This window comes from Abrus precatorius, unplaced genomic scaffold (genome assembly GCF_003935025.1).
Source record: "Abrus precatorius isolate BTA unplaced genomic scaffold, Abrus_2018 Scaffold8, whole genome shotgun sequence".
In the NCBI taxonomy this organism is placed as follows: domain Eukaryota; kingdom Viridiplantae; phylum Streptophyta; class Magnoliopsida; order Fabales; family Fabaceae; genus Abrus; species Abrus precatorius.
In genome coordinates, this window is record NW_020874428.1 from 5,502,989 (window position 1) to 5,558,533 (window position 55,545).

A 55,545-nucleotide genomic window follows, 5' to 3' on the forward strand; every position below is an offset into this window, starting at 1 on the left:
AATGTCATTTGATAATTTAAAAATAAATATTAGTATTATTAACATATTAAAAATGACAAGATAATAGTAAAATTATTATTTTACTTATCTAAATATACAACTACAATTTTATTAAACCAAGTTAAATAATAATTGAAAAATTTATTAATCATATGAAAAAATAAAATAATATTATAATTACATATTCATACTCAATATTACTTTAATTTGATTTTTGTACAAACTTTAAATTAATCTTAACATTACAAAAACTAGTTACTACAAATTAGCAAGTATGATTTAACTGTAATTTTAATTTTTTTTTGTTCATAAATAATAAATATAATAATTATCCCTAATATTTATTACACTTCTAATAATATACTTTAAATTTTATATACCTAATAATTCAATTTTATTATATATTTACTTACATTAATGGTTGATTTAATATTTTACTACATGCAGAATTTGTTTTTGTTTAATTTTATATTAATACAAATATTTTGTATCAGAATATGCTTAAAAAAATAAATATTTATTTACATATAATTTATTTCATAAATATGATAATATTAAGTACGATTTAATTTTGATACACTATTTGTATAAAAAAATACATTATCATTCAATTAAAATATGCTATTAAAATGATTTTTATATTAATTATTACTACAATCAACAATTTTTTTTATTGATATGATAGTATATTGAAACTAATTTCTTAATAAGTATTGAGTAATTAAATTATTTGTAGTAATATAGTAATAGGAAGTCACATGATAAAAAAAATTGCAATTATATGCGTTCAATACTAAAGTAATAATAATAGAAGTGTTACAAATTTAATTACACTAGTGTCACAAGCTAGACTAACCAATTGAATTTTCTTTTAAATTTTTTTTTTCCTTTTATACTGGATCGGTAAGTATGCATAGCACAAAGTTATACATAACAAAAATTCCATTACTTTAGTCTAAAATTACATATATCTTTTGAAAAAATAAATATTTATTTACATATAATTTTATTAAGCTGTACTGTTTAATATTTATGTATGCTAATATATTTAATAAGTTATGTAAATTTTTTCATTTAATATTTCTATTATAATAGAGGTCAATATTTTTCAGACGCTGGGGAGCCACATGTTATAATTTTTTAAACAAATGTTACCATTATAAAATCTATATTATTCTATAATAAGTTAAAAATTCAAAAAAAAATTTAACTTCATATAAATATAACACAAATAAGTTACATAAATTTTCTATCTTTACAAAAATTATTTATCGTAATTATTATTTTTAAAAATTTTACATTTTTATTATTTTAAATATACATATATTTCAGTTAAACTATATTTTAAATTTCCTCTTTATATTATCATTAAGAATGAATTTATTTATAATCTAAATCTTTTGAATTTCTATTATTTCTAATCTATTGATAACAAATTATAAATTACTGTTTAATATTTTATAAATTTGTTTCCGTAAAATTTTGATTTATTCTACTCAAAATTATTCTACATTTTAAACATGTTTCATAAAATTATACTTTCTACCCCTATAATTTACCTTTCTAATTAATTTTAGCAGTGATGAAATTTTTTACAACTTTTATTTAATTTATCATGTTTTACTATGTAATTTTAATTTCTCAATTTAACTCATTATTTATTTTTCTTCTTAGCTAACTTAATATTTTATTATGTTGTAATTAAAGATTACTCTAATTTCAATTTACTATTTTATAAAAACACTCAACCAACAATTTTTTTTATTCACATTTAAACAAAATTTAATCTATTTTTACTGATTTTACTAAATATTTTACATAAGATTTACAATTTTTTTATAACTGCACTTAAACATATTCTAAATTTTTCTAATTTAATGCTAAACATCAGAATAAAGAATTAACAACAATTACGATAAGTTATAAATCAATTTAAAAAAATAATTTAATTCAAATATTACATTTTCACTTTATTTTACATTACATTACTCAAAAAATATATAAACATTCAAATAAATTACAAAAAAAATTTACATTCAATTTTTATCCTGCACTAACCTCTTTTACCAATTGAAATGGAGTTCCACGTCTGTATTCTCCATTATCGGCACCTACAAAATTTTTAAATTTAATAAACTGTTGTTTTTCTTTTACAAAATAATAAAAATATTTTTATTACAATATTTGATTTTTACCTCAAAAATACACTGTAAAATCCTAAAATCAACAACTTTTTGCCCCAAATCGATACCACAAATGGAGAAATGCTACTCTAGTCGGCTGTTAATAGAAGATAAAAGTGCAGGAGGGAAAAAGAAGGGTTCTGCAGCACCAACATGTTCCTCGCCATGTGTCACAATCACAGCACAATCACCACTGCTGTCAACAACTTCTTGCCCCAAATTGACACCACAAATGGAGAAATGCTACTCTGGTCGGCCGTTAATGGAAGATGAAAATGCAGGGAGGGAAGAAGAAGGGTTCTGCGGCACCAGCATGTTTCTCGCCACGTGACGCAATCACAGCACAATCGCTACTGATGCACCGATAGCCTAATCAACGACCCACAGTCGATACAGCATACGATTTTGACACGTATTCAAACTCCCCCTGACCATTGATTTTTAAAAAGACAATCGTTTCTATTGTTGCGATACAAGTTCCCATTTGCCACGTGGCAGGTTTCGACCTCAACTATCCGATACAGTAATTTTTTTTTTAAATTTAATTCAAACATTTATGTGGTTACATGTTAAATTTTGGAAGAGTATCGGTTGGAAGTTGTCGATAGTGGATTAAAAAAATTTAAAAAATAGGCTATCGTCCATGCGATGCGATATAGTTGCTGATTTGGCAAAAATTCACACTAGATAAAAAATATGTTTAAAAATAAACCTACTTTGAGAATTTGTTTTTAAATTAATATTATTTAAATAAATTTACTGTTTTAATCACGTCGAGGGCTTGCATCTTCGATGTGAGAAAGTTTTTGTTATTAAGCTTGAAATAACAGGAATCATTACATTTGTTTGAGAATAATAAGTAGTTTTAGCCATTATTCTCTAATAACATAAATATATCAAAGAATCAATAGAAATAAAAGAATAAAAGAAAATTATTGAATAAAAATAAAAATATAAAATATTATTCAATTATCTATGTTTAAATTTTAATAGAGAAAATTTATTTATTCAAAATATACAGAGAATAATGCACTAACAAATTCTTAAAAGAATTATCAATAATTATAATTATCTTTTAACTACATAATTATCTACAAAATTATTATTTGTATTACTTTTTAAAATATATATATATATATATATATATAATTTCAATTTATAAAAATGTGATGTATATATATTTTTCAAAGAATAATTTTATTTTCTTTTTTTCAACATCTCAAATTTATGTGAATAAGATGATTTATAAACTAAAATAGTACGAGAATATAACAACTTTTTTATTTGCTCTATTTTTTATTATAAAAATTTTAAAATTTAATTTTTGAAAGTGCATTAAATATTTTTGAAAATTATGTTTATAAAAATAATTTAACAAATTACTTTCAAAATTTAATTTTCAAAAAATACTAAATGACTTATAAGATTAATTTGTAATGACTTCTAAATTTAAATTATAAAAAATATAAAATTAATTCTAAGATTTAAATTTTAAAAGTAACAGTAAAAGTAGTGATATAAGTAATAATAAAAATAGTATAAAAAGTAATTTGTCTATCCACAAGTAACAAAACTGAAAGGAATGGGCTTTTTGGTACTATTGGGTCCTAATAAACTACTAACCTCAACGTTATGCCCATTTTTGGTCAACCCATTATGATAAAAACTGCTGCAGAAAAAACACATCATTAGCATAGATAGCTGTTTCATTAGAATGGATAAATTTAAAAATATGTATTTAAAAATATCGATGATAAATTAAATCTTTAAAGATTTTATTTGAAGATAAAATTTTTGAAAATACTAAATATGGTGATGATTTAAATTTTTAATAAATTAGTAATTAGATAATTAAAATTTTGAAAGAATAATGATACGGTTCAATCAAAATAATAATTCCCCTAATATTAATTTAAGCCAAGAATACAAATATTATTTTTTGGGATTTCACATCTCACACCAATATATCTTCTATTAGTCTCATTCCTTTATCGTCAATGCCAAGTCTGATTATATTTATAAAAAACAAGTATGGATGACAATGGGTAGGGTATGGGTAGGGTACTACAGTACACATCTCCATACCCGCGTTTTAAAAAAATACCTATACCCGGTCTCATACCCGCGTGGGTATGAATATTAATTCCCGTACCCGTACCCCCTGGGTACCCGCATACCCGTCTTGTACCCATTACCCGCGCTTGTTTGAGAAAAAAATATTTATAAAGAAAAATATGTTTATATATAACTTCACATAAGTAGCATAATAATACAAAAATTCAATATGTAGTTGCTGAATAAGGTACAAATATAGATAAAAAATAAATATTCAAAGATCATAAATGTTAAACGTATCTTAATATAATAATTTTCTAAACTAAAATTCTTAGAAATAATAAGCAAAAACTAAACACACAAGTTATTTGTCAGTGATAATTCTATCTTATGTGAGATTTGATTGTTTGTAATGTCAAAACGACAACGAAATAGATATATATAATGGTTGTCCCTTCGTGTGGGATCACTTAGTAACCTCTTGTGACGGCATTAACAACTAACTCTAATGAATAACATTTCATAGTTATTAAGTTTTAGTGAGACACACATTGAGAATGAGAATAGAGTTAAAATAGAGAAGTTCAATACTAATAACAGAAAGTTGATACATAAAATATTTTTTTTAACTTTTGAATTTGAAATTGTAAGAAAAATAATAGATTTAATTAAAATAATATAATATAATAAATATATATATATATATATATTAATTATATATATTAATACTAGTATTTTTTTAACTCATATACTATACGAAAGTATTTTATCAAAAATATAAATTTTTGAAAAATTATTTTAGTGAATTAAATATTTATAATGTATATAAATTTAAAAAAAAAAGAATTTGAATAAAAGATAAATAGTTACAATAAAATTTTATAATAAAAAATATATGTGTATATTAAAAAAATTATACTTTTTTATCTTAAAAAAATTAACAAATAAAACTTAACAATAATTTTTTATATTTATATCTTTTCAAAAACTTCTTTGAATGTGAATAAATAGTAAGAATAATATTATTTAGATTCAATAGATTATAGTTGTACTTGTAATACATATGTTACATAGAAAAATATTATTTTAAATTAAAATATAAAAATAAAATTTAAATATTATTAATAAATAATAAGTTTACGGTAATAGTAGGTGATTGTAAAATTTATAAAATATTTATAATATATTTATTATTTATCATTCACTTTATGATTTAAACATCAATATGATTTTATTAACAAAAATATTTGTGTAAAAAATATTTTATGTGTGTCATATATAAATAATATTTTAAAAAAAGTCAATCTTATATTAAATATGTAATAATTAAATTGTATTAGCCTAATTAAATGATATAAAATAGTAAATAAATTTTTCTATTAAAAATATAAACCAAAATAAATTTTTTGGTTTACTTTATTATTAAATATATTTTTATATTAATCTTATATAACTTCACATAAGTAATATAATAATACAAAAATTCAATGCATAATTGTAGAATAAAGTTCAAGTATATATATATATATATATATACGGGTATGAGACGGGGTGGGTACTTAGATACCCATACTCGCACCCATCTCCATTAAATTTTGCGGGTTTTTACCCACACCCATACCTGTACCCGTATAGCGAGTAAATACCCTACCCATTGTGAGTAAATTTTGCGGGTGCCCATTGGTTACTTTACCCATTGCCATCCCTAGAAACAAGAGAAAACAATACTAACTTGCTCCCCTGTAAATAACATCATTTATGAGATCAATAATTATATAACTCTCCGTAACTGGTAAAAAAAATACCAAATAACAAATGCTATCAAGATAGAGAGAGACCCCGTAGATAATAATCCAAAAGCAAAAAAGATAAACAAATATGAAGAAAGTGTTTAAATAATGTTTTGCCTTTTGGTTTAATGTTGATTCGTCAACTCAAAATGTTACACAGATCTGAATAACCTCTAACTATTCAAGGCTTTCAGCTGTTCATACATTCGACAGTTCAGTTTCATTTTCTAAAATAACAATGCCGCATACGTAAAATGAGATCATTATTGAATGCATGCGTTGAAATGTTCACGCAATTTCCAGCCCTTTAAGGAATTCAACAACGTCAATTTCAGAAGTCAACACGCTCAGTTGCTATCTATTTATGCTAATTTCATTCGAAATTAATCACATATTAGAAACTATCTCATGAGTATTTATAGTAAAATATAAAAGTTATCTATCTCATGAAATGGGCTTTTTGTATGATCACTTTCATCGAGTGCTGTCAGGACATTATCGCTGTAATGGGCTTTGGACCAGGTTTCCAAACTAGTTTAAATATTGGTCCGTTAATGGTTAAAGATAGTGGATGGTGAGCTTTGAGCTATCTTCAATTGCCCTAAAGCATAAATGCACCAATAATATAAATATATTTTTCGCATTATTATCAAATTATGGACGATCATAATAATAAAGTTTATTAACTTTTATAATAATTATTTTAAAAGTTATAAATATTATATATTTTAATTGATGAATAATATAAAAACTTTTACTCTAATCTTGTATTAAAATTAAATTCTTTAATAGAAATATAAAGTGATCAAGTTTCAACAAATTCAGAATTACGCCATCAGACCCCGCATAACTAATTGTGGGAAACATAAATAAATAAAATTTCCATTGCAATGATTTTGATAATAATTGACTTCCTGTAGAATAGATTTTTTACTCAACATCATATTCCTTTTCTGAAACTACTAATCAAATGATCATACGGTATAGTAATAAAAATTGATTTTATGTTGCTGCATTAATTATAGAATGTCCTTTAATTTTGAGTTAATTAAAAAAATAAACTAATTAAAAAATATTCTTTTAAACGCACCATTTTAATTGTCATCAAGTAGTTAAAATGAACGTGAGAAAAAAGAGCATATCCCAATTACTCAGGTGAAATAGTTAACAATTGGATACAAATAAGAGTTATAAGATAACTGTTTTGAAGTGAAATATCTCGCTATAGTCAAATCACTTTATCACCATCATCCTACTTGAATTCACTATAAAAGTGAACATAATTCATTATTAACCGTAGTTATAAAATTTACACTGCTCACAAGTCACTTATTTACTTTGGATAAATTATTATCAAAATTCGCCTTAGATTCAGATGCAATCCTAAGCATCAACCGTTACAGAAGTATCTTTCTATTACTTGACAATTCTAATAAAATTTTAATTTTATTAAAACTGGCGTATATTACGTTTAGGTGTTGAATGCATTTCTATACCTAAACAATTATAATGTTAGATGCACATGATGAGATAATAATAAATTCACTTTGACGCTTATGTAGATGAAATGATGAAATGAAACATTTGAGTTAGGCTATGTTTTAGAGTTGTATTTAGGAAGAGAGAAGAAGAGAAAAATTAAAAGGATTTAACCTTTATTTGATAGTTACTTAATTAGGAGAGAAATATTTTGAGAATTTTTTTTAAACACTTCTAATGCTAAATTTTTTAAGTTCTCCCATTTTGAAAGATTTTATCTTTTCCACACTCTCATACTCTTTTATATATAGAATTTTAACTTTTTTTCTAAAAAATATTAAATTTTCAAGTAATATTTTTTTAAAAAAATTTATAAAAAATAAAAATAGTAATTTTAAAAATATTAATGTTAAAATTATTAACTTTTAGAGAAAGAAAAATATTTTTTTTATTTTTAATAAAAATAAAAAGTATAAAATATAATATCATTTATATAAGACTTAATTATATTTTTGATCTCTATAAATATAAGCCTTTTTTTAATTAGTTCTTACAAATATTTTTGTTAAGAAATAATTCTTTTAAAGTTGGTAATTTTGAAATTGATCCCTGCTGTTAATCCCTCCTCTGTTAAGTGCTGAGTTGACTAACAGAGAATCAGCTCAACAATTCACATGACGCCACGTAACTATTTTGAAGTCTAGTCACAACTTACGTGGTATGCCACATCATTTATTATTTATTATTTTTTGTTTAAAATTAAAATTTATAAATAAACTCCTAAACCTATTTTATATTTTTATTAATAAATCCTTCTTCTTCCTCAATCAACTCCTCTCCGGCAGCTCTATCTCCCCCCATTCCTAACCTCTACTACCACCCTCACCCATCATCTATTAACACGCCCTTGAAAAAAATACACCAGTGCGCCATAAGAATTTGGAATTATAGCTAAACTTTATATTCAATTAAAACATTTAACATTGCCCTTCAACCAAATGAGCCCTAATGTTATTGCCCTCCACCATTCTAGAGAAACCCCAACTCGATCTCCTTATTCCAAAGCCCATGTCCAAGCCTAAGGGATGTTGTTCAACAATGAAGTGAAGCTCCTACAAATGTTCACATTCTGTTTGACGTCACCATCAACTCCATCTCGGAACCCTTGCATTTGCATCGACTTCACGGATGAGGAGGATGAAGAGGCGGCAACGTGGTGGGTGTGGGAGCGCTTTGCATTCTTCTGGCTACTGCAGAAGGGGAGAGAGGTAGCTTAGTCATTTGAGAAGAGGAAGGTGGAAGCGTAGTGAATGGCATGGAAGTGTGAGGAGGTGGAAGCAAACTTAGTGAGGATGAGAGGGTTGTTTTGGAGACCAAGTTTGAGAATGAGCGTGTGGATTTGGGTGAGAGTGTTGCAGGAGTGAAGAAGAGCCGAACACATTTGTTCTGCGACCCTTCATTTCGTGGTGTCTGGAGGAAGTTGGAGCCATAGGATAGTAATTGCAGATGATAGCTTAGTTAATTGTTTTGGAGTGGGGGTGGAAGAGACGTTGGAGTATTGGGTTCCATAGTGAGTGGGGTGAGGGTGATGGTAGAGGATAGAGGTAGGGGAGGTGGAGTTACGAAGAGGAGTTGATTGAAGAAGAAGAAGGGTTTATTTATAAATATATAAAATGGGATTAGGAATTTATTTATAAATTTTAATTTTAAATAAAAATAAAAAATAATAAATGATGTAGCATATCATGTAGGCTATGATTGGACTTCAAAATGGCCACGTAGAGTGTTAAGCTGACTCTCTCTTAGCCAGCTCAGCACTTAACATAACTAGCTCAGCACTTAACAAAAAAGGGATTAACAGCAGAAACTAGTTCTAAAATTACTAATTTTAGAAAGACTACTTCCTAACAAAAATATTTGTAGGAACTAATCACAAAAATAACTATATTTATAAAGACAAAAAATATAATTAAGCCTTTATATAATTAAATACCTACTGTCCTACCCTCTCAATATTAAACATTTAGAGTTTAATCTTTTTTTCGGTTCCTTCTTTCTCCTCCTTCCTTCAAATCTTTTTCCTCCCTCCCTTCCAAACTTCTAAATAAAGTTTACTGAGTACACAATTTTATTGTCTCGTATTGTTACTCTTGTTCAAGTTTTCACTAATTAATGTTAGAATATTCATGCAAGAATATCACCCTCTTTTGAGACCCCTGAAATGTGCATAGCAACCTACTTTACATCCTTCAATTGCAGTACTAGGAACATAGATCACCCTTATACTCGGCTAGTGAATGGCAATCATAAAAATCATGCATATTTCCTGAGAAATCGAAAATTAAAAGAAAAAAAAACGTATTAATTAAATCACAGTGTAGATTCAAAACCTATATCATGCAGGCGCGACATGGGAAAGCTTCCTTAGTTTACCTTAAAACTTCAGAAATCAAAGATTCCATTATTGACCTGCAATGACTAATCCTGCCGTGTTTTACAACTTTACGTCTCTGCCATTTTAACATATTTATGCATTAACTTCTACGTTAAATAATAATTTAAATTATAAAAAGTATATATATTGTTTTAATTTTATAAAACTTCATTTTTTAAAATTAATTAATATTTTCATCATTTTTAATTCCTATATTGTATTTAAATTAATTGTGTTCACTTTACTTGTAATTTTGAAAAACATTTTCTTAAATATTTTTAATTATATGATAATATCAATATAATTGTGAGAATTAAGAATGCACATTGGTTGTCACGTTAACTCTCATGCGTCATTCACATATACTGTATTTCACAGCAAAACTCTAGTTCACCACCTTCCAATTTTTAATTTAGTCATCCGGTAAGATTACAATTTACTAGAATTGCAGAGGCACATGGAGGAGAGTCACAAGGCAGGAATCCATGCTTTCACTCTATTTTAACTGGTATTTGTTTTGTACTTTTTTTTGTGTGTGTTTTTATTGAATGATTTTTAAGTAATGTGTTTTGTTTATGATCTCTGGTTTCCAGTGTCAACTTTTCAACTTTGAGTCTTATTCTGTCGTTGTTTTGTTGGAATGTGTATACCTTTCAAGTTAAAGCTGATTAGCATCCCATAATGCTTAGGAAAACCTAGATACATTCATGAGAAGCATCTTCTTATGATCAGACCCCACTGCAAATTTGAATAATTTTTGGAGTAAACCCTCATTTTAATGTTTGAGATTGTACGGGTTGTGTACTTTTAATTTTTAAAATTTTTTGTCAGTCCTGATTTTGTAAAATATTATTATTTTTAATTCTATTTTATTGTTGTTTTGTGTTAGACATAACTAAAATGAATAATATTTTATAAAATTATAAATACTTTTTAAAATTAAAAGGCATGATTCATACCATTTCGAAGAATAAATTAAGAGTTTAATCATAATTTACGAACTACAGTTGTAGATTCCTTTTTATCTTCGAAAGAATAGTACTTTAGAATTTAAAAGGAGGATTTTATGTATCTATCACTCTATCTGGTAATATACGTGCTTTGAAAATGTTTGTTATTCGGATGACTTTTATTTTAGTCGAAGCAACCATTTTGCTTAAAAAACACGTTGAAAGATAATACTATTGGCTATCACCATAGGAAAAAAAATATCGTTGTATGCAGAAATTAAATATAAAAGTATTAAAAAAAAACACCGAAATGGTTATAAAATAAAGGCAGTTGCAAAAGCAAAGCAAAAACATTCTACTTTGTTTCATTTTTTTTCTTTCAAAATTTCAAAACAAATGGTCAAAACAAGTTTAGGCTAAAGTCTAAACAATCAATTGGTATCTTAAAAGGCGTGAATAAGTTTGTATTTATGCAAAACAACAGTTCGGGATCACCGCATTTGACTAGTAAGAAGATTCCCCCATTCATTAAACCAGAAAAAAAGAGAGGAGATTCTGAAAACTTCCATAAGAAAGAAAAGATGCATATATTCATCAAACGTCTTTTAATTTATAATCCTTCTAGTTATTTTATTAAAAAATATGTATTGAGTTATCAAAATTTCTATGTTAGGTAAATGAATAATACATGTATAAGGGAGCTTATTTAGGAGAACATAACACAAAAAGAGAAAAACAAAGGCTAAAAAATTGAAGAATCTCATGTGCCTTGAGAGGCAAGGGTCGTAACGCAACTTGGCCCCCCACTCCCTCATCCATTTTGCATTAAAAGAAGTTAAAGGGTCAACTCTCTCTATGTGCCTCTCTGTCTCCAACTGACCTTTACCCCATTCCCATTTTTCTTCATAAAAAATCCAACGGCTAATCACAACCTTTTGACCTTACCACCAATTCTCTCTCTCTCTCTTGATCGTCACAATTGTCTTCAACACACTCTATCCCGTTATAAGGGACCCACCTAAAGATATGAGTCTATGTCCTAAGAAATTTCCACGTGGACTAAAACAATTAGTAGTTAGGTTTGACCCTTTGCATCGATGAGGCAACCTTTGACTAAAACAAACGCCCTTCCTCTTCTTTCCCAATTCCTTTTTTCCCTCTACAATCCTAAGAAATAAAAAAAGATTCAACCCCATGATTATAACTAAAAGAGGGTCATTTGCAAAGTAAAAAAAGATTGTAACTTGCTTCTCCTTTTCCCTTTTCATTGTTTGTTAATGCCATTGAAAAACTATGGCCGTGGAGCTTATAACGGGTTTTGGAAGCGATAGGAATAATAACAATGCAACGGCGGTGCAGGAAGCGGCTTCTGCTGGCATTCACAGCGTTGAGAAGCTCGTCGACATGATTTCCGGCACTGAGAAAAGTGATTCTGAATTCGGAGCCGTTGCTGACGTGGCGGTTAACCGGTTCAGAGAGGTTATTTCGCTCCTCGACAGGCCAAGAACCGGTCACGCTCGTTTCAGAAGGGCTCCTATAACAGTGCCACCTGTCCCTCTTCTTCAATTGCAACAGACGGTGAATGATTCAAAACCGAAAGCGCTTTCTTTTGTGCAGCAACTACAACATAATACAGAGCAAGCCTCTGCTTTCAAGGTTTATGACAACCAGAATCATCAGCAACGTTTTCTTCTCCATCAACAGCGTTTACCTTTGCCACCAAAGAATGAAACAAATGGTTCTGCCAACTCTTATATTTCTACATTAACGAGAGACACTGAAACTTTGCAACGCCCTTGTCACTCTTCGGGGTTTTCTAATGCGTGTAAACCGCCACTGTCATCAACTTCGGTGAAGAGAAAGTGCAATTCAACGGATTTTTCTACTCTCAAATGTGGATCGTCCTCTGCTAAGTGCCATTGCTCCAAGAAAAGGTGTTCTATTTTTTTATTTGTTTTTTAGTCTTGGTATTATTCTCATCACAATATGTATTTCAATACACTTACATTATTACATAAGGCTTTTATATAAGTGTATAATATATGCTTTGAATGATGTAGGAAATTGAAGTTGAAGAGGGTGATCAGAGTACCGGCTATTAGTTCCAAGACTGCAGATATCCCACCCGATGAATATTCATGGAGAAAATATGGACAGAAACCTATCAAAGGCTCTCCACACCCGAGGTATGTTAAATGTAACAAGATTAAGTACATATTTACTTTGCTTTAAATGCCATATAATCACCTTTATTTTCTTGTATCATGATTTTATATATAAAAAAGTACATATTTAATCATTCTTGATTAAAATTAATTTTTTTTTAAATTTACGTTTGAGCTAACATAATAACTTGTACATTTTGCATTGAGTTAAAAATTTGCATCAGATTTTATGGTAAACTTATTTTAAGAATTTTTTAAATATAAATTAGGTCGCTTAAACAGTTTTAAATAAATCCAATCAATTAATTTAAATTTAAGTTTGTAACCCAAACACATAATTTGGTAGTCTATCACTGTGTCGTAATTGCCTGTGGTAGCCACCTATGCGTTTCTTGTTATGGCGTACTCAATCTTCTGTTTTTGACGTTTTTGTGCTAGAAATGACAGAAACAAATTTTATGTTTGTGGGTAGCTGTGTATGGTCTCTCAACGTGAATTTGTTATTTGACATTGCAGAGGTTATTACAAGTGTACAAGCGTGAGAGGTTGCCCAGCACGCAAACACGTGGAGCGTGCTGTGGACGATTCGAACATGCTGGTTGTTACCTACGAAGGAGATCATAGTCACTCCCACACCGCTTCTGAGATGGCCAATGTTGTTGTCCTTGAATCTTCCTAGTCTCCATTGATCCAACCACTGATACAAGTTTTTGTTCTCACCTGCCCCAACTCCCAATTCAATCTATTGCTTCATTTAGAATATATTTAATTATAGCTTTGTGATTAGTCAACACTCAGTGTTAGTAATATTGCTTTAGCTCATATATAAGGATTTTTGTGTTTTGTTCTCTCTTTTTCTTTATATTTAAGTTAAGAGATTACAAGATGTTATTATGTTTAAAGAGATCAAGATTAATTTGTGTTGGCAGTTTGTAACTGACGCTAGTAGGAGAAAATTTTCTCGTTAATTCTGTAGTTATTTTAAAATTCATTGAAATACTTAAATACAGAAGGATTGGTTGGTCTTTGTAACATATATTTAAGAGAAAAGAAAAAGAAATTGAACAGCGTTGATGAATTCTGATGAAGTTTGTTGCATGGTGATTTTGCTTTTATATATATATCATTTTCATTGTATATATATAGATAATATGTCTTGTCAAGTCCTAGTGTGAATTTGAAAAGGGGGACAAGAGAACAGGTAGGTATACAGTCACGGCCATGAAGGCTGGAGAAAAATGTTGCATTCCTTTGATTTGATGAGTAGGTTTCGTGTGACTTAAGTTTGAAAGTTGATGGAAGAACTCGTTGTAATTGGTGTTTGGTGAAGCACGCGTTATTCTATTTTTGCATTGTTACGTTTGAATGACGAAGCAGCAATGAATGGGTTTGAGAATTTTTGACAACCTAACGAGAGGTTTATTGACTTCTGAGGGTCCTCATTCGACCTAAATTGGCAACAAAACACACAGTCACGATGTGAATTGTAGGACTAGAAAACTTGTTCTCATGTCTGTTCGTTTTACTACGCTCCTTAATAACGGCCTTCTTTATATTGTGATTAAAATCATCTCATTCTGTTATCACTCTTCTTTCTTGTCCCTCTAATTTAAAATTAATAATTAATTGAAATTTAACATATTTAATCTCTTAATTGTTAGATTTTTTCCCTTTTTAAAAGCAGTTTTCTCTTTTTTTAAAAATATAATATAATATAAATTTGTATTATTAGAGCATGTTTATTTCTCTTTTTAAAAACACTTTTTTTAAATATAACACAAATTTATATTATCTTTTATTTTAAAAAAATGTGTTTCTAAAAAGGAAAATAAAATAATTTGATAATATTTTATATTTTTTTCGTTTTTGCGCCACTTTTACCATATGAATGCCGGAAAGCGTGTTCACCGGGTTTGCTACTGATAATATCAGGAAAACATGTACATGACATGAGAAACGAATTATAAAACGTGATAAAGTTTAAAAATATTACACCAAGCATAATTATAATACGATAAATAAAATCAGTATAGTATTAACATGAAGATACAAAACATAAATAAAAAGGAAAAATATTTTAACACTTAATAAGAAAAATTATGTTACTTTATTATTGTGGCATCTCTGTTAGTATAGTTATAAAAGTTCAATAAATAAAAGAAAAATAATATATAAAACAATTTTAATGTTATTCAAAATATTTATGAAATATCTTACATGATGCATTTGATAAATAGATCAAATATTTGAATTCTTATTATGTGAAATATTTGAATTTTGATGATTTTTTTGTTAGTATACAAATATGACAAACAAATTGTACAATTGATACTTTTAGTTTATAAATAGTCTCTTGATTACTCTAGTCAGCTCAGTGGAGAGTGTTCTCATAAAAACACTTCAACGCTTAAGTTGAAAAACTATAACTAAAATAAAGGTATGGTGAGTAAGGATATTGTTCTTGAGCTAAATAATTTTCTTGTTATATAGACATTGATGGTCGAGTTTGTTGCTTTCTACACCTAATTGTGTAATTGTGAGGTATGTAATATGTTTAATGCCTCAATAGTGTACCATGACGCTTACAATAAAGTTGATATTTATGAGCATATATATGTGATAGTTAGACTACTTCATTATAATCAAATTTGAGATGAAACTAAATGTGACCAAGAGTTTAATAGTTGATGTTAATGTGAGGTTGATTTAGGGTTTAAGTCATGACTAATTTGAAATCAGAAAAGAATTTTACTTTCGTGATGAACCATAGTAGAATAACAATAACTTTAGAATTTTAACCAAACTTAAGTATTTGATGTCAAATAATTTTAATTCTTAAAGTTTATATTGTTATATGTGAAAATAAATAGAAGATATAACTTAACTTTACTATTCTATAAATTGTTCACTCGACAGAAGGGATAACAAAGACAATGTAAAGTAAGAAAAAAGAGAGTTTCTTTTACTTATATTATTTTTTTTACCTTCAAGGATTTGCTTAAATACTATGAATTCATTCTCTAAAGTATAGTTAAAAGATAAAAAATAAAAATGGATGATGTGAGAGTATTGCATGCCATGCAAGCAAATAGCAAGCTCTTTATAAAATATCTTTAGAAATTAGAAGGTACCACATTGACCAAGTTCCTTGCAATAAATCCTGGTTTCCTTGTATCCCATCCTCTCAGTAACACGAGAACCATTTGAACGTTTCCTTTCATTGATGATGCCTTTGGTAATTTTCATCCTTGAGGGAGGATAAACATTATGGATGATTGAATCATAATAATTTAGATAGAACTTTAGGACGACACCGAAGTTGAGGTTTTTGTTTTCGTTCAACATGTCAATACTCTTTTGGATCAGTTTTATTACATTTTTTTGTTGCATGGTTCTAACACCTAAACTCTAGTCCATTTTCTAGGAATGGGCTGAAAAACGAAGCCAGCACTTAGAAGCAAAAAGAGACTCAGCTTCCAGCAATGACCAACTAAGGTAGCTAACTATTGATCTGGCTTAGTGGCGCTGTGGGTGGTGGTCTATAGGAAAAACAGGTTGGGAGAGGCAACAGTTAGCAGCACATAGTAATTTCAATTCCAAAAAGGTTTAGGCTCTGAAAACATTTTTTTCTTTTCATGTTCTGCGTTTACTTTTAATTACAAATTTGTCGCGTTATTTTTATTCAGTTTCGTATTTTCTAAGATTTACACAGGAAATAGTAAAAACAAAAAAAATATTTTGTATTTTTTATATAAATCTTTTAAAAAAATAAAATAAAATAAAAACCAAAAATATATTTTTGTCTAAATTTCAATGCCCAAAAGTGAAAACTTTACCCTAAGTTATTGGGGGCAATTGGGGCAGACCTACTGACAACAGCATCTTATTTCATTTTGGTCCAATGGATCAGCCCAGTCTAAGTCAACTTTTGACCCCACCATTAACCCAGGCTATGTAGGATGGGTTATGCGGGCTGTTCAGCTTCAGTGTAATAGTCCAGCTCGCCTAAGTTAGTGGGTTAAATAACAGGCCAGCCCAAGGAATCAAGCCTAATTAGTCACATTATTAGAAGCTAGTTTGTTGACTAAGAGAAAATAAGCTAGTTATAAAAATTGTAGTTAGGATGAAATTAAGTTTGAGTTTGTAAGATTTAAAATTTAATAAAAAAATTTAAATTTAAAGCTTAAATTTAACTTATTTATTTAATATATATTTTAATTTTTTTTACCATTTTAAAACTTAACTTGAAGTATTATAAGATAGTTTAGTGTTTGTTTGATTTATGTAGTCTCTAAATCCAAATTTATACAAATCAACATGCTTAAATATTTAAAAAGACTAACAAATAAATAATTTTAAAATGCACTAATAGAATTTGCTTTATTGATATTATATTGTTTATATTTTTCATGTAGTTTCATAAATCCAAATTTATGTCTCTTTTAACAAACAACTATGAGGGAAAATAACCGGCAGATTAACATTGAAAGATGTTCATAATAAAAAATAAATGCCTAATTTAAAAATATCAGATACTAAAATCATAAAAAATTAGAAAGACTAAAATAAAAAAAACTAAAAAAAATATATAACTGAAAATATAGTTAAATATTTATAAATTTAAGTATCTATATCTTTTATAAATCTCTTAAGCATATGTAGATCATCAGTTAATAAGTATATTGATTGATTCCGGTATTGGGAATGGATTTGTGATGAATTAAATTTAAATGATATCACCAACTAATTAAATATAAAATTATCGGCAAATAATATTGATTTCAGAAATATCGTGTCTACAGTTTATTATGACGCTCATGTGACGAAACAGGAAGGTAACAGCTATGACTAGTGAGTACAAAAGTTATGGTATGATATTAGTATTTCAATATCCATTCACTTCTTTGGATTATTATCTGCCCAATCATTTTGCATACACACACTAAAGACTAAAGTGCTTTGTTGAAAGTTGGCCTAATAAAACTGCACTCTCTTTATGCCTACTTGCCTTCAAAACTAAACAAAGTAGTGTTGAGGAGAAGACAAGATGAGTAGCAATATCATGCCTGCAAAATTTTTGGTCACACTCACAATTTTGTACATCTTCTTTGCTCTTCACACGTCAGCACATGATGTTAACAGAGGCAATAGTGGCCACCGAAGCAAAGGTGGTGGTGGCTCAAGCAAAGGCTGCAACAACCAATTGGACACAACACCATGTCAAACTCAAAAATCAACAACTATTCAAGCAGCTCCACCTCTCAAAACAAATGCTTTGGTATTTGCAGACCAAAGACTTGAAGTAGTGTACCCAGTGATTCAAAGATTCAAGTCCATAATCACCTCAGATCCACTAGGAGTTACCAAATCTTGGGTAGGATCAGATATATGCAGCTACAAAGGATTCTACTGTGATGCTCCCCCAGATAACAACTCTGCCATTGCTTTGGCCTCTATTGATTTGAATGGTTTCCAACTATCTGCTGCTACCCTTGATGGGTTTATTGATAAGCTCCCTGATATTGCTCTTTTCCATGCAAATTCCAACAATTTTGGTGGCACCATCTCACCCCAAATAGCTAAGCTACCTTATCTTTATGAGCTTGATGTTAGCAACAACCAATTGTCAGGTCCATTTCCCATGGCTGTTGTAGGCATGAGCACTTTAACATTCTTGGATATAAGGTTCAATTTCTTCTCTGGGGCAGTCCCACCACAAATATTCACACAGAACCTTGAAGTGCTTTTCATCAACAACAATATCTTCACTCAAGGGTTGCCTGATAATTTAGGCAACACACATATTCTCTTACTCACCTTAGCAAACAACAAATTGATGGGTCCAATACCAAGAAGCCTTCCTAAAGCTTTGTCCACTCTGACAGAGGTATTGTTACTCAATAACCAGCTAACAGGTTGCTTGCCTTATGAGATTGGTTTTCTTGAAGAAGCCACAGTGTTTGATATTGGGAATAACCAATTGACAGGTCCTTTACCATTCTCATTGAGTTGCCTTGAGAAAGTGGAGTTGCTAAATTTGGCTAGTAATCTTTTGTATGGAATGGTGCCAGAAGTGGTGTGTGCACGGTTGGTGAACTTGGTCAACTTTTCATTATCTGATAACTATTTTACACATGTGGGGCCAATTTGTAGGATGTTAATTCAGAGAGGGGTGCTTGATGTTAGAAACAATTGTATTCCTGATCTTCCATTCCAGAGATCAGTGATTGAGTGTGCAAATTTCTTTGCAACACCGAGGCTGTGTCCATTCACGTGGTTTCATAGCCTTATCCCTTGTAAGCTTCCTTTTCAAAACTCTCAGGTTCCTTAGATGCGAATCCTTCTCCTTGTTGACCTTCAAATTTTGCTCCATCTGCTAAGGCATTTTGGTTGCAATTCTTTATCTTCCTTTGTAATGTATAATTGTACTTCAACTTTGTCTTCATCCATGTTCTAATAATTTCCACATGTCAATGCGTGCAATTGATAAATTATTTCAAAAAGATCATTATTTTCTGATTGCAACTGGGTGGCTCGGGAAATACACCCATGCCATGAAGCAAATTAAAATGCCAACTTAGTCCTTAAAATTTGTACCATGGGTTAATTTGGTTTCGTTATGCAAATGCAAAAGCAAATTTAACCCTTTATAGTAATTATTATAAATTTATTTAGTCCCCAATAACTTTAATGTGTATTAATCAATTTGGTTTGTAACGTTAACCATCAATTTGAAAATCACCTTATTAGTTTTATAATATTAAAAATCAAATTAAATAGTAATATTAAATTTAATATTTTATATCATGAACTAAATTAGATACCAATATTTAGGATTAAATAAATATTAGGGTTTGTATGAAGAATAAATTGTTCTTGGGTAATATGACTATCCAGTAGGGCGCATATGATGACATACATTAACGTTACAGGGTTGGCAAGGAAAAAAGTGATCAAACAATTTCTAAATTGCGGATTCAGATTCAAGCAGGAAATTTTCACTTAAATAAAAATGCATAAAAATAACCTAACTAGAAGATGCACTTGGTGTCAAAAATTGAGGAAATCCAGGTCCCTAAATTGCCAAGAGGCTTTTCCAAAGCAAATGGTCCCAAAATTTGTGTTGATGAAGGGATAAGCATCCGCTGGCGGTGTCAAAGCCACTTTTGTTTTTCTTAGATATGTACCACACCACACTCTCTTTTCTCAAGGTCACATAGCAAATGGCCATATCCCTCATGCACAAAAAGCAACTCATATGACAAGTGATGACAAGCTAGTGAAATTACAATATTTAGTTTGTGACTTCTAAATAAATGTTATTTTATTGATAAACTGCGTAACCTTCGCAATCTTATAGCAATGATTGAACAGACATTGAGACAGTTTCCTGTTCATTTGACAAAAGAAAAGAAGTGAAAAACGAGGAAATGCAAATTAACCCAACTGCTCCCATAATTTGGAATTGATGGGCAATGAATTAAGCTCTGCAGCCATGCATGGCCATGCGTTCCAGCTCAAAAAGAGCCTACCGATGCATAATTTAATTTATAATTAACGGTGTGATATTAATCTAAACAGCCTTGTCACTAGGCACTGTTCTTGGTTTTCTAAGATTTTAAATGTCAACGGATACTTGCAAATAACCCAAGTGGGCACCCTTTTCATCGTTTTTATCTCAATATATCAATTATATATGTGGAATGCCACAATGTTGAGACTTGAGAGTGGATTATGTTTGTATACGACTTGACATTGGCATGAGCTATGAAGTACGGACACTTTTAAATAATACTTGTCTTGGATATATATTTATGTTATGACACATCATGGTATTTTAAAATTTTTATATATTTTTTACTTTGATTTTATAAATTTATATTAATATTATTGAAATATCATAATAATTAAATAAATTTTAACATTTTAAAGATATATAACGATTTATATTTCTTTTTTAAAATTTCTCATAATCTCAAAATTTTAGTTATCATCAAGCACGTTAATAAATTAGTACAAGATTCTTTCAATTTAGTATGTGATTCTAATGAATGTTTGGATAGAGAAATTTATTACTCATATTGATCTATCTAGTTTAAACATAATTGTTTCTAATAGAATATACACAGAGACAGATGCACTAGTATTTGAGTGAGGACAGTTGTTTTGACTTTCTTTTACTAATATATATATTATTCTATTTTAATTGCCTTCTCTATTATAATTTAATTGCCTCCACTTCACTATCAAGGAAATACACTTCAGCCACTTTTTATTTTATTAAATGATTACTCCCAAATTTTGCTAAAATTACGTTAATGACACCCACTTTTTTTTGTCTTAAGACTTCTCCAACAAGTCTAGTACATACCTTTTCAACTTCTATGTTTAGGCTTCTCTGTTTTTTCACTTCAATAGCTATTTGGCAAATGCTATCAACAGGAGAAATTTTTTAACTTTTTTCAACTTCTTGAGTTGAGTTTAGCTTTACGGCTTTGTTTTTCTATTTGCGATTGTGAACTTGGGAGAAAGGAAAGGAAGAATATTACGTGGTTATGCTGTGAGCTTCACTTCAAGTCTTCAACAACTCTCGGTTCTTTTTTTTTTGTGTTAAAAGCTTTAATTTTTTGTTCAACAAATTTCTACCCAACAAGCTGTGAGCTGTCTAACAAATGGAGAATATGGGTAACATTTCACCCCCTATTTTTATTTTTTCAACTGTAATATATTTCTTTGTTTGCTCCATTGCATTTGTTATTGTTTTATCAATAAATTATTTGCTTATTTGATTTGCTCTATTTTATTATTAGATATTTGGATTACTTGTATTAGTTTTAAGACTTGTTGTTATTTTTATGTAAAATATTATAATTTTTATTATTGATTTTAGTTTTATGAACATGAAATTAATTATAATTATATTAATTTTATTTCTAGCAATGGAAAGATTTTTTAAAAGAAAATCAACATCAGAACAATCATTTTCTCCTCAAGCACTTGATGAATGTAGAAGTACAATATTAGGTCCGTCATTTAAAAAAAGATTTTTAGAATTTGATTTGGAAAAACTTCCTAATGATCCCAGTTTAAGGCAAAAAATGTCAGATTATCATCCAAGTGATAGAGATAAAATTAGGAGATATTATTTTCAAAAGGGTCCTTGTTAACCAAAAGAGATTAATTTTCCACAAAGACAATTTGGGGATACAATTTGTCGAATTGGTATTCAAAATATGGCAATTGGTTAGAATATAGTCAAAAGTAAGATGCGACATATTGCTTATGTTGTTATCTTATGAGATAACATGTTAGAGAACATAAAGGTAGTGGTGATGCATTTATAAAAGGGGGTTTTATAAATTGAAAAAAAAGTGAAAAGTTTCAAGTTTATGTAGGAGGCCCAAATAGTTTTCATAATCAAGCATGGAGAAATTGTGAAGCTCTAATGAAACAAAAGCAACATATTGATGTTGCCATATGTAAACATTCTCATCAAGTTAAAAAGAAATACTGAATTCATTTGATTGCAATAGTTAATTGCATTCGATTTTTATTGTGCCAAGAGTTGGCTTTTCGTGGTAATGATGAGTCAATGTCATCATGTAATAAAGGGAATTTTCTTGAACTTCTGGATTTTCTTGCTAACCACAATGAAGATATTCATAAAGTTTTAAAGAATGCTCGTGGAAATCTTAATTTAACAACTCCTACAATACAAAAAGATATTGTTAGAGCTGCTGCCTGTGAAACCCCTAAAGTTATACTTGAAGATCTAGGAGATAATTTATTTTTTACTTTGATTGATGAATCTTGAGATATCTCTGTTAAGGAACAAATAGTTGTGGCTTTACGTTATGTGAATAAGAAAGGGCAAGTTATGGAGTGTTTTCTTAGTCTTGTTCATGTTTCTAATACTAATACTCCATCATTAAAATCGGCTTTGGAGTCTTTATTTGCTAAATATGAGTTAAGTTTGTCAAGGTTACGTGGACAAGGATATGATGGAGAAGTAATATGCAAGGTGAATTAGTGGTCTCAAAAGCTTAACATTGAGGGAGAATTATTCAACATTTTATATTTATTATTTTGCTCATAAACTCCTATTAGCTCTTGTTATGGTAGCAAAAAAGCATGTTGAAATTGAATTATTTTTTAATTTAGTTGCTAATTTTTTTTAATGTTGTTGGAGCATCATGTAAGCATCAAGATATCCTTCGTGAAAGTCAAATTGCAAAGGTGAAAAAAGCATTGCAAAAAGGAGAAATGTCTAGTGGATGTGGTTTGAATCAAGAAACTACAATTAAGAAGACAGGAGATACTAGATGGAGCTCACATTATGGTATATTACTTAATCTAGTTTCTTTGTTCTCTTCTATGATTGATGTGCTTGAAATGGTTGAGGAAGATGACATTAGTTTAGAGTAAAAAGCTGAAGCATGTGCTTTGTTGAATTCTATGCAATCTTTTGAATTTATTTTCATCTTGCACTTGATGAAAAGTATTTTGGGAATTACTCATGAGTTATCTCAAGCATTACAAAGAAGTGATTTAAATGCTATGAAATTAGTTATAGTGTCCAAACAGAGGTTACAAATGATGGTTGACATTCTTTGCTCATTGATGTTTCATTATTTTGTGAAAGCACAGTGCTGTCATTCCAAATATGAGTGATACCTTTCAAACAAAAAGAAGGCCAAGACTCAAAATGAAAAAAAGTATTTAATTTACATCATTTTCAAGTTGAATTATTCTATCAAGTGATTGATCGACACCTTCAAGAGTTGAATAATCGTTTTACGTAAGTGAATACTGAGTTGCTTCTTTGTGTAGCATGCTTAAATCCAAGAGATTCATTTTCTGCATTTAATAAGGAGAAATTGATTCGTTTTGCTCAATTTTATCCTTTAGAATTTTCTGTACTTTTGGCACTAGATAATTAATTTAAAAATTATTTTATAGATGTATGCTCTAATAGTGCATTTTCAGAAATAGGGGATTAGTGATCTTTCCATAAAGCTTGTGGAGACCAAAAAACATGTGTATCTGTTGGTCTAGTTGCTTTTAGAGTTAGCTTTAATACTACCTGTGGCAACTGCAATAGTTGAAAGAACTTTTTTTGTCGTGAATATCATCAAGAATCGAATGCAAAACTACATAAGAGATGAATGATTATTTGGTTACTTATATATAGAGAGAATTTTTTTGTAATATTGAAAATGAAAAAATTATTCATTGTTTCCAAAATATAAAAACTCATACAGAACTATTATGATATGTATTTATACTTTTAAATATTATATTATATTATTAATGCAGTAAAATTTGTATATACTATATAAAAAAAAATTCTGGATCCGTCACTCATTATATATCTAATTTAAAAATAAAAAATAAAAATTTTATATCATATTTGTACCATGTATCATATTTATATTTCATAGACGATCATTTTTAAGAGAGACATTTCAAAATGACGGTGTTGCATGTGTTCTTTGGGGGAGCAAAAGCTGAGGTATCCAACCAGTTGATAAATGTAGGCATTATAAAATGGGGAATTGTGAGGAATATGGACAAGTCGACCAAAGTGGTCTTATCGGAATGCCGCAGTCGATGGTTGGCAATGGCATGTTTGTGGAATTCAAGTGATTTTGCCACGGCACAGTGCCAGTGGCAGGGTTAGGTGAGGACCTATTCTTTTTATAATAAACACGAAAATATTAAATGAACCGCCCCAGAAAGACAATAACACTTTTTATTTTATTGGTTGGAAAAAAGTTTAGGCTTTTTCTGTTTCTATTTGACCAAGTTTATGCTATTAATCGAACCTGTATACAAGTGAAATAGAATTGCCCATTGGATATTCATATTCTGGTCAAGCGTGAAAAACGAACGGAACGTAATTTAAGAGAGTAATGATAAATATGGATGGCTCAATGGCTTATGTATTAACTTTTTATTTAGATGATAAATATTTTTTTTACAAAAAGGAATCGTATTATCCAATATTTCAAACGGCAATTGCATACTTTGTTAAATTTTGCTATGCAAGTGATTCACTGTTCAATTGTGCTTTCGAATTCAAATTCAATTTAACATTTCAAAATGCTGATAAAAGTACATCTTTTAAAAATCTTTATAAAGACGTCTTTGACATGTTAAGGGAGAACTGCACTGAGCAAAAAGAGTAGGCAAAAGGCTAATTATTTGATTCCAATATGATACGTTTTATGAAAAGAGTAATATCTTATCACTTGAATTGGGCTCTTAGACTTTATTTCTACAATGTTAAATACATATTATGCAAATTATTGAAAAAATATTTTACTTGAAAAGAAGATGGGTCTCTTTATGGACCATTCAATTAAGATGGATTAATGGGTATAACCGTACTGAGGTCCGCGAGTATTGCATGGGTTTTTTCTGTGTCCTTTGTGTTATTGTTTATTCGCACCGTTTCTAATTTTTTTTTAAGTGCTTTTTACCTAGTACTATAAGAAAACATTGTATATTCTCTTTATACGGAAGGGTATACATTTTTTAATATCTTGAAATTTAAAAAATATTTAAATTTTTATAAATAAATCATTAATCTCATTTTGTAAGAGAGTATGGAATATCCTTTTATTTTAAAAAGTACTACAAAATTTACCATTTTTAATTAAAGTTTAGAAGTTACTGTAAATAAGGCCAAAATAAAATAAAATTAATTTTATATTATTTTTAGAACTTAGTTTTTCGAAGAGAGTTAATTTTATCCTAACAATTGAAAATTTTAAAAATAATTAAAAATCAATTCTAAAATATAATTTTAAAAAATGTACTTTTTTGAAAAATACAAATTTTACATAGTAAAGAATAAAAAATAAATTTTATTTAAAATTAAATTTTTTTAATTTTTTTAATAAAATCATATATAAATTTTTATTATGTATAATATTAAAAAAGTTAAAAATCATAAACAAATGTATTATATATTTTCTAGAATTAACTTTTCGGACAATAAGATAGTGTGTAACAAGAAACGTCCTTTGGTCAAAATTTGGGCTTAACCGATGGATCTAAGCCCAGCCCGAAGCTAATCCCCAATCAAAGGTGACATCATATGATAGTTGGCGTGGCGAGTAATAGACACAGCAGCAGAAAGTGCTAGAACTAGAACGATTAACGTTAAATTTATCACCCACTTTTTCATGATTAATTTCTGATTAAAACGACAAGTCTCAAAGCCCAACCCTTAGATTCGATATGATATATAAATAATAATTAATATTAATATTTAGAAATCAAAGTGATAGAGATAGAGATAGAGAAAAGAAAGATCATGGACTCGGAAATGACGGAGGCAGAGGCATCGCCGGTGATGGTTGCGTCTAGCTCCGGCCAAAACGACGTCGTTCGAGATTTGCTCACATTGGCGCGCCAACTCATAAATCAAGGCAAACCTTCTCAGGCACTCCAAGCGGTAATCTTTTTTTTTTTTCTCTTCAATTTTATGTAACTCTTTCTCTTCATTTCAATTGGTAATTTGCTGAATTTTTTAATTGATTTTTTTAAAATAAGTATCTGGGGCTTCTTTATTTTTGTTCTGTGCTATAGCATGCAAAGAATGTTTTTCTTGATCTTACTAATCAAACTAGCTAAGTCTGCAAAACATGTTCTAGGGTTGAACACGAAGTTTGTATTAACACTGTTATGGAATGAATAACTGTTTTGTAAGTTGCCAAAGAAATGAATTTACGAAAAAATAGGGATTTTTTTGGGTGGGAAAAAAGAAATAGGGGTAGGGATATTTTGTTTGCCGGTGTTTTCCTATCCAATTTGGATTCACATTTGCAATTTGCAGTGCAAGATTTTAGCATACGCCTGCAAATTCTTGGGTTTCCTATATAAATGGATTTTATTTGTTGCATCAAACATATGGGGTGTTTGAAATTTGATGCTGGGATATCTCATTTGTCTTGTGTGCCAAACTCCCATGAAAGCTTGAATTTAGGATGAAAGAGTTGCTGGCAACTTACCTAAACTAATTAGTAGCACGTTACGTTTGTGTTTGGATTTGGTTATTTTGGATTCAAAACAGATAATAAAAAAAAATATTTTTTATTACACTAATATATGCTACTCACTCTACTTGACCTCTGTGGGGGCATTCCAATTTCCAACTTGTTGTAGGAATGGAAGCGACAAGTATAATGAATCTCTGATCTGCGCTTTAAACTTTTTACCATGCTGCATTCATAGCAAATTACTAATAGCATGTTTTGTTCACTTCAAAATTTATAGAAATAATTGTATATTTTTCATAGACTCTCTCAGAAAGTTAAAAGAAATTCATGATTATTTCTCCAGAATAACCTATAAAATAAACATTCACCAAGATTATGTTAGAATTGGGATGGTGGTGAATGTTTAGTTTTTAGAGACATAAATCATGTTTGCAGAAAGTGCTATCTACTTGCCAAATGAGAAAACCTAGCCAAAAATCCAAAAACTCTGAGATTGTTTGGTTCATCATCCGATTTCATTTTCATTTTTAGTTGGTCTGTTTTTCTATGATAATTACAAAATGGTACCTTGTTTTTCTTTTGTTTAACATGAAATATTTTCGTAGTTTTATAAAGGAAACCATGAAAAATACAAAAATATGTTTTTCCTGTTTCTCTTTTAAAATCTAGAGGACATGAAACAAAGTGATAACAATGGAATTTTTGCAATAATTTGTGAACATGTATCAACTAAAACTGAAAATAGAAAACAAACCGAACACTACCAAAATCTGCAAGTCTTTTTGTGGCTGATATTTACCTATAATTTGAACAGGTGGTCGTAGCTATGAAGAATAGGGGTGGGGATGAAGCTGTTTTTCAGTCCTTGCACCGGGCTCGCGAGCTGTACAGAAGGAGACTGCAAGAGAATGCTGCGGTTGATAAGCTGGCTTCTTTGTTTGCTGAGTGTGCTATTGCTGAAGCTCAGCCTGTAGTGATTGAACCACCTACCAATGACATTACCGTCCAATCAATTACCCCAGATGCTCATGGGACTTCCATACTGGCAGAAAGTGGCAGGATGCAAGTAGTACTGGATGCAGTTTCTGATGGAAGCAGCTTCATCTGTTTGAAGTGTGGAGGCCTTGTTAGTAACCATCGCAAAGAGGAGCACTATGCATACTGGTGTTGTTAGTCCTGTGCGCTTGTGTATAGGGGGTTGCCTATCAGACATGTTGATGCTAAGTTTTTCTATGCATTGTCAAGATGGACTGATAGAATGAGCCAACTTCTGAGTTCTGACTTCCAAAGTCATGCTGCGGTCATAGTGGAGTGAATTGCCAAACTTGGTTTCCTTTGAAGACTTCAATGCTGTAAACTTTCGTGATTTAGTTACCGATACAGAATTGTGTAGTAATCTTGGGCTGTGGCGTCCATGTTGACTCCAATGTGGTAATTATTATTTGGGCCAACAGTACCGTATGTAATGTTGTCTTTTTTTTTTGTTTCATTGAGTTGATTTGTTTTAAGTAATAAATACATAGACCAAAAATATAAGTAATAAATAAAAAAATAATACTTTATTTTCACTTTGTCTTTCATTTTCAAGAATTAACGAAAATGTAGTGAACCTTAACACCATTTTGTCTTCGCCATTTTCACTTGGATAATGTAAAAACAGTATGTTCTTTTTTCGTAATTATGAGTAAAACTGTGAACTGAATGAAAATAAAAAATGAACCTAAGGCTTATTGATAAACTCTTTTTGGCAAGTGTATCAAATCGTTGAAGTAATAAAAGATTATTATTCACAGGGATTAATGCTAAATATCAAATAATAAGAATGACACTAATTGGGTCACAAAAAATAGAGTAAAAATTGCATGAAAATTAATTAAGTGCAAAATTATTAAAACTAAATTAAAATGCTGGAATTTAATTGTATAATATGCAGAATGAAAAACTAAATTTTAAAACACAAAGTAAACTAACTGCAGAATGTAAATACTGTGATTACTGAGATTGGATTTGATAACAATTTAAAGCAGGTTGAGTTCGGAATCTCTTATCCCGTTTTCTTTGTATACAAATAAATTTATAACTCAAAATACAACTTTATCTAATGGTCAGATTTTCTAAAGTACCCAACTTCAATTCCTTGGTAATTGGTTCTAAAATGAAATTACCGTCCTAAATCTTTAGATACAACTAAAGACATTCAACATTAAGAATTAAATCCATTGACCACATCATCACAAATTTCTATTCCTTAATAATTTATAATGAGCAAATTAATTCTAGTCTAAGAAAACTTACTACTTTCTAGTAATAAACTCTTTTTCATCAACCCCATTCACATAAAACAAGGAAGCATTAAGTTTAGAATCAAGATGTTAGATTAAAGCATGTATCTTGAGATATATCTAATGTTAGTTCATTGCAAAGGGTAAAGGTATAAGTTAATTCTCACTCAACCCAAAGATATCTAGCTAGACATAATGCAACGAGATAATATAAAACTGAAATATATTGCAAATACTAAATTCATTTTTACAGAAGAGCTTACAACAAGTAGATGAAATGAGAAAGTTACTGTTCCATTACATAAAGTAGAGAAAATGAGATAAAATCTAAGTTCCCATAAGAATCCCCTAGCAAAGATGTAAAGAAAATACCCTAACTACCATATTCTACGTAAGCTGTATGTAAAACCTAGGTTTCTGCACTCTAGAATCGTAAAAGACAGAAAAGTAAAAGATGTCCAAGATGTTGCCTTTTCAAAAGAATTTCGTTTTTATATGTTCAGTCAGTATCGTTTTTCCACAATCAGGAATCTGTGTTCCCACAAATGAATCCTGCAGCACTCATCTTTAACTCTTTAAGTCCAATTGCAATTTTCTTCTTAATTTTTTCAAAATAAAAGCCATCAGAATTTGAGTGATTCATGAATTTTTCAACAAATACAACATTTCATTGAATTTTTCAATTAATTGCATTAACTTATAATTTAAATTCAATGAAATATGGTTAAAAATCTTAAATTTTCTAGATGAGTTAGTAACTCATCACAACCTCAAACTTAAATATTTGCTTGTCCTTAAGCAAATTAATTTCTTTTTCTTCATGAACAGAATTTAGAATTCTAGCAAACTGCCCCTTTTTTTTCTCTTGAAATAGCAAAATGAATTTTTGAAAATTACAAGCAAACATAAATTTTCTTAACATCAAGGATTGAATTAAACTCCCTCTCAGGATATCTGTTTCACTCCATGCTCTTAATGTCTCAGCTTGTGTTTAGCTCTCTTCAATGCATTTGTTGCTATTCCTTATTCTAGATTTGGCAAATTTGTAACTCACATCTATTCATGCAATTAGTTATAATTAAGAGGACTTCATAAGGATTAAAACATGGTCAAGGTTCAGGTGGGAAAATATTTTTTCTGCTGGTTATTCCCTATATCAAAGAAAGTATGAGGGATAACTTAGAAAATCTAAGAATTGAGATACTTGTGTGCACTTCCTCATTGAGTATTTTAATTTTTTTCCCCTTTCAATAATGCAGACCCAAGTTTCTCTTTTTGATTTTTTTCTTTTCAGCTCTTTTTTTTTTTTTAATAAAACTGAAAGAAATTGAGTTTGCTTCCTTTCAATAATAGCAGCTGCCTACTTAATTTTTTTTCCAGGTTTATACACCACCCCAAACTTAAAAACAATGTTTGTCCTCAAGCAACCAATAATACAACCCTAAACTTAGAATTTTTTAAGTTATCAAAAGAGGAGCTCATACTCTCTTTGATATAGGGAATAGCCAGTAGCCAAAATATTTTTCCACCTGAACCCTGACCATGTTTTAACCCTTATGAAATCCTCTTGATTATAACTAATTGCATGAATATATATGAGCTAGAAATTTACCAAATCTAGAGTAAGGAATAACAGCAAATGCATTGAAGAGAGTTAAACACAAGCTGAGACATTGAGAGCATGGAGTGAAACAGATATCCTGAGAAGGAGTTTAATTCAATCCTTGATGTTAAGAAAATTTATGTTGGCTTGTGATTTTCAAAAATTCATTTTGCTGTTGCAAGAGAGAAAAAAAGGGTAATTTGCTTGTCATGGTGGATGAAGAAGAGGCAGCAGTAGTAGGGTCAATGGGGGTCTTTCTGGTCGCCTATGGGAGCTTTCAGCAAAGGAAGAAAGAGTGGCTACAGTGATCCACTTTGGTTTTAAGACTGAAACATCATTAGGATCAATGGTGACCCTAGCATCTTCACATAATAAAGTGATCAATAAGGGGTAGGCCAATGACTTTTGGCTATCATCGTCCATAATCTGCCTCATTTCTTGATGGATAATCTTGCCCACATTAATTTCCATACCCATGATAATGCAGTAGAGGAGCTGGGTACGCCGTAACAGCAGGGTCGTGTCATGAAGGATAGGTCTAAGAGACCCTATAATGAATTGAAACCATGCTCTAGGAATGGCCAATAAATCAGCCACCAGTAAACTCCATGGTTCGACACTTCCTAGTGGTCTTCATTTAGATCCTGGCTTACAAAGAGTATGGATGATTGCTTCATAATTTGGGGCTTGTTCTAATAGGTCACCATAATCATCTCTTGCTGGTCTAATAGTGGTACGAAAAATCTGCAGCACCTTGTTAATAACTCTAGGGGTAAAAGAAACTTTTGTGCCTCTGATCATAATGTGGTAGTGAGAAAGGTTGCTGCCACTGCGGGAGTCAGCTTTTCCATTAGCATAAAATTCCCTCACTAGGTTTTGAAACCTCTTGCCTGTCAAGCCATAAAAAAATTCCCATTTTCTGACTTGAATAGTAAGCTGAATAGCCCGAACTTCTCCTTTATTGAGCTTAAAGCCACTGTCCTCAATAATTTTCCTATGTTTGATACTAGCGTTATGAAAATTCTCATGGAAAGGTGTGCGAAAGGGGCATGTGTTCGCTAATTCACTCTCTTTACTTTTGGATGCAGAAAGTTCAATTCTGGACCTCTTAGGTCTGCTAGCAAGAGTTTTTCGCCTCATCTGTCATTCACAACAATTTATCAGGGAATTAGCAGTAGTGCAGAAAATTAAATAAAAACTGAACATAATCTCAATTTCAATTTTTGAATTGCCAAACATTAAACAACATCGTTGTGCAAATTGCAGGCCCAAAAATGAAGAAAGAATCAATCATTGAAAAATAAAAATGCTCTATAAAGTGAGCATTTGACTGTAACAATGGACCATATTTACAAGACAGATCATACATTATCACAATATGATGTATATGCAATCTACATACTGGAAAATTGAATCAGTGAGCACACACAATTTTCAGCCAGAAAAAATAATACGTGAGCAAACATTCTGCACAGAATTAGAAAATATAACACTAAAAAAAATATCTCAAGCTGAAGTTATCATATCAATAACAGAGATGCTTATGTTCCCAAGTTCAGTAATTGTTTGTTGAATGAATGCAGCAAGCATGAATCAAATATGAAGACCAAAAGAGCATGTTCAGAATTGATCAATGAAATTTGTGCAGTAAAAGGAATGAAGATTGCATATGTCCACTGTGTTTGGCCTAAAATTTTGAGCTCTCAAAATTTAGAATTTGATCCTTCATATAAAGTGAAAATGTACCATAAAAGGAGAAAAATATTAAGAAAATTTTATATTGCGAGTGGTATGTAAGACCAGTTTTCAGAAATTCACACACTATGAAGATACACAAAATAGAAACAAAGTACAAAGATAGTGATTGTGTATAATTGAAAAACTGAGCAATGAATGAGAACATTGTACTGCACAAAATATACAAACAAAAATTGCAGTAACAAGGGTTTCAAGCAACATTGATTAAGTCATCAAGAATTAAAAATAACAATAGGGTCTTTTAATGAAGTTTGAAATCATGAATTTACAACATCCAACCATAGAAACAATGAAATTCTATCTCCCAAGGTGCAGTAAAATGTTTTAATAGAGCATGTAACTAAGGTCCCTAAGAATTAGGAATTGTCAACAAAATACGTCAAATCAGCAACAATGATTCCAATTTATCGCCGAGATTGTTCAAAATTTACAAAGGCAATAATATGGACTATGGAGACAGCAAAGTTATCTATGATTTCTTGGTTAAAAACAGAACATATTGCGACACCCAGAAAATTTAAATACACTCAAATAGAAAGAAGGACAAGGAGCAAGGAATAGCATGTACTGATGTAAGAATGGCACACAAAGTGGGAAAATCACTATAAACAAAATGAGGGCTTGTAAGAATGGATTAGTAGTGACCAGAGTACAAAAAATTGCAAAAATTTCCAAAACATTGTAGGTATAGCACACACAAGGCAAAGGTTCATTGAAAAATAGGGTAATAACATAAAAATTAAAAAATTGCATATGTAAAACTTCATGTAAGAAGAAGGTCCAATGAACAGGAAGTAGAAAACATGCAAAAATTATGAAATTATCACTGAATACACCCATGAAAAAGGAACAAGAAACACAAAATTAATAAAAATACCAAAAAACACTCAAATATTGTTGTTGGTGCAGAGTATACAAAAAAGGGAAAACTTCCATGCCCTAATCATGCACAGTACACAACAAGTGTGAAATAAAGGGCATTCAACATCCATTAACCAACAATCACAAATAGAGAAGGCAAGCAAAAGATTTGGAAAAATGATATTCATGAATAGTACTGACCATTGAAGAAAAAAGAATGCCCTACTCAATGCAATGAACCATGAATGAAAACGAGAATGAAATGAAAACTCACAGAAAACGGAGGATCTAGTCGTAAAAGAAGCGTACCTTTGGAAGCTTGGAACTTTTGAAAATGACTACCAGAAGGGAAAATGAATAGTGCAGGGGATAACAGATGGTGAAGTGAACAAGAATGTGGGGAGAAATGTGAAGTAATGTGATTAAAATGGGAGGTGAAGCATTAAAGAGGAAGCTGCAAAGTGTGGTAAGAGACTGCTCGTGTTCTGAGCATAAACAATCGCCACTTTTGAGTTTCTTTATTTTTTTCAATTTTTTTATATAAAACAATAAATATATATATTTTTTGTTTTTATATTTTATATATATATATTTATTATTATTTTAATAATAAAATAGAAAAATACTATTATAATGACAACTTTACATATGTACTAAATGACAAAACAGAACCCGAGTGACGCTTCTTTAGGACCTCCCCTGGGATTTTGAAACTTCAAAAAATTCTTTAAGTCCATAGGCCAAAAAAAGAGCCTAGTGCCAGTGCTGCATCCCCATAAATGACTTTTCTATGTGGCCACATGATACGAAGTAGATAACTGCTTAAAATTAAATTTCCTGTGGTCATTCCCTTTTAAATATATAGCACTTTGCTGCCCTTCAATCCTGAAATTAGATATTAATGAACCAAAAATTATAACAAAACCTACTAAAAAGTTTAACAACTAAAATTAAAGAAATAAATTTAAAATTGCAAGAAAATAATTCTATTCTAAACTATTCTATTGCTACTCGTATTCTAATTTATTGAGAGTCTGATAAATGAACAATTTTCTTCTCCCTCTGAATTTCTCCTCCAAGATAGATTTTAAGGGACTGTCCATTAACTTTGAACACTCTATCAGAAGAAGGATCTTGAATTGTAATTGCTCCAAAAGGAGAGACCTCCTTGTTGTCCAGGCTGAAAGACTCTATGTTTGATTGCCTTGTCATGATAGGTCTTGGCTCTTAATTTGTAAATTGCAGCATTTTCATAAGCCAAATTCCTCCATTCTTCTAACTCAGTGAGCTGCAATTTCTTTTGTTCTTGTGACACTTTCTCATTCGAATCTAAATACTTGATTGCCCAATGTGCTTTGTGCTCTAATTTCAATAGAAGGTGACAAGCTTTTCCATATATCAGCTGATATGGAGACATTCTAGTGGAGCTCTTGTAAGCTGTACGATAGGCTCACAAAGCGTCATCTAACTTTGTTGACCAATCTCTTCTGGTGTTGCCCACTATTTTCTCCAATATTCTTTTAATTTCTCTATTCATCACCTCAACATGCCCAATTGTTTGTGGGTGATAAGGTGTTGCCACCTTATGCTTAACATTGTACTTGTTGAGGAGAGATTGAAACTGCTAGTTACAAAAATGAGTGTCACCATCACTAATTAAAATCCTTGACACTCCAAACCTCACAAAAATATTTCTCTTTAAGAACTTGATCACAGTCTGGGCATTGTTTAAAGGTGCTGTAACTGCTTCAGCCCACTTGGACACATAATCAATTGCCACCAAAATATATTTGTTCTGGAATGACGATAGGAATGGTCCCATGAAGTCCATCCCCCAGCAGTAAAAAATTTCCACTTCTAAAATGCTGTTTAAAGGCAATTCATTCTTCTTAGTAATATTTCCCATCCTCTAGTATTTATCATAGCTTCTTAAGTACGCAAAGGAATCCTTGAAAATTGTTGGCCAGAAAAATCCATTTTGCAATACTTTTGCAGCTGTCTTCTAGTATTTATTTCTTTGTGCAAAAATATGGCAAGCATGCACCGTTGGAATGTTGCAGGAGCGTTGCAAAGTCCAAAAGAAAAGTTACTAGCATCACATATAACTTCAAATGGAAGATTCCAATTAGGTGCAGTAATAACAGGTGCAGTAATAAGTTTCTTTTTTATAACATTAAAAACATGCAGGCTGTTTTCATTAAAAATAAATGGGGTGTCTTTGTTCAACAATGAGCATAGGTGTTTAACAATCTTTAAAAAATCCTTATCCCTCTGACATTGGTTGGTGGTGACAGATTTTCTATGACTTCAACCTTTGCTCTATTCACTTCAATTCCTCTTGCAAAAATCTTATGTCCCAGCGCTATGCCTTCCTAAACCATGAAGTGACATTTTTTTCGATTAAGAATTAGGCTGGTTTCTATGCATCTCTACAACACACAAGATAAATTTGTCAGACAAAGATCAAATGAATGCCCAAAGACTGAAAAATCATCCATAAAAATTTCTATAGACTTCTCTATCATATTAGAAAATATGGCAAGCATGCACCATTGGAATGTTGTAGGAGCGTTGCAAAGTCCAAGAGAAAAGTTACTAGCATCACATATAACTTCAAATGGAAGATTCCAATTAGGTGCAGTAATAACATGTACAGTGATAAGTTTCTTTTTTATAACATTAAAAACATGCAGGCTGTTTTCATTAAAAATAAATGGGGTGTCTTTGTTCAACAATGAGCATAGGAGTTTAACAATCTTTAAAAAATCATAAATAAATTTGCGATAAAAGCCAGCATGGCCTAGGAAACTCCTTATCCCTCTAACATTGGTTGGTGGTGGCAGATTTTCTATGACTTCAACCTTTGCTCTATCCACTTTAATTCCTCTTGCAAAAATCTTATGTCCCAGCACTATGCCCTCCCGAACCATGAAGTGACATTTTTTCCAATTAAGAACTAGGCTGGTTTCTATGCATCTCCGCAGCACACAAGATAAATTTGTCAGACAAAGATCAAATGAATGCCCAAAGACTGAAAAATTGTCCATAAAAATTTCTATAGACTTCTCTATCATATCAGAAAATATGGCAAGCATGCACCGTTGGAATGTTGCAGGAGCGTTACAAAGTCCAAAAGGCATTCTGCGGTATGCAAAAACACCAAATGGGCAGGTGAAGGAAGTCTTCTCTTGGTCTTTCGGGTTAACAACAATCTAGTTGTACCCAAAATAGCCATCCAAAAAATAATAGAATTATTGTTCAACTAGCCACTCCAACATCTGGTCCATGTATGGAAGTGGAAAATGGTCTTTACGTGTGGCATGGTTCAGCTTCCGATGGTCGATGCACATCTTCCAACCAGTCACAGTGCGGGTGAGAATGAGCTCGTTATTTTCATTTCTTATCACATTGAGTCCTCCCTTCTTGGGTACCACTTGCATGGGCTAACCCATTCACTGTCGGAAATGGGGTAAATCATCCATGTTGCCAAGAGCTTCAACACTTCCTTTTTGACAACCTCTTTCATGACCGGGTTTAGTTTCCTTTATGGCTGCATCACAGGTGTGAACTTATCTTCCAGTTTAATTTTGTGCATGCAAAATGTGGGACTAATTCCCTTCAAATTTTCAATGGACCATCATATTGCTGCCTCATGCTCCCTTAAAACTCTCATTAAATTTTTTTCATTCAACTGAGAGAGTTTGCTGCTGATTATCACTGGGCAAGTTTTCTTTTCTCCTAAAAACACATATTTAAGGTGAGAGGGCAGGGGCTTCAATTCTAACTGTTGTGGTTCTACCTTGCTATCTTCTTCCAATTTTTCAGCATATGTAATTTTCTACATAATAGGTTGAGCGTCGAGTTGCTGTACAATTTCTTCTAATTCTTCATCACTTCCTCCATCATTATTCATGACAACATTGGCCAAAGTTTTTTTCAGTGGGTCTGCACAATTTCCAGCATCAAAACAAGTGTCCTTCTCATCATCCGGATGCTGCATAACCTCAAAAACTTTAAAAGTCACATTCTCATCATGCACCCTTAACATCAATTGTCCTTATTGCACATCAATCAAAGCCTATCATCAAAGGTTCTCAATTGAAGCCATTCGGGTAACTAATGATAAGGGCAACTTCTCAAGAGTTTTTTGAATTTGTCTCATGCCTCTTGCAGTGTTTTCATCTTCCCTTTGAGAAAAAACCAGAATTTCTTGCCTTAACTTGGTTGTTCTAAAGGCTGAAAAATACTTCGTCAGCAACTTGCTCTCTAAATCAAGTAGTGATACTTCCTTTCGATTGGGGTAACAACCAGCTTTTTGCCTTATCCCTTAAAGAAAATGGAAAAAGTGACAACCGGATAGCCTCATCACTCATACCATTCATTCTAATCATTTTACAAATGGTAAAAAAAAATTGAATGTGCAAGTGGGGATCTTTACAAGGATGTCCAACAAATTGCTCTTGCTGGACCACTCTCATAAGGTCAGGTCTGATCTCAAAGTTGTTTGCTTGAATGGGAGGTCAAACAATGAAGGTGGGGTTTTCTCTCGGTCTTGCACGTGCATAATCATCCAAGGTCCTCCGTTCTTCATTGGGATTTCCTGCCATTTCTGTAGAATTCTGTTCTTGTGGGTCTTTTTCTTTTTCTAAAGTCTGTCCCCTCTTTTTGTTTTTCTTCTTAAAATTAATAATTAGCTAATCAAGTTTTGGAGATGAATCACTCTTTTTGATCTTCTCCTTGCCTTGCATCAACCAATTCAACTGCTACATTTAGAAATTTCTTGCGAACACTTAAAACACAACAGAAATTATTAATCCAAACTAACAAATTCTCATTACAATTGATATTAACAAAAAATCCCTGGCAATGGTGCTAGAAACTTGATAAACTCTTTTTGGCAAGTGCACCAAATTGTTGAAGTAACAAAAGATTATTGTCGACAAGGATTAATGCTAAATACCAAACCACAAGAATGATACTAGTTGGGTCATAAAAAATAGAGTAGAAATAAAATGAAAATTAATTAAGTGCAAAATTATAAAAACTAAATTAAAATAGTGAAATTTAATTGTATAATACGCAGAATAAGAAACTAAATTTGGAAACACAAAGTAAACTAACTGCAGAATGTAAAATTGTGATTACTGAGATTGGGTCTGATAACAATTTAAAGCAGGTTGAGTTCGGAATCCTTTATCCCTTTCCCTTTGCATACAAATAAATTTATAACTCAAAATACAACTTCATCTAATGGTCAGATTTTCTAAAGTATCTAACCCCAATTCTTTAGTAATTGGTTCTAAAATGAAATTATTGTCATAATTCCTTAGATACAACTAAAACATTCAACATTAAGAATTAAATATATTCTTAGATAATTTATAATGAGCAAATTAATCTCAGTCCAAGAAAGCTTATTACTTTCCAGTAATAAACTTTTTTTCATCAGCCCCATTCACGTAAAACAAGAAAGCATTAAGTTCAGAATTAAGATGTTAGATTAAAACATGTATCTTGAGCTATATCCAATGTTAGTTCATTGCAAAGGGCAAAGGTATAAGTTAATCCTCACTCAACTCAAAGATATCTAGCTAGACATAATGCAAGGAGATAATATAAAACTGAAATATATTGCAAATACTGAATTCATGTTTACAGAAGAGCTTTCAGCAAGTGGATGAAATGAGAAAGTTACTATTCCATTACATAAACCAGAGAAAATGAGATAAAATCAAAGTTCCCATAAGAATCCCCTAGTAAAGATGTAAAGAAAATACTCTAACTACCATATTCTACGTAAGTTGTATGTAAAACTTAAGTTTCTGTGCTCTGAAATCGTAAAAGACAGAAAAGTAAAAGATGTCCAAGATGCTGCCTTTTTAGAAATTTTTCACTTTTATATACTCAGTCAGCATCGTTTTTCCACAATCAGGAATCTGTGTCCTCACAAATGAATCCTGCAACACTCATTTTTAGCTCTTTAAGTCCAATTACAATTTTCTTCTTAATCCTTTCAAAATAAAACTGTCAGTTATCAAAATTTCAATGATTCATAAATTTTCCTGCAAATACAACATTTTATTAAATTTCTCAATTAATTGTATTAACTTATAATTTAAATTCAATAAAATATGCTTAAAAACCTTGAATTTTCTAGATGAGTTAGTGACTCATCACTTACCCTTTTTACGGATTTCGTATGTATACATTTAGATGGATATTACATAGTAAAAATAATGAAAAATATGTCAGACCCTAGTTTCTTAACTATTTGTATTATGAGTTTTATCCCTCTTATTTTTCTGGTGCAATGTCGGAAATTGGTAGCATGGGAACCCTTGTGCAAGTGAGCATATAAATTCTACATCTTTGAAAAATTTCAAGAGTAAATACTATCTTTCTTGCGCACATAAATTGCTAGAAAGAAACAAGGGTTTCCCGGCTCGCTCAAATTTGACTTCAATCCAATGTCTCTCCATTACAAAGTAACTTACGAAGAAACTTCGCCTCACTAGCGAACTGCTGTGTATATAGCCATAAAAAAATTGATGCATATACCACATGGGTGTTCAAGATGCCGCATTGTTTTTTTTTTTTTACTGCTTTTGTGTAAAGGGTTTCAAAAGATTCAATATCACACCTGTAAGTTATTTTAGCTTGGACTTTGCCCACTGTAAAACTTGGAAAGTTAAAAAAATAAATCCGTGTGCAATGCAGAATAAATATATTGAGGACGTTATACGTACTTTTAGGTTCAAATCTAATTGGGTTAGGTTATGGGGTGGGAAATGCAATCCAAAGGGGAAAAACTGATTAACAAGTATATCATATCGGTTATCATCTTTATGTTTCTACTTTCTACAAAATCTGGTAGTAGATTACAATCTCTTTCAATATAGTAACTAATGTTCTTTACACACAAGACCTAGAGGTGAAAACAGAAGAATTTCCTTCTGTTAACCTGTAACATGAAGCTACAGTAATTCTATCAACAAAAATCAACGATTGATAAACACAGTAAGACCATAGAAACTTACAAGTAAGCAACAGAAGACTCTCAATACACATTTCCAAGACTTGACAAAAGAATATTTCCTTTTTCCTCCCTTCTAGTGTTGGTATGAACAGACAATATTCCAACATAATTTGTCAGGCAAGATCTTTATCAATGCCTCCAAGCAAGCAACTATCTCCTATTCTTAATTATTTGGGTAGCAGTTGGCAACATTTTTACACACCTCACAAGATGCTCCATATGCAGTAAACTACGGAAACATTTCCAACATTCGAGCAGTATATATAAAGTCAGCAACCATTAATATTACACTGCAACTAAAAACAAGGAACATCAGAATGTCCGATCAATGCATTTTTATTCACTAATAAAAGAACTAAAGCTTTTGGGTTGTTATAACTACATCATATACCTAGTATGTGTGCATGCGCACCACGCACAATATATGATACAAGAGTGAATAAATATTTATATGAAAAGAAGAATAAAATTTTGAAATTTTGTATGGTGCAAGGGTTGACTTGATGTTATTTAAATAAATTTAAAGGGTTATTTACCTGCACCTAGTTTCTGTTCTTTCCAATGCCGTATGTCTAGGATCAATCTTGTAGGTAAAAAAAAATTAACACTTAGCCACAGCAAATGGACGATCACAATAACATTGAGATTCACATGATATGTGGCAAAGCTTGTGATCGTGGCCTTGTTCTCATGATTGTCTCATCACTATGTCGAATCAATTCAGAAAGTCTCCATGGTTTCTGCCACTTCCATTTGAATTGTACTAGCCACTGATGGTGGCTTCTTTTCCATCTCCATAACTTGCCAGAAGCTTGTCCTACAATTGCTAGTTTTTTCATTGGCAGTTGCCCAATGGGTATCATCTGCATTGACAGCAAACCTCACGTCCTTAGCCCAATGAAAACACGTAAAGCAATTTAATATAAATGGAGAATAAATTATTACCCTTCTACTCTGATCTATAAATGCTGCTGATTCCCTCACTCGGCCATTAGCAATACCTGGTGTAAATTTGCGCTGTTTCTGTACTGGCAAAGACTCTGGAGACGATGGTTCCTTGATATCTTCCGCATAATGTTTCAACGAATTTGGAGAATTTACCTGTTGACAAAGTGTTGATAAATTAACTACTAACAGTGAAAGCAATATGTTGATGACATTTACTATGATTCACAAAAGTATAAGATATCCAATTAAAAGTTAGTCACAACAATAACAACATCAATAAGAAAATGAACTACAAGAGAGACACTATAACGCCATACAAAAACCTTAGAATCATAAGTTCTCTATAATTTAAGAAAGAAGAATGCTAACAATATATTCATTTGAACACTCTTTTATACATTCTCTATTATTGAGATGTGAAAATGTGTTAAAAATAATGTTTAAAAGAGTGTTTATAAATATTTTCTTTTTCGGTAATTCTAACCTAATTCTCATTTGTCACTACTATGCAGTGGAAATTTAAAAATTATGCAAGATAGATAAAACCTCTACATTCAAATTTATTTATTATATCAATGTTTTACAATGCCACCAGTTGTTTTGGTTTTTTAAAATTATTTTTTTGTTAAATTGGAGATGCAAGCACTTGGTAGGGAGAGGGAAAGGTGAGTAAATGGAGGGACAGCGTCATGCTCAAGCTTAAAAACTTGAGCTGGTGCTGGTTGAGTTACAAGATCATTGACATTTAGGTTTTATTTACTTGCTAGTAGATGATTATTCATCTTGAGCTTTGAGTTTGGTCTACTTGGTTTGCGAGTATGAAGAGTTTTATGTTCACATAAAACATAGCCATTAAGATGTTGATGGGTTTGCCCAATTGGTGTTGCTCGAATCTTAAGCGGACAAGATCTTACAGAGGTTGGCGTAGCCAATGTGGTTGCAACAGCTTGCTCTCTCACTTTTAGTTCCTTTTCAGCTTCCTTTCTCTTAATTTCACTTTGCCGTAGTAGACCTACAAGTTCTTTGATTTGATCTTTCATTTCCCTGATCTCGGTGTCCTTCTCCCACAGTTGGCACCTGCAGTTAACATCTCAAACTTCAAATTTCAACACTATATACAAGCATGTCATACAAACCACTCTGTAAATACAAATGCATGTTTATTTCGCATGACAGATAGTCATACTTTCCAATCGTTTTCTAGTGGTCAGTAAAATAAACCACACCGCATCACAAGCTAAATATTTTTCTGACCTTCAGCAGGAAGGGTAAAAAGACAATTCAAAGCAGGAGTTATTTTCCAGCTAGTTTATTGCCGGTCAAGTTGGAGTTCTTCCCCTCTCTAATACTTTATTTTATTAATAAAGAAGAGGACAAAATATGGTATATTATTTTTCTAATATTTTGCATGAATTACTGACCTTCCTAGAAATAAAATCAACAACTGTTTGTTGAATTGGATCAGATATGCAGATTAAAAACATGCAAATTTTGCCCACTTCGGCTAATGCATTTCTCTTTGGAAAAAAAAAGAAGAGCGAGAAATATTAGAAATGATTAGGTTAAACAAAGCACCTAGCATCAGCAACAGAATTGAACATATATTGAAGTAAATTCTTGGCTTCTCCCATTGAGCGCAACTGGTTCCAGCGTCCACGATTAGTGAAGGCACGTTCTCGTTCTTCTGCCTCAGAAAGTTGAGAAGCCATTGCCACAAGTGAATTGGATGATATGCTCAGCATGCTCTCGAGTGAAGCTATTCTGGCCATTCTTGCATTTGGTGACATGGACGATGCTCTGAGAAGAATGACGTGTTAAAAGCAACCGGGAAATTATTATTTGAAAGAGCCAAAAAAATTCAAAAGTAACGTGGTAAGAATTAACAAATTTAATTATATTTATTAAAAAATCAGACCTAGCAAATCCATTCTTTCCTCTTGGAGAACTGAGACCCTTGGCAGCAAACTCATTTACTTGCTTTAGCAAGGCTAACTCATCTGCAAGGGCAGCTCGCCTGAAGATTTCATCACAAATCACTATTAAATATTACAATATAAATCAATCAGTAAGAAAAATGATTTAGGAATATATGTTACATACACTTGGCTCTGCTTCTCATACTCAAAACGAACTTCGTGCTCTTTTACCATGACTTCCAGCTCATGATCAAGCCACCGTTGTAGGGACTTCTCATTGCTCTAAGGAATCAACTCAAACTTACTTATTTAAGATTAGCATGGATTATCAAGAAAATCTAATAAGGGGGAGGAAAGTCTGTTACCTGTCCATTCGTTCCACTTCCATTCATTGCAACTGGAAGATGAAATATAATTAGATTACAAAATGAAGGGGAAGAGTTAACGCACTGAAACCCGCATGTTTTTAACTAAAGGACACTTTCCTCTACTTTTGACATTTTAAAAGAACATTTTTTTCAAATGATCTAATAAACTTTAACCTGATTTTCCCATGCCTCATGCAAAAGGGCATGCCAATCATTGGAAATGAGCAAATTCAGTACTAAAAACAAACTATACCTGAAGTGTCTCGGCTGGAAGATTTACGAGCTTCTAACAACTCCTTTAACCTCTTGGTGGCCATTGCAGCTTCTTCAGTCTTTCTCTGAAGGACCTAAAGGGAATATTCAGTCATTAAATATAATAATTCATTATGAAGAATATTCAGTCATGATAACCACTAAAGTCAACAATAACATTGATGGTAGGTGCTTATGTAAACCTTCTATTTTCTCCAAAGTAAGAATTATGCATGTTGTGTTCCAAAACAGAAGTCCTCACAACATGTGATTTTGAATTGACATTTTAAAACCACATCATAAAAAATGCTTTGTTTAGCTTTCAGAAAAAAGATTTATTTATGAATACTTGGACATATTCTCTTATGCATGAGCGAATATTAATCTCTGAAAGAACGTATCGATAATGAAGGTATAACATGTATTCTATCTATTAATATTTTCTCCACAGGTATGCACTGGTGCTTTAATTGACTGCACCAACACCATGCTACAGCAATTCGGATAGCTCACCCAGTTGGGCTGCCACTAATATGAACCATATCATACAGTGTAGACTTCTAAGTCAAAAGTACTTCTATGTATATTTTTATCTATAAGAAATGTTCCTTTAGTTTTCATTACACTTGTTAAAAACCTGGAAAACAAAATTAAAAAAAAAAAAGGCATATTTTCATGACAGGATCATATAGTAAATGGAATTCTAAGAATAAAATCTTACGATCACTCAAATTTGCCAACTATATTGGCAAAGTACAATCACATATGATTTCCGCGATCTTTTTTGAAAAGTAAGGAAGAAAATATTAATAAGTAAAACAAAGCTGCTACCCAGCAACTTAGCATTACTCATACTCACCATTTTCTGTCGCTGATTTAAAGCTTGCAATTTATGCCTTTCAAACTCGTTTCTCCTTCCTTCCTTCTTTAACTGCTTTGCAAACATTTAGTTAATACAAGGTCATAGAGCATATAAGCAGTACAGATGAGTGAATCATGTTTGAAAGCATTGGATTATCCATGATCAACTATCACACTGGCAGACCTCTAATTCTACCTCTTGAATTTGAGTTATTTGAAAGCTTGGAGCAGGTCACATCATTTAGATTCAAACTATAAATTAAATATTAATTCATGTTTACAAAGAAAGATCCAGCTGATAATGAAGCAATTGTTTCATTTTCACAAAACTCTAATTGGCGACCCTCTACCATTAGATAAAGATGAGGAAGCTTGACATACCTGCAGCAGCTCTTTCTCTCTAGAAGCCTTCCATTGCCGAAACTGTTCTGCCTCTTGTTTTATCCTTTGTTGTAGTTGAACCTGCAACATCATTCAGTGTATAATAATCAAGAGATTAAGAGTATGAAGTGATAGAAAAAAAAACTATGATTTGGAAGAGCACAACAATAAACCTTTTGGGCCTTTATAGATTGTATTTCATCTTGCAATCGCTTTGCTGCTTCATCACTCTTTTGCTTTTGCTTCAGAAGCTGGACCTGGCTCTCCTGTTTCTTCTTAAGATCCATAATCTAGCATTTGTATATTTTGAAAGGTATTAGCAGTTCAGCATTGTTCCAATTCAAATCTTATAAATGAAGAATAAATTGAAATTAAAATGACTCCTCACCTGGGCTTCAAGTCCTTTCAATTTTTGGGCATGGATATCCTCTGATTTCTGTGTTTGTCCATCAGAATTGGCTGCAAGATTTTCAACTTCAGCCAAAAGACGATCCCTCTCTCGCTGCATACATAAATCAGGTGAATATATGAATATGAATTTTCTGTAGGAGCAAACTAACTTTGCAGAACTTCTATTGAACCTGCACAGCTCTCTTCTCGTCCTCCAGTTCCATTATCTTCCTTCCAAAGTGCTGCTTGAGTGCTTCAGCATCAGACATTCCAAAAAGCTTCATCTCAGACTGTATAGACATCAATCCCAACATGTACATTAATAAACAAGAGATAGAAGAAAACCACTTAATGCTGCTTTTGTGATTATTATTTGAATTTGGTCTGTTAATAATGAAATCCCCTGTGATGAATAATCTATTTATTTTGTAGTAGAAGATCAACCACAACACTCATGTGCTTTTGCTAAAGAATAACCAGACTCAAGCAGAACACAACCATTTTCTAAGCTAAAGCAGAAAACAAAATCAACTATCAGAAACATAAACTTCTGATTTTAATGTATTACTGATTGATACAGTAAATAAATACATCATGATATGTGTTTAATAATACATATGCACTATTACAACCTCTTTTTGTTCCAAGCGTTTATTCAATTCATGTAACTCCCTATCCATACTATTTTGCAGAAGAGTATGCTCCCACTCTTTTTCAACTTCTTCGATTTCTCTTGAATCCCCTGCTAAAATCGGCAATTGCAGCTCTGAGCCTTAAAAGTTATAATAAACACACTTAAATTTGAGTAGTTGACAAAGTGATACAGAGAGAGAGAGAGAGAGAAATATTGAAGCAAGTTGCATCTTTTGAATTGGCAATAATAGCATATTTTAAACCCAAGCCAAAGAAGTCTTACCTGTTGTTTCACTCATTGGATAGTCAGAGGCTGTGATAGGTAAGCCCCTCTTAAGCCCCTCAGTCTTTACATTACATGGGCTACCATCCTGAAAAATGAAGTTTTAAAACTTAAATACATAGCCTTGCAGCTAATATCCTGAACTCACTGTCATTCATGGCTATGAAAATGGAAAAAGTCCATGTAGTGAAATGCAAATACCAAGAATGGATCAAAGAACATATCTAGGCACAGAAAATATGATGAAAAAAAATTCTTGAGTCAAAGAAGATTATCGACAGAAGAATTAGAAGCATACATAAGCATCCTTTTCACATTGTTCTACGATAGAGCATCTGCTACGGTATTCATGAAGTTCACGGCAAAGATCCTCATTAGCTGCTTCAAGCCAAGAAATCCTTTCCTTGAGGACCTACATAATCAGTTATAAAATAATTATATATTCAAAGTGCATGTAAAAGAGGCCCAGTGCCTAGGTACAGGTAAGGCTAGTATACTTTTCTTTTAAATAACCAATTTGACGAGCATTGATTGATCTCAAACTGTGCATTATATATAAATCATGTCGGGTCAGTGTTACCGATGATCTATCATAGGAAATATATATTAACACTTAAAAGTAATGCAAGACATTACCAAAGATTTAACCAAAACCAACTACCTGAACTTCCTCAAAAGAGCCACCAGAACGAGCACAAAGTTCTGCTTGCAAATACTCAAGTTGTTGTCGCATTTTTATCATCTCATTAGACATTGGATCTCTATTGACCTTTGGAAGAATAAATAAAAAATGGTATTAGTGTCTATTGAAAAGGCAACCAATTATCTCAATTTTGTGAAATGAATGAAAAGGAAAGCAGAAATTATGCAGATACTTACAACAGGCTTATTTTGGATGTTGCGTGCACGATTTGCATACTTCAAAGTGTTAAGGGTTTCCTCGGCATTAATATCAGCAGGACTTATGCAGGCTGGAACAAAAATACCATTTTTATATAAGAAGAAAAGCTATAAATTTAACAATAGGTTCTCTAAGATGCAACCTGACACAGATGGGAGCAGGAACAAGAACACGCCATACAGCATTTTAATAATTGCTATAAATCATTTAGGATAAACTGCTAAAGAAGTTGCACAAAGTCCAAATCTTCTGAAAATCATTCCCAGAGCAGGGAAAAAAATTGAGAAAGAAAAGTCCAAAACAATGATGCATTACTAAGGCGTGCTTTAATTGGTTTCTAATATGTCTTGCCTCCCTGGCACTTATGCTCAAACAAAAAGACAACTGTGTTGATGAACTTGAAAATTGAAGTGCAGGAAAAAATTAGTCCAATTACTAAAAAGAAAAATAGATATTAAACATTCTTTTGAGGGCCAACGCGGGGGGATAAGAAATAGAATTGATTGGGATGCAACCAACCTATCATAACAGTTCTGCTGTTACCGCCAAGAGAATCCTGCAAAATCATTTAACTTTATCCATAAATACAAAAAATAAAAGAAAATTGGAATACAAAATATTTCACATACATATTTCTTGTTTTACACATTCATAAATATGCAATCCAATAATATTTATTTATTTACATTTTAAATAACATATTCATTGAACTAAAATGAGAAAATAAAGTATCAATTAATTTTTGGATTGTATAAAATTTTGTAAACTTGATCTACTTTAGGAGAACTTTAAATATAACAGTTAAATTGATAAAAATCACTTTTGATAAAAAAAAATATTAAAGTGTCACTTGATTATATATATTAGATTTTTTCAACGTCATAATATACAAGTTGCAAGAAGGAATCAACATATATGGACAGATCTCAAACCTGCAAAAGCCTAGTAAGTTTACTATCCCTGTAAGGAACATGAACGCCTTCTTTTCTCTTCTTTTCATCACCAAGTGCACTAATAACATTACCGAGTGCTAGAAGGCCTTTGTTGATGTGAACTCCTGTTTGAAAGTAAAAAGTTATTAGAGAATACATAATGATCAAAGGCATGTTTAGAAGATACAAATGAAAAATGTTTACACCTAACCTTCCTTAAAACGCAGGCCATCAGATCCTGTTCTTTTAGCTCGTTCTGATCCAGCAAGATCTACTAAGTGCAACTTGGCACAAAGATATTCGTCATTCATGGTATCATTTAAACTGATCTCGCTAGGGTTATTGAGCTTCCGCATTTGCTCTAACGTGATAGTGAAGATGGCATGAGAACGACTGTTTGGACACATAACAGAAGAAGAATAAGAGAACTACAGCAAAAATAAATGTAACAGCATTGAAATGCACAACATTTAATCCTAAATTATTGCCAACAAGTAAATTTTTGGATGGTCCATTGACAAAAATCATTACAAGTGCTGCAACTGCAAGCATTCTTGCAAGTTGCAATGCCAAAGGTTCCATCCATTAATCATTCCCTTAACAAGAATTACAAAAATTTGATATGGAACTGGTTTTAAAGAAAACACATGAAAGACCACATTGATTGTGAAAAGCTTAAGCCATCAGAATTCAGAAGAGTTAACCACAAAAAAGCAATTTATACACCATGTCTTCTATTAGCTTGTGCTTTATTATATAAATGACACAATATGCACTACACAGCTCATGTTCTAATGATATTTTCTTAGCATATCCATCCAAAATTTAATAATCCAAAAAAGGGATTCAAACAATATATTGTTACTAATGAATCTATGCACTATGCAGTTAAAAGAAGAGAAGGAAAATTTGTACGCAACCTGGATTGGTTGTTCATATTTGTGCTCCCAGTTGCTCTACTCAATGATCCCTGTTCTAGGCAAGCAGCCATTTCTTTTAGTGTTGTAACACTGACTTCAGTAGATCCTGCTAGAGTAATGACACCATTTGATGTCTCACGAATTTGTATTGGTGGTTTCCCTGGAATAGTCACTTTCCCTGCATGTCCATTTGCAGTTTCTGGTTTGTTCATAGAGGATGGGTCCAGCAAGTCTCTTACTTCTTCTTTAAGAATCTTTTAACAATTAAAATTTTTTGTTAGGTGCTTAATCTAAACAATTTCACAAATGTGAAATCTATTAGTGTGAGACATTAAAGCACAATTAAACATTCAAAACCTACAAGCTGAATCAAAGTTATCATACCTCGATAAAGGAAACATGCAACTGAAATTCAATCTGATGCTTTAAGTTCTCAATTTTGTTAAACAAGACACTCATAACTTGGGGTATTATTCCCTCTTGGCAACCATCTTTAAAGCCAGTGCCCATGGTGTATGTTTTCCCAGAACCTGTCTGCAATCGAGTGAAAATGTCACATATAATGGAATGTAACTTGTGATTCCTTAATTAGCTGTAAGCCTGTAACTATACCTGACCATATGCAAGAACAGTAGCATTATATCCTTGGAACAAACCATCAACAAGGGAAGCAACACATTCATCAAACATGGCAGATGAGGGAGAACCGGTGCTCCCATAGACATGATCAAATGTGAAGGAATGGGCACCAATTTGTACCTGTATATAGTCACAATAGCATATGATTCCACTCAAATTTGTAAGATAATTAAGGTAATAATTATGCATGCTATTTCAGAGGGATGTGTCCAAAGACTTAGACTACAAGTTACTGCCATCCATGCGTCAAGTTTAAGTGGAAAAATATATTGCAAGATATATTTCCTTACACGTGAGAAAATCAGTAATACTTTCTCATTTGGATACAGAGAGCACATATATATAGATTAGTAATATGTTCATTACTTTGACCTATTCTGTTGACAAAAGATGGCTCATATATTCTTACCAAATACAGGAGTATAGTTTTGACATAATCAGGAAGTAGGAACTGAAAAACATGAAAGGAAGAACTGATGTGGAAAGCAAGTGAACCATTGTCTAAATGTCACAAAGAAACCTAAGAACTGCATTCATTTACTATGACCAACTACCTTTGCAATATCTAAAATAAAAGAATTCATTCTGTCAACGAGCTTGTAGCTCAATTGGCACCATCTCAAGCTTTAAGACCTGAGTGTGGTGTTTAGGTCAGAGGTTCAATCCTCGACCAGGTCATCCTTCGCTCTTCTCCATCAAGGTGTCTGCACCTCCAGTGTAACCGAAAACCAAAATCACAGCGCAGTTATTTCTTTTATAACTGACTCTGATGATACAAGTTTAAGGATTCCATTAATATACAAATCAGTTGTCAGTTGTAACACAAGATTTCTTTCATTTGTAAATGTTACCATAAGAATTTAAAATTCAGAGCATTTGATATTAATTTTTCCCCCTTTCTAAAATTGAACCATTCCAATTTCCAAACGCTTCACCCAAATAACTCACTGCCTAACGATCACACTTCTTACAAGTCAGTAGTACAAGCCTTCCCCCTCCCTCACTATCGAAAACACAACACGAAACGTAACCACCTATTTCCCCAAAAACAACGTTTCACAAACTGGGCCATTCCACAAAACGCGCTCCTCAAGTCCACGAAACTAACCAGAAATAGAATGAAGTCAAATATCCCAATCAAGCAAGCATCAGATCATAAAAGCATTTTCCGAATACAGAGGTTCCAATCAAACCATCTTTAACTGCGTAACCAATCTCTGATCCAGATCTCCACTAGACTCACCAATCCAAAAAAGAAGGAGAAAATAAAAACACAATGCAAGCGAGTAAATGAAGTTCCCAATCATAATCACAATCACAATCACAGTCACAGTCACATTGTTGAGAGTAAATGCACCTGAGGCTTTCCAGGAACGACGGTTACACAATCCTTGCATCCTTGAACCTTCTCCTCGCTAATGAGCGGTCGCACGTGGACCGCAACCTTCACGCAACAATCTTCCCCTGCTTCCACCATCACGAAGCAAAACCACTCACAGAATCACAACGTGTGAGAGTGAGTGACAGAGAAAAGAGAGTAAGTGTGTGGTGTGGCTGAGCTAAGTGTGAAGGGATCAAATCAATTCAATTGGCTCGCACAATCGTTCTCATTGTGTGCGGACGACAAAGAAAGCATTGCAGTGACTACAGGAGCAGGAGAGAGAGTAAATATAGTTGGAGGAGAAGAGAGAGATATAAGGGTATTTTTGGGAAAAAAAAATAAAGCCTCACACCAAGCTGCCCGAGGTAACTGTAAGGACAACAACCACTATCATTTTCCCTTTGCCTTCACTGTAATGTACCTGTCCAGACGGTTGCGTCCTCTCAATCTTTTATTACCCTTTTTCCCAAATTGCCCCTTTCTTTTCACAACGGCCCTGTACTCCCTCCATAAAAACCTTCTCCTCTATCGTAATTACCATTTCACCCCCAACTGTTCTTTCTTGCCATTTTTTTCCCAACCAAAAAGTAAAATTGGGAAATGTAATCATAACACTCGCAGTATCACATTGGTCCATATTTAAGGTATCTAATTTTTTTTAATAATTTCACCCAATTTACGGATTAAAAAATAATTTTATTACCATCAATTTTAAAATTAATTTTAATCAAACATCAAATAAAATTTATTAAAAATGAAAAATGCTGGCCTTCATAAGTTAAGAAATTTTAGTACACGTTCATAATAATTTTTAATATACACTACTATCTTTAATATTTTTTATAAAAAATAAATAACTACTTCATTTCAATTGATAAAAAATAATTATATATTATAAATTTCTATTATATTTAAAAAATACTTCATATTAAATAGTTAAATTAACAATTTACATATTAAATAAATATTTTTACTTTTATGAGTAATGAATGAATATTTAGTTAATACTAATATCATTATAAATAAGAGTATAATAATATTTAACAAGAAATACAAGTAAAAATAGTTTTTATTTTTTTAAAATAATATATAACTTTTATATTTTTAGAGTAATATATATTTTTTAATAACTTGGAATTTATGTTAATACATTAAAAAAAAAAAAAAGGAAAAAGTAAAAGAGAAGTATGAGGTGTGAAAGAGTTAGAAGAGTTGTGAGAATGGAATGTAATCTAGTTGGGATGTAGATTGGAGAAGAAGTTAAAAAAGAAAAAGGAATAACGCAGCGCACAAAGCCACGTGATGCGGAACCAGATACACCATTATGGAAGGGAAGCTTTGACGTTACACCGTCTTTGTCACACACATTCGCGTTTCACAGGTGCCATACCACTTCTGCTCCTGCGGCACAAGCCTCGGCTATGTATGTGCTTATGTACCTATGCCAATATGCCATGCACTCATTTTAGGTTTAAGAAATATACTCTTCATCCTTATTATAATTACTACCCTACACGCAGTAATTAACGTTGGCGCGCGCGTACTTGTAGAGATATTAAGAGCATCTTCAGTGATAATACTAATTTTAATTTTAATTTGATATAGAATAATTAAAATATTATATTTAAATGTTGTTTTATCAAACTTATAGGCTCGGCTTTTATTTATTTCTTTGTGCAAATATCCAAAAAGAAAAGTTGTGATTTGTCTGAACTATGTAGGAAGCCAATCAATTCAGCTAAGTTGAGGCCGCTCCAAACTTATCATCATTCGTCCTATATAAAAATGTTGGAGAGAAAGGAATTATATATATATATATATATATATATATATATATATAAAGGAAAGAAAGGGATTACAAATCAAAATTGAAAAGAAAGGTGGCATAACTCGAGTTATAAAAAGGGAGGAAAGATCCACACGGTACCAATTTTAAAAGAATAAAAAAGGTTGAAAAGAGTGCCTATTAGTAGAAGCACAATAGTCAATAACATCTACTGGCATTGGATGGAAGCATTTGATGAAGAAAATGAGGGAGATAGAGGAAGTAAACGGAATAAAAGAAGAGTAAAGCCCCACTTTGGCTCACACTGAACATATCCAGCTGGTTTGGTTCTTTCTTCACATGGAACTTAGCTTGTGTAATATTGTGGGGCCCTTCCCTCATTTGGTCAGACGCTAGCGCTCCTCTCTAATAATTATTCTATCCTTTGTAATTTCAGACTCCAAAACATGCTTAATATATGTGTTTGCCCTTAATTGAGATTAATAATATTTTTTGATAATTTCTTTTTACTTTAGATTCTTTAATTAGTGCAAACAATGATAAGCATTGGTCATTTCATGTTTATACACACACGTTTTGTTTTGTTTAATTTTTTGTTTAGTTACATCTAATCTTTCAGATATTTACACTAATTATGTGACTAAAAGTATACGTATGCAGTTTTCACTTGGTAAAGGTCGATGATGAGAGCCTACTGACAATTTACTCATATTTTAATTTATCAACAATAAATTAATTTTAATAACTTCACAATTTATTTTTCAACTGTATTGTACGGTATACATTGAACTTCATTTATATAATTAAAAAGTTTTATTATAGACAAACATTTAATAAATATTTGAAATACCTTATTTTGGTTTTATAAAATCATAATGATTTTTCTTAAAAAAATAATATATATACGATTTCAAGTATAATAATATTTTTAATTTGAAAATTTTAATTTTTTAAAACATTTTGACTATTTTTTATGTTTTAATATTTTTAATAATTCAAAAAACATTATTTATAATGTTTATGATTTTATTAAATTATATTTTATTTGTATATTTTTTTGTTATCTCGTTAATATTTAATTTTTTATTATATTAATATTTTGCTGACATTATTTGATATTTGAATAATTTAATTGATTAATTTGTTATTATTATTTTAATATTGTACACTCATACATGAGATTAAGTGGAAGAGCACTGTTTTTCGAATGGATAGTTTTAAAGCACCTGGTAGTGATGGTTTCCAGCCATTCTTCGAACAGGGTTAATGGAGCATCATTGTAGGCCCTTACTTTGGAGAAAGGTAGGAAACTTTCCAAGATATAGGAAAATTAAAGACATACATTTTATCAAAACTTTTAATAAGAAAATTTTAAATAAATTTTATTTTAAATCTATCTTAAGTTTCTAATTATTTTAATAATTTTGTAGGGTTTTTATATAAATTGAAAGTTATGGAAGTACTTCATTATAATATTTAAAAATTTGAGGGACTGAATTTGAGTAAAAAAGTATTAAGAAACTGAAATCATATATTAACCACCATAAATAAACCAAAAATAAAATTAACCTAAATCTATATAAAATTTAAATTCATAACAATTAATTTTATTTTAGAGTAATTCATAAAAGCCAATATTGATCAATATATATCAAGTGGTCCCATCCTGCTAGGAAACTACACTAAAAATCAAGGATAGACAAGATTTCACAATCCTGAGTGATTACACACCAGTATTAAGATCAACCCCATCATGTGATAGCAATAACATCAGTGACTCACCCATGTAACATGTACCTAGCCAACACTCAAAAGGTGCGCAATCCCTCTCTTATCTTTACACACCCATGCTAACTACAATATCTAAGTGTATTTTTTAAGGTACTATCCACGAATTCATTTCATAAAAGCCCAGGAAAGAAGAATACTAAAATACCATACACTAAAGAGGAAAATGATGGGAAGAAACCTTTAATCTAATATCAGAATTAACTTGACCTTAAAATAATTGTCTCTTTTTAAATATTTTTAAAAATTTAAAATTTATCAATCATAAAATAAATCAATTCAAATATGATGGACTTAACCTCCTCATTTTAAGGGGCTATGTCCATTTTCTCAAGGGTGAATTCTCACATCATGTTCATCTTGTCGTCTTTCATAATAAATATAATAATGCAACACACAAAATACATACACACTTAGTAAATTTTAACAATAATACAAAAAGTAAAAAAAGAAAACGTGTTCGTATCATTTTAGAAAGGAAAAGACGAGTTCGAAAACTCCCCTTCGCTTGACAATCAACAGAAAAACAAACATACTATCAGGTCCTGTTAACGTCCGCAACGA

General features: G+C 31.2%; 4 protein-coding genes and 1 non-coding gene across 8 annotated transcripts; 4 read left to right on the top strand and 1 right to left on the bottom strand.

Annotated features, from left to right (window-relative positions):
• Positions 1-12,184: 12,184 nt before the first annotated feature.
• Positions 12,185-13,735, top strand: LOC113847417 (probable WRKY transcription factor 7). Its single transcript, XM_027476517.1, has 3 exons — positions 12,185-12,825; positions 12,952-13,077; positions 13,573-13,735. Exons 1-3 carry the CDS (start codon positions 12,185-12,187, stop codon positions 13,733-13,735), a joined length of 930 nt encoding a protein of 309 aa, XP_027332318.1.
• Positions 13,736-18,103: 4,368 nt separating this feature from the next.
• Positions 18,104-19,490, top strand: LOC113874133 (uncharacterized protein At4g06744-like). The gene has a single exon (XM_027512355.1). It carries the CDS (start codon positions 18,104-18,106, stop codon positions 19,385-19,387), a length of 1,284 nt encoding a protein of 427 aa, XP_027368156.1. The 3' UTR covers positions 19,388-19,490.
• Positions 19,491-26,186: 6,696 nt separating this feature from the next.
• On the top strand, positions 26,187-28,628 carry LOC113847859. The gene is made up of 2 exons (XM_027477159.1): positions 26,187-26,518; positions 27,877-28,628. Exons 1-2 carry the CDS (start codon positions 26,378-26,380, stop codon positions 28,234-28,236), a joined length of 501 nt encoding a protein of 166 aa, XP_027332960.1. The 5' UTR covers positions 26,187-26,377; the 3' UTR covers positions 28,237-28,628.
• A 9,052-nt stretch (positions 28,629-37,680) lies between these two features.
• On the top strand, positions 37,681-37,788 carry LOC113848629. The gene has a single exon (XR_003501894.1). It is a non-coding gene; the product is annotated as a small nucleolar RNA R71 (small nucleolar RNA).
• Positions 37,789-40,338: 2,550 nt separating this feature from the next.
• LOC113845840 (kinesin-like protein KIN-4A) lies at positions 40,339-51,788 on the bottom strand. Of its 4 annotated transcripts, none has more exons than XM_027473482.1 (26): positions 51,384-51,788; positions 50,000-50,146; positions 49,772-49,921; positions 49,388-49,641; positions 48,679-48,860; positions 48,468-48,592; positions 48,055-48,091; positions 47,514-47,605; positions 47,296-47,403; positions 46,933-47,046; positions 46,635-46,722; positions 46,351-46,463; positions 45,910-46,008; positions 45,717-45,830; positions 45,502-45,618; positions 45,329-45,409; positions 44,946-45,017; positions 44,088-44,181; positions 43,832-43,863; positions 43,651-43,748; positions 43,466-43,564; positions 43,126-43,347; positions 42,465-42,627; positions 41,548-41,703; positions 41,145-41,465; positions 40,339-40,898 (listed from the first exon to the last, which is right to left on the bottom strand). In XM_027473482.1, the coding sequence occupies exons 1-25, from the start codon at positions 51,501-51,503 to the stop codon at positions 41,250-41,252; spliced, it is 3,093 nt and encodes a 1,030-aa protein (XP_027329283.1). In that variant the 5' UTR covers positions 51,504-51,788; the 3' UTR covers positions 40,339-40,898; positions 41,145-41,249. The 4 variants fall into 4 exon arrangements, with proteins under 4 accessions (XP_027329283.1, XP_027329282.1, XP_027329285.1 ...); XM_027473481.1 differs by having other exon boundaries at positions 41,139-41,465; XM_027473484.1 differs by having other exon boundaries at positions 40,444-40,892; positions 41,139-41,465; positions 46,351-46,460; positions 51,384-51,625.
• Between the last annotated feature and the right edge of the window lie 3,757 nt (positions 51,789-55,545).

Bases quoted from the DNA above. Each gene is read 5' to 3' on its own strand.
- LOC113847417 (XM_027476517.1), top strand. From the start codon at position 12,185: ATGGCCGTGGAGCTTATAACGGGTTTTGGAAGCGATAGGAATAATAAC. The intron at 12,826-12,951 runs GTGTTCTATTTT...TGAATGATGTAG, and splicing joins TGCCATTGCTCCAAGAAAAG to GAAATTGAAGTTGAAGAGGG. The intron at 13,078-13,572 runs GTATGTTAAATG...TTGACATTGCAG, and splicing joins AAAGGCTCTCCACACCCGAG to AGGTTATTACAAGTGTACAA.
- LOC113874133 (XM_027512355.1), top strand. From the start codon at position 18,104: ATGAGTAGCAATATCATGCCTGCAAAATTTTTGGTCACACTCACAATT.
- LOC113847859 (XM_027477159.1), top strand. From the start codon at position 26,378: ATGGACTCGGAAATGACGGAGGCAGAGGCATCGCCGGTGATGGTTGCG. The intron at 26,519-27,876 runs GTAATCTTTTTT...TAATTTGAACAG, and splicing joins CTTCTCAGGCACTCCAAGCG to GTGGTCGTAGCTATGAAGAA.
- LOC113845840 (XM_027473482.1), bottom strand. From the start codon at position 51,503: ATGGTGGAAGCAGGGGAAGATTGTTGCGTGAAGGTTGCGGTCCACGTG. The intron at 50,147-51,383 runs GTGCATTTACTC...GACTATATACAG, and splicing joins TCGTTCCTGGAAAGCCTCAG to GTACAAATTGGTGCCCATTC. The intron at 45,619-45,716 runs GTGAGGAGTCAT...TACAAATGCTAG, and splicing joins TGAAAGGACTTGAAGCCCAG to ATTATGGATCTTAAGAAGAA.